General features: G+C 41.6%; 1 protein-coding gene across 1 annotated transcript; it reads left to right on the forward strand.

Annotated features, from left to right (window-relative positions):
• Positions 1–2297: 2297 nt before the first annotated feature.
• On the forward strand, positions 2298–30195 carry LOC104536703 (fer-1-like protein 6; the record flags this gene model as incomplete). Its single annotated transcript, XM_010179406.1, has 19 exons — positions 2298–2408; positions 4310–4471; positions 5486–5669; positions 5930–6114; positions 7611–7733; positions 7865–7904; positions 9615–9730; positions 10893–11024; positions 12052–12177; positions 13207–13334; positions 15157–15327; positions 16476–16636; positions 17696–17838; positions 18395–18483; positions 20556–20654; positions 22878–23119; positions 23463–23626; positions 26172–26272; positions 29969–30195. Coding segments are annotated over 19 exons (2658 nt in total), but the record flags the coding sequence as incomplete, so codon positions are not given.
• Positions 30196–55492: the final 25297 nt, after the last annotated feature.

Consider the following 55492-nt stretch of genomic DNA (forward strand, 5'->3'; position numbering starts at 1 on the left):
TCCTTCTTATCAGAGGCAGTCCTGAGGCGTATTATTCTTCTCAGTGACAACACTGGAGCATCTCACATGGCAGATAATAACAATATGGACATTAAAGAAATCCTCAGGAAAAAAAAAAAAGTAAACATCTGCCAAACTTGAAAGCACTCCCAGAGCTGTTGTGCCGGTGGCTCCTTCCAGCATCAGGGGTTTCTTGATGATGCTCTGTGTGAGGATGGAAACAAAAATCTGTCATGACTAATTTGTTCTCATTCTGAGCCCATAATCTTTCCCATGATGTACCACGCTCAATAACTCTGATCTGCAGGTACTGTTTGGTTCAGCTGAAGAAGCGTTGTATAAGAAGTGAAAGCTCCTTTCTCAAAATGAATGTCATTGTGCTGAGTCTTGCTGGAGGGATAAAATTATTCTTATAAGAAAGCATCCTGGCATTTAGAAAAATAGTAGACTGAAAAAGTACAGACTAATAAATACTAGGAATCTTGATTTTGCTCAAAGTGGGTTTAGGATTTACTGATTTTTATTTTTTTTAAATCAAAAGAGCAAAATCCCCTTGAAAACACAGTTTGTGGGTATTTTCTTCTACTGTCATTTGAGTGTTAGATCATTTTTCACCTCTTGTTCTGTGCAGTTTCACTGTGGCCATGAAGCAAAGTCCTTTCTGAGTTATACCAAGGTGATTTCACTGAAAATAACAGAGTTTCACTGTGTAATAAAGAAACCAGTGGATTTCTAGACAGGCAGGTATTGTTCACAAAGTTTTGTTTTTCTGTTTGGCTTTTTAAACACCATCAGAGAAATGGCTGATAGAAGCCAGATACCTTGGGGAACAACAAAACTGGACGTAGATCTCTGGCCCCAAGTTGCACGAAATCATTAAATTACTTGCTTTAAGTTTTTCACTGGTAAGATGCAGTAAATATGTGCATGTGAATTATTGCTGTTAACTATGTGAATACTCATGCTGTAGGTGCTATGCTAGAAGATCCATTTTCCACCCATCTCCTTCACCTACAAGGTACTAGGAAAGATATCCTTTCTCCCTTATGCTAATTAAACTCCCACACAACTGTACATAGCTGCAGATAACAGACAGATGGCCTAGTTAGAAGAAGTAGAAGACTTTAGCTTTACAAGTCCTTTGAGAGCTGTATCTCAGATGCTTCACCTTTCAACAGCAGCAAGTTAGCTTAGGAACAATGAGGCACTCCAGAAGTTGTGTTTCCTTTTTCCCAGAAGCCATATATGCAGTACGCTTTAGGTACTGAACTTCACAAGAAAGCTGAGGAGAGCTCTGCCTGCAGGTTGTTAGCTCATCTGTGAAACCCATGTTCCTGCTGTTCTCTGCCATCACAGCCTGAGCTTCTGGTGGGACTGATCACCAGGTCCTGGCTTCAACTGTTCTATGTAGAAATTTGCTAAATCAGGCCAGTCTTCAGATCTGCCCTGCAGGAACTGAGAAGGTAATAAATAGACTGTTGAAAATTAGGAAGGGGTTGGGAAATGAAACCAGGGAGCTTTCTGACAGAAGGCAAACCCAATGGGCAGCAGAGCCTGGAGCACAGCAATGGTCAAGCTTCAGAGCTGTGGTGGAGCGGGCTCTCCTCCCAGCCACCTGGCACAGGGCAGTTGTGTACACCCAAATTAGCTCCTGAACATGGGGCAGGCTTATGTGCAATCACATGCAAAGGACATAAGTGCTGCCTGCCACAAGATTTTAGTAGCTGCACAGAGAAGACCCAGCCCTAACACTGGAGATGTGATACGCCAGTTCTCAAATGCTGACAGCATGCGTTAATGCAGGAGCGCTATTCCATAGGGGCTGAAGAGCATTATGTCTGTCTGACAAATGGATGGTTTAGCTGATGTGTACTGTCTGTTCACCAGCCTTTTTTAAACTGGAATCAGATGTAGAGTTTTCCTGTGAAAGTCTTCTAAGCAGTTTTGCTCAGGATTTTTGTTAAGTAGAATTACTGTACTTTCCATTTTTAGTAGATAGAATTACCATGCTTCAGTACATGCATGTCTTTAGGGCAGACTATGTCCTGGTAGGACAAAGGAGACTTTTTTTTCAGAAAGGTACATAAACCCAGTCTATTGAATACTCTTCCTGCCAAATGTTTTAGCATCACAGCATGAGAGATAGCAATCCAGGTCACATTCCTCTCACAGCACAACCTGTCTGCTCTGCAACCTGTCTTGTAAAACTGAATTAAATTGATCCATCCACAGACACTTCTTATACTGGTTTTATTCTCCCAAAAATCAGCCTAAGTTATGACTGCCTAATTTTTCAGATTCCTGAGACAGATCCAGACAGACTTCCCCCACTGGATCCACCAGATATTGGTCAGATTTACCCAGTCCCAGCCAACATCCGACCTGTTTTAAGCAAGTACAGAGTGGAGGTGAGTTACTCATAATGTTTCCATTTCAAAATCTCAGCTCCTTTTATTTTCTTCATGAACTGTAACAGTAAGGGATGATGATTTTAAAATCCTGATAAACAGGAATCACATAAAAGTAGCATATGGATCCAAAAATATGGTAAGTTCAGGTCAAATTTATTCTCTGAGGCTGGGCATGTGACACAGCGCTTCCACATGAGGCCAGCAAAGGCCACATCTCAATCCTGGCCTGCCAGGATGGGACTGCACCCATGGCAGAGAGTGGCTGATGGACCTGTGCTCTGTGCAGCCCAGTCTGCAGGAGATGGAGAGCTTCCCCTTGCAGCTGACCTCCCTGAAGGTGAAGTTCATCATCAGCCACCTACCAGGTCTTTTCTGGGTCCCAAACTTCAGCCAAGTGATGTCACCTACCTGTCATAAAATGTTTGCAACTTCTCTAATGTCCTGTCTTGCACCATTTGGACCCAAAGTCCCCCTATGTTAGAAAACAGAGAAATAAAATAGCTTTTCCTGTCAGTGTAATGCCTGGAAGCTGCCCAGCCTCACTGCTCCCTGTCATTATTGCAGCCTTCACACCACCTACTTATTTGCCCCATTTACTGTGGCAAGTCAGGCCTTGCTGGTGTTTCCTGGTGGCCCTTTCCCAGAAATACTCATCTGGGAACCCAGAAACAGTTCTAGCTTTGCCTTCAAAGATCAAGATGATCTGATGAAAAGGAGAGGACTATTATTAGCTTTGCTATATCATTTAGTTAAGTTATTGTTTTCTGTACATAGGAAATAGTTTTTGTTAGTAGTATTCTTTTTTTACACCTGACATTGTGAGGTAAATAAGTCCATAAACTACTCTGCTGATGCTAAATGGACAACTTAAATCTTAACTTTAGGTGTTCCTCTAAGTGTTGTGCTATGGAGACCTTCCCACTGCTTCTGCAGTAGGATTGCCTTGTGCTGTTTGTACAGTTCCTATTCTACACTGCTGTGATATTCAGCCCAAGTAGCTCGAAGGCACCCAGCTTAGAAGCATCCTCGCTGTATGCTTCTTGTTTGGACAGCTGAGCAGAGCAGTCACCCTTGAGAGTGATTCCAACCTTAATTAGTTTAAATTATGTTTTGGAAGTGCACCTCTATCTCCTTTGGTCCTGGAGGGAGTCCATGACAACTCCACTCCTCAGCCTCATACCTTGGGCACCTTAAAATCAGGGAAATTGCATCTAGATCCAGACAGTTTAGTTGCTATGAGAACAGGTTTCTAGTTGGAGCGTTTGTAAATATATAGTGAACTCTGGAAGGTATCCAGCAAGGAAATAATACAGAATAAATAGAACACAAGTATTTTTGTTAAGATACTGTAAGCTATCTCTCACACTGGTGGAAATGGCCATGGAGCCATTATAACTACATAAGTGTGCCCCAGTATTAACCAGGAACCTCTGGCAACAAGAGCAGGATGTCACCAATCCTCGCTCCCCTCCAGTGCTCCTTGCTACTCTCTGAGTCACAAGTCCTCAGTCCTGCCAGCATTCAAGCTGTCCACAAAGCCTTCTGTGCTCCGTTTGCGTTCCAGTCTTCATTTCAGGTTCATGAGACCCATGGCTTCTCTCACCAACCATAATGTAACCATCTCTTGCTGCCCCACCCCTCTCTTCAAGGTATCCGTCCTCATCTCTCATCCTCCCCCCCCACCCCCAAAAGAAGTTCTGTATAAAGCAGCAGTTGTATGTTATTAATTGCTTTAACTTCCACCATAACCCTGTTGGTTATTGGGTACCAGTTTTAAATTGTTTGTTTTTTTCCCTGCATTCCCAAAGGGATACAATGTGATGGGATCTCAGCAGTGGCTTCTCCCAGACTGAGGTGTCTCTGCAGGCTGCTGATGTTTCTCTCTCTGCTCACAACAGGTCCTGTTCTGGGGTGTCCGAGAGCTGAAGAAAGTCCAGCTCCTCTCTGTAGATCGCCCCCAGGTTCTCATTGAATGTGCAGGGAAAGGAGTAAAATCCTCTGTCATCCAGAGCTACAAGAAAAATCCCAATTTCAGTGGCCTTGCAGACTGGTTTGAAGTGGTGCGTACAGCATGCTGCTCCTTGCCTGTGCATTCTCTGGTTAGGTGTTAATTACTAATTTCCTTCCTTTCCTGCAAATAATTTCCTCTGTGTCTTGATTAAATGCTAAGGGACTTCAGCTCTGATGCATAAGCTACTGATTTGAAAATGCTTTAAAAGACACACTACAACTGTATGATAAAAGAATTTGAAGTTCCTCATCTTATGTCTCAAGTAGCCAAGAAAATATGTTGCAATCAAATTTCTACTGATAGGCTCTAACTTGTGGGCAGACAGCAGGGATATTTTTAGTACTTTTTTCCTCCTCCTTTCCCATTTTGCAGGGTAGTGCTAAGCTTCCTTTGTTTTCTTTCAAATCTTTCAATTTTCCTTTGTGTGTTATCGGGTTATTTCTGGCTCGTGAGCTCTGAACCTTTTCATACTGTAACACTTGTTGTTATGGACTGGAAATTTAATGATCACCAGTTGACTGGATTATAAGAGCTGGTACTCTAAGATCAGCATCAGAAAGAAAAAATCTGTTTGATTTGCTCTAGTTGCTAGCATCAGAGAAGTTTATTTGTAAGACAAATGTTTATCAAAACACTAACCTGAATACTGAAGTATGGTTGCTACAGTATTTTTAGCTTCCTTTCTATGTCACACAACTAAAGAGCTGTGTTCCCGTTTGTCATTCATCCTATAAGGCACCCAGGGTCCACATCTCATGGTTTGGCAAACTGAGGGTCGATAGCCTTCAACAAAGCAGCAGTGGCATCAGTACTCACAACTTCCAACCCAGTGTTCATTCCTTCTGAACATTCCTGATTCTTCCAGGTTTTTCTAACAACAAATGCTTGTATATGACAGTGTGGGACTCAGCTCAGTAGCAGAGTCTATATTGTCCACTCTGTATTCTTAAGGATGAGGCTTTCCAGATTTTGCAGAATACTGTGGACAGAACTATATTGCCTATGCTGTATGCATGTTGCATTTTGAGTATGTCAGTAATGCTGCTCTGTCCTCCTCCACTAGGAGCTGCCTGAAAATGAACTCCTGCACCCGCCACTAAGCATCTGCGTGGTCGACTGGAGAGCATTTGGGAGGAGTACTCTTGTTGGAACGCACACCATCAATTGCCTTAAGCAATTTCTGTGTAAGACCCAGTTGGGTCCTCAAGCTACACTGAACAGACAAGATATTGTAGAAATTGAGAAAGGTAAATATCCAATCCTGACCCCAAATAAAATGACAAAGGACCTGCTCAGAGGCTTGACACTAAGCACATACTTGGAAGATATTCTTTATTGTGTTGAGTGTAGAATCAAACCCTTAATTATATGATCATTTGATGACCACCAAATCACAGAATCATTTGGTTGAAAAAGACCTTTAAGATAATTGAGTCCAACTGTAACATAAATGTGTTGATAGCATTTCTGGCAAAATCTTACCTAACTTGCAAATTTTCAATTTCAGCTTCAGCTGAGCCCGCACAGCCTGCTGAGTTATCCCGAGAAGAACCATTTTTAGCTGATCACATCTACGCCGAGGTAAAGCAGGGTAGATGTACAGTGGTAGAGCCAGACCCACATGTCACAACACTTCCTGCCCCCACACCAGAACACTCTGCCTCTGAATCAGAGAAAGAGAGAAAACAGAAGGTGGGTACAGCTGAAGTTGCCAGCTAACTTTCTGTTGCAGTCTTGTAGACTTTAGCCCTTCTTTATAAAATGGTAATCTCTTACTTAACTCAGGATTAGAGATTCTGGGTACTGATGTTAACATCCACAATATCTTGCTGGCCCTTGAGAGGACTAATGAACAATGCTGCTTTGACCCCACATAATTTCATTATTTCCATTAATAGATACTGGTTTTTTTTCCTTTTGTTCTGGATGGCTACCACATAGACAAGTGCTACTGGAGTAGTAGGATTTTTGCTTTTCTGGCCTTGTATGATCTACTTCCTTGCCAAACTCTCACTGTGATTAACTGTTTCTGTGGTCATGGCATTTAGGCAGGGATGTTTCATCCCTGCTTGTGTCAAATGCAGTACAAATGTGGAGCAGAAAGTCTGTTTCCAGAAAATCGTGTGGCCAAAGTATAAAGCTCAAGTCAGTCTGTGGGTAGAAGCAAATAGGGAAATACAGGAAAACAAGGCAATTCTGGTCAGCATGGTGTTTCAGTACATGCTATAGATTGTGCATATTATTTTTTGTTCAGTTGCAGATGCTCTCCCTTTCTCTGTAGTTTCTCACATCAAAATCACTCTTTTGTTAACAACAGTAAAAGCAGAGGACACAGGACTGAGTTTCATTTCAGAAACTGTTTCTGCTGCTGCATAAAGTGTGTTTCTTTAACCTTTGATGTTTCCAACATCCTTCATAATTAGGAGGTCAAAGAAACTGCAGGGATGCCTTGTTCCCTAGGTATAAACACCAGACTGGATCTTCCACCTGTTACAGTACAAATTTAATGTATAACAGCAGAGTACAGTAAGAAATTATTCCTAGAGGGAAACCTGTAATTTAACTGTGTCATATTAATTATCATTCCCACCTTTCTATGGTTTTTTTGGCCTCCCCAGGTAAATTGACAATGCTTCGTAAGGGTGTAGGATGAAACACTCTATTTAACAAAGGCCAATCCTTCTTAGGCAAGAATTAAGCCAAGTAAGATTTGCCACATGAGCAGGTGATCTTCAGAATCAGATTTTAGCTTTTTCTAAGAAGAGAACAACTGAACTGCAGCAACAGCTGGGACTCTTTCTTCTTCCAAAAGACAATAATAATGGAAGTTCTTAAAATACTTGCAGACTTAAGTGGGAGAAAACAATTTATATCTGAATGTTTACATTCCTTAAAGCATCCTTAACTATTTCTCTCTGTAGATCTGTCTGTTGTATGGATTGCTTCTGTGGCATGTCTCAAGTGTTCAAAGTTTTGGCACTATCAGGTGCTAACATACAGATAACTTTAATAATATAATGATCGTGATGAGGTCTCTTGAAATAGATGCTAATTAATATTGCATTTTACTTAGCTCTTGGAGGTTGACATTTTCTTCATATACATCTGTTCCAGCTTGACATCATAAGTCAGGTGATCAGTTTTAATCAGTTCTAGAGTTCAAGAGTGTTTTCCCCATGCTTTGGTAGGATCTGAAAAAGTCCACTCGACGATCAACAAAAAGGAGAAAAAGGACAATTGCAGATGAGTCAGCTGAAAATGTTATTGACTGGTGGTCAAAATACTATGCTTCTGTGCTCAAAATGCAAAAGGTAAGTTAGCCAGCATGCCCAAAACTCTCATGGATGTGCATTGTTGTAAAAGTAGATTTACTGCTGAATGGTTCCTTTTTGATATTACATTCATAATGAGGAGTTTGTCCATCATCTTTTTATTTTGAAAGGCAAAAGGATTATTTTCCAGCGAGGGAAAACCTGAAGACAGTAAGTAAATTATTTGCATTTTTCGATTATTTTGTGCTACTAATACTTTGCTTCTCTACTCTTTTACTGTCAGCAATTGATGTCTGATAACAGAGTTCTGCCAGTATAAGAGGTTCTTTCCTCTACAGCTGATCAGATAGGTTAGGCAGGTTAAACTTCACAGGCAGTACTGGGTTTCCTGTCATTCAACTCTCTTGCACAAAGATTTGTAAAGCCAAAGTCCTAAATGACAGAAGGTAAAGATTATCCTAATCTTAGGTGCATTTGTAACAGGTCCAGCAAAAGAAGCTTCTCTCAGTTTTGAATCTAGTCCAGGATCAGTGATGTAGGAACAGATTCTGTCAGGAGACTCCATAGTCATGTGTGTTACTTCCATAGCTGGAAAGCTTTGTGTCTAACTCAGGTTTAAGAGGAAAATATTTTGCACAACTCTCTAAAGGAATTGGCCAGAAATAAGCTGTGTGTGTTTGTATGTGTATGTATATATGTCCCCATACGTGCATAGTCCATGATTCAACAGGTCCCCCCACAAATGGAGCTTTAGAAGATTTTTTTACAAATGTGACTGCTTGAGCAGACTGGGAAAGGAGAGTAAATGCTTACTCTTTACACAGAGCTGCTATTCAGAATGAAACTGTAGTTTCTTCCCATGCCAGGGCTGACTGCACTTCATCAGGGATTGAGGTGATTTCTGTTTTGAAGGAGATGTTGAGATTGCTGTGGATGGAGGACACGGTCTAAATGTCAGATGGTATCATTTGGGAAATAGCAGCTGATGGTGCTTCAGATATTGTCAGGGCTGCTGAGAGAAGAGGTGGAGATCAGTTTCTGAGTGGAACACACTTGTCCACATGGAAGAAATATCTAGATAGAAAACATTCTACAAAGGTGTGATGTTCACTTACAATTAGATATTTACTGGATATTGTGTCATCCACCCACATGCTACTCAGGCAGTTGCGGTTGTGGCATATTGTTTTTGACTGATGACTTCAGACCTTGTAAATTCTCTTCTGGTAGTTTTTGTTACATATTTTAACCTACACTGATATATACATATATATATATTTCAAAATATTTAGTGATATTAAACACACAAACTATTTTAAAAAGGAAGGTGAACTCAAAATCCAAATAACTGAAGAGTTGAACCATGTCAGTGCCAGTTTTGAGGGCTCACCCTTTATTTGTTGGGAAGCCCCCTCTCAGTGTTCAGTCTCTGGCTTGAGGCTGGCCAGATACCTCCTCTCATTTCTTGTATTTCTGAGCTTTCCCAGGGTGAGATATGCACTATTTTGAGATGCCTTTGAACAGAGAAGGACTTGGATCTCCTGATATCTGAAGTACCAGACAGCCTAAATAGCAGCTTCCAGTTTTAAATAAGCCATAAATTTTATGTGAAAGCTGTTAAAATCTGTTAGTTTATATCTGGGAGGACTCAGAAAGGAAGAAAAAGGGCATTATGGGAGATGGCCAGCAGGGTAGGAGGGATATAGAACACCATCACACTTGGTCCACCGACAGAGAGGATAGAATCCACCTCATTGCTTGGGAGGAGTAGTGGGAAAAGAGAGAAACTTGTGCTTGACACTAGAAGAATGAGTGGAGAAAGAGTGAGGAGGAATCTTCAAAACATATTTTTATCCTTATCTAAAACATTCGATGTGCTTTTCTCACTAAAACCTATATGATGTCATGAAACCTCTGCAGATAAGCAGACTTCTGACCACATTGCACTGATCATAGAAGAGGAGCCAGACAAAAAGAAGAAGGATAAGACATTGAAAAGGATACAGAAAGAAACTCCAAACCTAGCAACTCTGCAGGTAAGGGAGAAGTAAGGTGGAGGGGTCAGGCTGTTATTCACTGTCTCCCAAAAGCTTGACATCAGCAGCTAAGGTTAGCAGTACGCTCCTTACATTTATTTCAGACACTTTGAAATGAATAAAACACACAAAATGATAGTGACAATGCACATCAGCACATCTGACCCAGAGGAAACCAGGGTCTTGTAGGGTGGATGTGGTTCGCTTGGACCTTCAATTTACCAGTATAGGCCCACCCAGAGATACTTAAGGGAAAATTCAGTTTTGTTGTTTGCTTGTAAAACACTGAATTTGGAAATTTCAGATTTCATATTGAAAATTTCAGATTTCATATTGAAAATATTACAGCCTATTAAGAATGACATAAAAAGAGTCTGGAAAGCATTGCTGCAATTGCTAGTGCATCCTCCCTGGTGAGGAGGTAAATATTCAGCTCAAATTAGATTTGGTTGGATAACGATAGAAGGAATTCAAAGAGAACTATATGGGTTATGCAGAATGACTGGAGGGGTGAGGAGATTTGAAAAGATCAGGAGTGCTTGGATTAGATTGTAGCTGAATAAAGGGGAATTTGAAACTGCTGCTTCCAGTTTTTAAGAGATAGCACAAGTCTAGGCCCTTCTATTTCACACTGAGTAAACTTCATAAATTGCAGAGGGAGAGTGTTGAAAGGAAAAAAATGTCCTTTTAAAAGTGATTTGGTGTTTTTACCTATCCAAAAGCTCTGTCCCCACAGCATTTTATTAATGCCTGCTTTGCTGACACTAATAATTTTGCATGTTCTGACACATTAACATAACAGAAAGGGTCAGTACATCAAAGGCACATTGCAGAGAGGAAGCAGAAGGAAAGAGCAGCAAATCCACTCTGTTTTTCACCCACATCACTGCTTATAAATGTTCATTCTGGCCCTTCTGGAGCCACTGCCACCTGCTGCATTCATGTGCTATTCCAGTAGCTGGGAAGTAATTTGATTAAGGACAAAACTGCTCCTGTTTTAAGTGGGGAATTAACTTTTTTCATCAAGGACTTTTGCAAAACCTTGGTTTTATTATGATCTGTATTTTGAGTCAAAATGGATTTCTAGTCATCCTGTAATAAAAAAGTTGCTATAAAGATATTCACTGCACCACAAAAAATATGCATTCTCCTATTTTCAAAGATTTATGATGGAGATTTGGAGAGTGAATTTAATAACTTTGAGGACTGGGTGAAAACTTTCCAACTCTTCAGAGGAAAATCTAATGACGAAGTTCATGCTGACTCTGAAGACAGAATAATAGGAAAATTTAAGGTGAGCTTTAATGTTGATTAAATGGGTAAGAATTTAGAGACTTTATGTTTCCATGCATATTTCAGGTATACCAAAGATGAAGGAAAAAGACATTGACAGTCTGTTGTAAATAGAATTATCTTTTATTGGATCTAGAGTCATATTTTTCCTTTCTCATTATCTGACAGATGAAAGCAGCATCCAGCACCAGATGTTCACTGCTCTTTTGAAACAAGGAATTACAAAAACTTTTAAATCACAGAAAGGAAAGAAGAGATGTATTAGGTAGTTCAGATTCTGCTAGTGCAACTTTATTACTGCACTATCAGTTTCAGCACCTTATATGTAATTTTCTGTTATTTAAATGAAGCCCCTTACAACTACTCCAGTTCGAAACAATTGCACAGCATGATCCAGGGCCCCATTAGGCAATCTGAAATTGTAGTTCAAAGCGTGAATAATGTTAGTATGATTTCAAGCACTTTGAAGTTTAGAGGACCTGATTAAACTCATTGATACATCAATTAGTTTGCAATGCAAATTTCTGTTCAAATGACTTGCTACTTGCTTTCAGGCAGTATGAACATGAGTCAATATTGACTTATATGAGCAGTAGTGGCTGCAAAAGTACAGCTGGAACCCAGTCACAGTGCTGTGAAACTAACTCAGTGCAATCATCAATTTGCAAATATAGAGTTAAGGGCAAAATATTATTTTTAGAATATTAATACTAAGAAAACTAGATTTAGAACACTTGCAGGTGTTAGTCCTTTAAATAATAAAACAGAGAGCTAAGAGCATGGCAGTACTTCTTGCAATCATCTAGACTGTGATGATAGTACCATGTTACAGGGCAAAGACATTTTAAAAGATGATGTTTAGTGCACTGAAGCCTGTGTTTCCTTGGAGTGGTACCATAAAATGTGTTGTGTATATGTAGGAGCTGCAACACAGGCTGCATGAATGATGTTTTGTTTGTGTTCAGAGGGTTGGTTTTGTGTTGTACTTGGTCTCTTTTCGAGGGAGATAAAAGAGAGTGTATTACCAGGGCTCCTTCTGCATATACCCAAGTCCTGAGGATGGCAGCTTGTTGGACAGTGTGCAGCCCCGCATCCTGCAAGGGATACCACCAAACCACTCCGTCAAAGTCCTCATCAGGGTTTATATTGTGGCAGTAAGTAGACAGATGCTCTTTTAACCTTGAAATAAGTTGGATGTCTTTTCAACTCAGTTTGTCTCCAGTGTCTTTGCAGTGAAGCTTCTGAAAATCCTCATCTGTGTGGTAGAATTTTTTTGGTCATATTTCAGACAATGTTTCTTGTCATAGATTTAGAAGAACATTTAGAGTAGAAAATATTACATATTCTTCATGATAAATCACAAGACTGGAGAATCACTTTACATGTTCAAACTGAAATGGCTGGAGACAACTAATATAGCATGGACAACCTGTTCCAGCCACATTATGCAAATGCAGCGTTTTAATTAGTAGAGTTGTTTCCAAATGACACACATTTAAAAGAAAACCTTCTCAGTAAGGGGGAAATCTGAGCATATTTTTTGAGGGCTATGAATTACATGCAATCAAAGTGATAAATGTTGTGAATAAGTTATGGGGCGGAGAAAGAAGTAGAAATGCAATAGGTAAGATGATGAGAGAGTGTGATGTGGGAAGTGAAAGGGGTAGAAGGAGATGGTATTTCAGAGAAACCGGAGAGTTGCAGGTGATCTAAGAAGGGAAGAATGAGATGTAAAGAGACATTGACAAACAAAACAGAAGAGAAGAATAGAAAGAGATTGTTTTATTTCCTGTATTAAAAGACTTCCAAGCCATCTCCTAAACACAGTCTGAGGAGCTGTTTTGCGCTGTTCAAGGATCTGGACCAATGTTTTTGGGAAAACTTTCTTGAATCCTACAGGCACTTGTACAACCACCTTCTTCCTTAGCGTTGCCTCTCCTGCTCATGTATTTTTCCATTTATTTAGTGGTGGGACAGCACTTACATCTGTTCCGCTTTCTCAAACTCTCTTCTCCTCCAGCTCATCTTTTCCAAGTAGCCTGCAAAGCTAAATGCCAAATTTTGTATTACACGAACCTGCACTTCCAGAACACCCAGAGCTGGGTAGGAAACACATGGTCCCATGTCGTGACCATGCTGCATTTAAGCAAACTTGTTGAGGACACAATCTTTCTTCCTAACAGGCGTTTAACCTCAGCCCAGCCGATCCAGATGGCAAGTCAGATCCCTACATTGTGCTGAGACTGGGCAAGACAGAAATCAAAGACAGGGAAAACTACATCCCCAAGCAGCTAAACCCAGTATTTGGAAGGTCAGTGATGGCTTATTTTCTTATTCAGGGGTGATTTCTGGTTTATCACTTGCCACCACTATTGCTGTTACTGTTACAAAGTGTTTGTTATATGCTGATATCTGCCTGTTTGGATGTTTTGTCATTCTACTGGTTAAAATGTTGAGAATTGATGTCATCTTGTACGATTATAAAGTATTTCATTTTCATACCAATCAAAACAAGTCACAGAATGCAATCTGTGAGAGATTTTGCAAAATGATGCATGAGAGGAAATGAGGCAACAAACGATCTTGTCTGTGCAAATTAATTAATTTGTTAAGATTTAAGTAAAATAAATATCAGCAAAGTGGGATTTCACAGTCTTTGTTGCTATTTTGGGCTGAATAGAGTGCCAAGTAAACCTCATCATTTTAAGACTAGGACAAAAAAAGCTAGTTTTTTAAACCCACGCTGTCTTCTGAATGGGGGAGCCAGGGGCAAGCTGTCACTAAACATCATCATTGTGTTATCGGTGCTTTATACTTATTTATATTGTTAATGCTAATAGCTGTGATTTTTTTGCCAGTAAGTTTCCCTGTTTTAAGAAGACTGAAAATATTTTGAATTCAGATGCTGTTATTCTGCAAGAACGTTAAGATAGAGAAACTATACTGTGATGCACTGAAAGCCCACCAGGTTGGGGTCCTGTTGCAAAAGCAGAGAATTAAAGTGTGTAGAAAAGACAGGAATGAAGTGATCTCTCCATAGCATGCTATCTCAGTTTCTGTGAGTTAAGCTCTTCCTTAGTAGGTGTTGCAATTGAACTATCATTATGATAAACCATAAAGTCATTATACATGCATACAGATGGAATGGGAAATGGCCACTGTTTGTGGTAAACAAGATTAGGAATAGTCTGTTCATTTGGACAGTCCTTGCTGCTGATGCCAGTGGCAACACTGGGGTGTCTGGACCAGCAAGTCCTTCACAGCAGCAGCATCAGTCATGGTAATCACCTTTCGCCATCCCAAAAGCCCTGGTCAGCCTGGCACCACCAACCTCCAGCAATCCCAGACTGCTCTCAAGCCTCTCTATTCTCCAGAAACTGCTGTGCTGTTGCTACAAAATTTACTTTGGCCACTTTGAGAAAAAGGACAAAACTCATTCTTCAGAAGACAAAGCTCAGTTTCACCTGGGCTTTGAAGAAATCTGGAAGCAGTATTGTGCTGATGAAGGTGTCCTGTCTTCCACTAATTTGTCGAATCCCTTTTAAAATAACTTTTATAGTTTCTGCTTCCCTAAACATTTCAACGACAATGATTCCTATGCCTGAAAAATGCACTGAGTGAAAAGGGAGTTCTGATCTTTGCTTTTTCAAATCTTGTTTTAAAGCTTTTGCCTGATTGTTCTGCTGGGTGCTCTGATCTCCCTATATTCGTATTTAATCTGGAGCTTTTGGAAGAAAACAGAAAAGACTCTTATGTCCCTTTTGAGGGTTCTGAAAGGCATGTGAGAACTCTGACACATACAGCTTCTTTAGCCTTGTAATTCCTATACTTCCACTTCTATTGAATTCAGGATAAATCATTGCAGCTGACCAGCTCTGTCCCATTGCTCTGTCCATTGTAGGTAAGAACAATCCTGTACAGGGGGTGGTAGAGAAGCAGGAGGAAGGAAATACTGCACTGCATGTTACCAGTCTGGTCAGATATTTCATCAAAACAAAAAATACTCCCCCAAAACCCCCTACTACTTATTAGAAGAGACACTGTCCACATGTTGTTTGCACAGTACTAATGAACTTAGTCTTTTAGGCTTCAAAACTGATTTGACTGCACTTAGTTCTCATTTTTTGGTGCAGATCATTTGAAATCCAAGCTACATTCCCTAAGGATTCCTTGCTCACAGTCCTGATCTACGACCATGACTTTGTGGGAACAGATGATCTCATTGGAGAGACTAAAATTGATTTGGAAAATCGTTTCTACAGCAGGCATCGAGCTACCTGTGGCTTACAAAGTCAATATGAAATGTAAGTATCTCTTCAGACAGCAACAGAGGGCAGCACACAGAGAATGACTTGACTTGAAGGAGAAATTCCAAATGTGGCTAAATATTACGCTTTCTCCAGCATGAAAGTGTCACAGGAGGTATTTTAATTAAATTTCACCAAAGAGCTTAGCAGTGGCTTTGAATAGCTGCCAGCCGCAGAAGGAAGTGGGTGTTTTAAAATTACCACCACTGTTTGTTCACCAAGTATTTTAGATAGTAAACAGCTTATGGATAATATACCTGCTTGCTAAACTGCCTTTGAACAGGCATAAAGGGCAAATGGAAAATAATCTGTCAGAGAAGTTATGACAAAGTTTTACTCTGCTCTCCATCACTGAGCTGCAACTGGAATGATGGCAGCAAGGGGTGGAGTGATGGCAGCAAGGGGTGGCGCTGGGGGGAACGGGAGCAGAGCAGGGCTGCTGGCAGGGTGGTGGTGCTGAGCTCCTGGTCCCTCAGGGCTGCACTCCCAAGGATGCACAAAGATGCACAGAAAGTCACATGCAGAGAAAGTCAAACTAAAATAACTCCATTGCCCTGGGATTGGACACTAACCTGGAGATGAGAGTTGTATTTCTTCTCCTACGATTGTTTTGCTAGTTTATCAGCAAACAAGGGATTGATAAAGAGAAAAAGCAATCCAGGAGCACAGACCAAACCCCAAGAGTTCCCTTCCCAGCTCAGTCTCCAGTATGAGGTGTTTCTTTATGTCCTTGTTCCAGGTCCCAAGATAATCCCAGTTTCTCCTCTGCATGTGGGAGCAGCAGAATGCTTCTTCCTTAATTAGCATCCTGGAGGTAGAAGATGTAGCCATGAATCCTTTTGGTAGAACAGGGAATTAGCTCTGGTCCTTCTCCTGGGAAAATGCTGATGCCTGGGCCACTTTACCCAAGCTGCGGGTAAAGCTGTGTCAAGTTCTATGTTTTAAGGTAAAAAAGTGATCAGCTTCAGGACCTTGGCAGGCAGAGGGAGTGTCTCAAGTAAGAAGTAGTCCTGTATATTTCAAAGGAAATGTTTGGCTGAGCAGATGTCAGTGACCTCGACATGAAGGAAGTCCTGACTTGCCAGTGATGTTTCCTGAAGGAAAACCTCGCCCATTTCTCTCCCCTCTCTGTTCCCTCCTTGCAGAGAAGGGTACAACGCATGGCGAGATGCAACCAAGCCAAGTGAGATCCTCACTAAATTGTGTAAAGACTACAGAATATGTGGACCCTTCATGCGGCCAGGGGAGATAGAAGTAGGAACAAAAGTCTTCAAGGGACAGACAGTCTTCACAGAAGATGAGAACGGTAATGAAGTAGTTCATAATTTTAAACTGCATTGTAGCAGTACCAAGAGACTACCCAGCTGGAGACCTGTTGTACAATGTACACTAAAGTCAGATTACTGGAACCTGTGTTTGCTTTGAAATACTCATAACTGTGGTAATGAAGGCTGTGTCTTTATTAGCTATTACAGTACTTTAACTGCAGAGAATCTGTAGGCTGAGAAAGTTAATGCTGATGACCTGACATCCCCATGGTAGGTGTTGAGGGATACAGTGGATTAGCTCCTGTCTGATCCCATGGATGGGGAGCCCAGGATTGGTTGGAGTGCAGCAGACCCTCTTGGAACATGTTTTTTTGGCTTAGTTTCTTCTGAAAGAAGTGCAACTTGCATGCACTGAGACCTTTCCACACAGCAAACCAAAGCATGGGAAGTCAGGGGGACTGTTTTCAAAAATGCATTCCTTATCTAAATTAAAACACTAGTGTGGACAGACCTAGGCAGAAAGAAGAAGGAAGGAGGGAAATACAGATATGAAGTGGTTCCTGAGGGTCAGGAGCTGGTCAGGACAAGACACGTTCTTTGACTTCAGCCCTCTTTTCTTAAGGTGTGATTACAGCTTTCAATTTTTGTTTTGCTCTTGCCATCACAAAGCAAAATGAGATGTAGATATAACCCCTAGGGCCTATTTACTCTCAGGTCCATCAAAATCCAAGTCTCCTTGTCTTTCATGAACCATAAAAAAGCCTCACATTTGCAATTTTCTGTAAAAAGAATAGTTGACAAGTTCTTTTCTGTCTTCCTGTTAGAAACTGCTGCTGTAATGGTGAAATGATATTCTGTGTTTCATAGATAAACTGCTGCCTAAATGCTAATTTTATAGTTACCCTGGTGGGTACCCTTATTTACAAGAATTAAATACATTTCAAGACCTTTCTTTACTTAGCTGGGATAAATAAAATCTTCCTTTTAACTCAAGCAGATTTTTAATTACCATCTTTAATAATTAAAGGAACATATTACCAAGGAGTTCAACATTGTAATTCAGCTTTCTGTTTTTTTTGTTTTACTCTTTTCTATAGAGAAGCCAGTTGAATCATACGAACATCTCTCCTTAAAGGTTTTACGCGCTTGGGAAGAAATCCCTGGAGCTGGATACAAACTGGTCCCAGAGCATATTGAGACTCGGCCTCTCTACCACAAGGATAAGCCAGGCATGGAACAGGTAGAGCAGCTTAGAGATGGTGGTGATGGTAGACCCAGGTGTAGTTTTCCTTTTCTCCAGTTACTGGGGTTTCTGTTTGTATCTGCAAACTCATAGAGACAGCATCCAAATGTTGAACCATACATAAAACTTCGTACAGCATCAACCTGGAAATTGTCACACGCATATGAATACAGCCAGTTACCTAAATACACAGTAATCATGTAAGATGTGACTGCATATTTTAATTCTTTTAAATGCTTTAGCTAGTTAACACAAGCTGTTGTGCTTGTATCTAGTTCTCTTTTTCCTTTCACCATGTACTATTTTGATATGGAATTTTACCTTGAAGTTGCCAATGTTTATGGTCAATTCCGACTTCAGCAGATTCCTGCAAGATTGACAGAATATGTGTAAGAAAAAATATATTGTATCATAAGTTTATAGATGAAATCATAGTTATGAGATAAATGTAACTGAGCTGGTTGGTGCTCATAGACAAAGTGGTTGTTTTCAATGTCAGAACTACATTTGAAGTCTCTCTAAAATATGATTACAGAGTTGTTTTTTTCCCAAGGGTCGTGTACAGATGTGGGTCGACATGTTTCCTCAAGATATGCCTCTGCCAGGACCCCCAGTGGACATTTCACCAAGAAAACCCAAAGGGTAATAGTCTGTGCTTTCCTCCCAGCACAGTGGCATAAGTCTTCAAAGACTGATTCCTTCTGAAGTGTCTGGAAAGAACTATAAAGAGATCTATCACAGGACACTTCTGTCATACTGAGAAAAGTTTTCCTGGGTTCACATGACTTCAAGTCAAAAGAGAGCATCCACTTCCGTCTCTTCTATTAAAAAACTCAAAGAACTGTGATTTTAGCATCAAGGGATAGAACACGCCTCCTTTAGAAAGATCATTTTTTCATATAGAGATTGCAGGTGGATAGAGCCAAGAGCCCCTTAGTAGTTCTCATGTTGTCATCCACTTGTTGAGCTGAAAGAATTACATCTGGTTTCACTACCTCTTACAGCTAGATAACGTACTTGACCCTGGTTGAGATCTTTAATCTTCTGCAATAGTATTACAGTTATTGGATTTCCAGCATTTGGTTCAAAGATAAGATCAAGAAACACATAAAGCAGCAACAGACATAAGAGGTACATTAGTGTCCTGTTTGCTGGGTTAAACCACGACAATTAGGAATAACTGTCTCTCAAATTTCAGATTTGTACTTATGCTGCTTTATATTCAACATTACATGTAGCTCTTCAAGCTAGTTTAATGTTTGTAAATGAAACACAGAACAGACCAATAAAGTTTTCAGCCCATCCTGCATCAGCTTTTTTCCTGAGAATTCTAGATCTGAAGCAGCATCAGGCACTATTCCTTTACTATTTATGTTTGAACAAGAAACAATGTAATAAAAACTTGTTTCTTCTCCCTTCCTTTTACAAAAGGCAAGATTTGACAAAAATAAGAAGTTACTTTCTTCAGACCAGAACTTTCTGTAAAGCTCCTTAACAACAAGCATTTTCCAAGTCAAAAAGATTTAAAACTAATCATACTCGCAAAACCAAAATGTTGCTGTCTTTGTAGTCTACATAAGCAAAGGAAAAATATTGTCAAAAAGTTAATGGTGAGAAAGAAAGTAAACATACAAACACAAGTTACACACTTTGCTAAGAAATGCATATTTGCTGCAGCAAAACAGGCTCCAGTCTCCACAAAGTTTCAAAGGCTTTGTGGAAACATTTTTTGTTGATGATTTTCAACTGAACAAGGATCTGATAGTGCACTGCAGACGAATGTCTCCTTGGCTACTGCAGAGGCTTGGTTTTGATGGTTGACATCTCCTTGAGAGCCCCATGACTGGTAACTTCTGGGGCAAACTGTTTCACACCTGAGATAGAGGCTATTTCCAAGATAACACATCGTATACTGATGTTCGAAAAATCATATACTGGTGTTCTTAAACATACTATTTTTTAAAATGTTGCAGTTCATACAATGTCTCAAGGCATACCATACCCAAACTTTCGAATATCAATTTTATGTCACCTGCAACATCTGTATTTCAGTTCAAGCTTCTAGAGCTCTGGACAGCCACCAAAAATATCTGTATATAGGGAGTAGAAAGGATGAGAAAGCTTTAATTCCTTTTACTGTTGCTTTTAAAGATGATTGCACTTGCTTAAATGAAAAATATCTCTAGACAGTGCTTCTCTTCCCTGTTAATGCATTGGATTGCACCAAATACAATGTTTTTAGGCATTTCTTCTGAAGAGCACCTCCCAGGGAGCTCTGGTTTTTATTAGCAAGCTTCTCACTGTTTTGAAGACTGCTTTGATGATGTTGTTCAGATCAACTTTGCCTTGTTTCACTTGCAGCATTTTTGTGAAAAGAATTGAAAAGGAACAGGCACATAAAAAGCAAGGAATTTTCCATCCCTCCACAGCTGGCAGTGACCCCGCTGTCATCCAGCTTGATCCAAGAGACAAGAGGAGCCACCATCCCCACTCTATCACCAGACTCTTATAAACAGAAGGGGCCTGAGGCTGATGCTATTTTAAGAGTTTTGCACAGATACAACATTTCTCACTTTACAAAAGCATGATTTGATAGATTTACATCAGTGTCGGACCAGAGCTTCAGTATACACAGGCATATTAAAAAATGCTTTAGAAGACCATTTGCTGGTGTCATATAAGCTATGCAAATTCCTTTTTCTATTCTTTTTCAGCTATGAACTGAGGGTGATAATCTGGAATACAGAGGATGTAATTCTAGAAGATGAAAATATCTTTACAGGGCAAAAATCAAGTGATATCTATGTAAAAGGGTAAGTTATTCAGGACTTGTCTTCAAAAGGGCAAATAATAATTCATTTGAAGATCAGCCAAAAAAATTATGTTGTGAGAATATCTGAGGAGCTATTTCTGTGACCTTGGCACTTTGCTCTAAATGCTGTCCAAATTACTTATCTATGTTGGATACTTCTGCTTTCCCCTCCCTCCCCTTCTTAAAATTGAGTATCTGTAAGAGAACACTTTCAGTGCTATTTTATAGTCCTTACTTTCCCCTCAGGCAGAGATGACAGAAGAGACCGAGCCCATAGTTTAGCAAGCAGAGATCAAACACAGAATTTGAAGTATTAGGACTTACACAGATGCAGAGAGGTATAAAATAATCAGATAAAAAGGAATTATGACCACATTAGAAACAAGAAAGCAGATGTATTCCAGGCTATTTGCATAGGAAATATTTTTTAGCCTCATGTGGGGAGTGTGTGTTGGTGAATGACCATGGCCATGCTGGGGAGAACATTGCTTGGGCACTTTCTCCCCTCCATCTCCTTCCTGCTGCAGACAAAATGCCTAACACAGCTTCAGAGATGTTACTGCGATAATCAGTAAGCGGGAAGGATTTCACATAAACTAAATGAAAATAGAGCAAAAGAGGAACTTGACCCTCAAATCAGCTCTTTCCTCAGATTGTAGCAAGTTACTTCCTAAAATTACTTGCCCATTTTGGAGTACTGCTTTGCACTTTCTGCTTCTGAGCAGGACTTGAGTGCAGGTACCAGATAGGGTTGGGTAGAAACTATGGCAAGTGGCAGTAGGAAGTATTGGAAATACCAAGTGAGAGACTGGTCTTAGATTTCTTGCTGTGTTTCCATGACTAGAAAGTGAGATTAACATGCCGGCATAAATTGTGTCATTGTGGAGTCCTGGAGAAATCTGAATTTGTAGAGCACTAGGCATAGAATGTTGCAGCCAGTGACCAGATGCAAAGAGCTGGAACTGGGAGCACTGGGACTGACAGAGCAGTGAAGGGAGGATGTTTTCCACTTTGCAGGTTCTGAAAATCACCTGAACATAATACGAAATCCAATGTAAGCATAAGGACAGAGCAGTCTGGTAGTAGCTCTTAATGCTTTCTAGGGTATGTCTACATGCATTTTACCAGGGAAACTTGCATTAGCTCTGACCAAGCTTTGTGAGGCACCAGGAGTGGTATGACTCCTTTGGAGCAGGCAATATTAGCCCAGGTGAAGAAGGCACTAACACAACCACATGGCCCCCCACGTGCTGCAAGTGCAGTTATTGCATAAAAAGGCTGAGCAAACCTCCCTGTGCAGTTCCCTGAGATGAGCTACTTTGAAATCACTGCTTTTCACACAGATACATCTAAATGAAGACACAAATCTCATTATGCTCAGATAGTGCATGTGACACTGAATCCATCACCAGGCATGGGTTTGCACTGGGGTCAGTGCCGTGCTTGGGATTGTTACTCGTTTTCTCAATTTTTTTAATTTTTTTTTTAAATAATGGGAAAGGCAAATCTTTGGATGTAGCACAAAAATTCTAATCTTTACTCAGGCTGTGATAAATCATCTTCAGAACTTAAACATACCTAGCAGGATTATTACCTCAGTGGATCTATTCAGAAGAGAAGATTATGTTTAGGAAAGCATTGCTCTTTTGTAACTTAACTTTGCACATCAGATGTTGTGCACACTGTAGCGAAACCAAGAGGAAGTCACAAGATAAGACAGGGAGACTTCTCCAGACATATTTATGGCATATTTACACCCCCCAAACCACAACTGCAAATGGTTTAGATTCTAATACTGAGCACTTTAATCAGTCCCGGGATATCGACAGAGAATTTATTAGTGTAGCACAACATGAATACAGGGTGAGTAGTAGAGGATAAATGGCTGATGCTGTCTTTGCCTGTCCCAAAGAAGACAGATGTCTTGGTCCATAGTAAATGGCCAAATGGCATATTGGGGTCTGATCAAAATTAAAATCACGTTCTCACCCTCAGCTTTTGACCATCACTGGCCATTGCTGCAGCCTGTGCCAGGGCTGGGAGGTGGCCGAGATCACCGATCCAGGACTGTCACTCCGTGTCATAGCCCAGAATGTGGGATACCAATTACCACATACTGCTTGGGGAGGAATTAGTAAATGATCATGCCTGTAACTGAATAACAACAAACTCAACTCCAGCTCCCGTGGTGACAGTAATGTATTTCATTATGTGCTTGCCATAGGTGGATAAAGGGCTTGGAAGAGGACAAGCAGGAGACAGATGTACATTACAACTCCTTGACAGGAGAGGGCAACTTCAACTGGCGCTTTGTGTTCCCATTCCACTATCTCCCAGCAGAGAAACAAATGGTGGTTAGTAAAAGAGAAAACATATTTTCCTTGGAAAAGACAGAGCGCAAAATACCTGCTGAGCTGGTGCTTCAGGTGTGGGACTTTGAAAGACTCTCTTCAGATGATTTCTTGGGTGAGTATGCAATGGACCTACCCGAACTTCACCTGAGGTCTCACCAGACCTGTATTTTATAGAGGTATGTACAAAGAGATGGTTGAACCCCAACTTTTGCTTGTCTTTCTCTGAGGCACCACATTGTGAACTTACACATTTGTTGGAGAGGGAATAGTTAGAAACTCCAATGAGATGTTGCAAAGGCAATATAAATGAATGGCTGATGGTACAGAGAGAGCCCCAGCTCTGAAGCTTGGGCCCAAGCTCCTGCATTGCTCCATGTAACTTCACCTGGAAGCTGCTGTTTGAATTCCTTTGTGCCTGTCTGGTCTGAGTGTTATCACTTTGCTTCTCCCTCCAGGCACTCTTGAACTGAACCTGAATGGGTTCCCTCGAGCAGCAAAGACAGCCAAGAGCTGTGACCTAGGCATGGTTGTGGCAGCAAGCGAAGACAACAAGATCTCCATATTTCAGCAGAAGCGCATCAGAGGCTGGTGGCCTTTCATCAAGGCTGGGGAGCTCACGGTAGGCAGCTCACTGCAGATGAACAGCTTTTCAGAGCTTTGCAGAGATCCTGAGACCGACACATGCTAATTTGGATACAGCATCTGAAGAACAACCACCACCATAGGGCTCCTCCAAATGCTCCAGTGGTCCCCATATACTTGGTTCAGATAATCCCAGGCAACCAGAACACTTTGTAATTTATTTTTTTTTTCCTTTCTTCCACTGTTCGTCCCCCAGCACATCGGATGGGGAGAGTGGAAAATCAGGTGTTTCCAGCCAGCTTTATGTCAGCTGAGGAAATCCTGGGAAGAATCTCACCTGTTTATTTATTTCTTTTCTGTTTATTTCTCACTTCAACCAGGGTGAAGGACCTGATTTTGAAGTCTACCATTATTGTCCTTGCTAGTGACACATCTCTAGTAGAAAGTGCACAGTCCCCTCTTCCTGTTCAAGTCTGCTTAGTAAGGTGCTTTTTTGTTTGTTTTAGTGGCAGGATTCAATTGTTATAAAGGAATGCAAAGGACAATGACAGCTCCCCAAAACCTCTACATTACTTGTTATGTTAGAAGTATCCTCCTAAGAAGAATATAAATGCTGCCACACAAATTTTCATTTAACTGAAACCTCTATCATAACAGGGCTTGCAGCAGTATGTAAATCTCACTCAGCATGTACCTAGCCATTTATGCCAGGGTTTTCTGTTGCAGCTTCTCTTCATAATGTTGTAGTGTTTCCTGTGTATAACCTGGAGCTACACTGAAATTCTCAGTGTTTAACACAGCTTCTTCATTTTCCTTCACCAGCTCACACAGCTCTGCTTTGTGCTTGTTTCCTGCTATGTCAGCTAGCTAAGAAAAATGTGTGGTGATGTCCTACTATGGCCACAGAGCACCTTGGGAGCTTGAACTCAAACCTGGGCATCCCTGCAGCCCAGTTCTGGCATTAGCATCATTGGAGTCTTTTTAGGTGCATCCAGATCGCTGTGGGGACATAGCGAGCTACCAGCTACCTTCCTGTCGTATAGCCCTCTACAAATTCACCTGCTTTGGCCCTTTTTTAGGGGATCTCCCTCCCCTTCTAGACTTTCAGTGACTCTTCAAGGGTTTTTCTAAACCTCCCTCTTCCTTCCTGTTTCTGTTCCTCCCAGCAAGAAGAAAGTTTTAATAAAAAGTGCCATATTCATTGCTGCCTTCAGATTGAAAGTGATGATGTATATTCCATGGATTTTGTGAATGGATTCCACTCCCAAATTCCTTCTTTACCTCCATTTTCTCAGTTCTAGTACAACTGATTCTCTTTCTCCCTGTCCACTTTCATGTCTTGATTCCCTTTTCTTCCACTTTGATTCTTTTTATCTGCATCCTTCTTTCAGCCTGGTTCTGTGCTGACTCAGCCACTGGTGATGGATTGACAGTTTAGGTTTTTGATACCAAAAAAAGTATGGGGTAGGAAAATACCAAATACATGAAAAGCTATTTGTCTGGTTTTCATCCAACACGGATTTTATGAAGTTGATTTGATTTACCCATTCTTAATTGTTACTGGATTCTTTAAATCTTGGAGCTCTTAATTTTTTCTCTTTGGCCTCATTAAATTATACTGGCGATAGTACTGAAGAACAGACCTGGATGAACAGGGAAAAGGGAGAGCTTCTCTGTCACCTAACTTATGCAGAATTATCATCAGATTTGTTGCTGTAAGTGCGAGGGGAAAACAAAGATTTAACCAATATTTAGGAAGCTCTAACTTCCATATCAGAAGTTAACAGTTGGTACAGAGTCCAAATAACTCAAAATACATGTTTTTACTGCAAGGTGTAGCAGGCATAATCTTTTATAAGTGCTAATGTTTTATTGGTCACTCAACACACTTTAGTGGCTTGTCACAGTGAAAACAAGTGATAAAGCAGCAGTTAGATTCCCTTGTGACTTTTCAGAATCCTAGACATGATCAGTAAGTTGGTTCTGAACAAAGTTGTCCTTCTGTCACAGCTCTAAGTACCATCTTCTGGCCATCCATGAAGAAAATTGACAGAATCCATGTGCTGACCCCCTGTTCTTTTAGCTTGAACAGAGCTCTAGGACTGTGTGATGTTTTCTGCACTAAGATTTAATTTCTAGCCATCTTCCTTCTATAAGCTGAGACCCCACAGCTCAGCTGCTCCAGCACTTGAGACTGGATGAGTCTTCCCCTGTTGGTGGACCCTTGTCCACGCCAGCAGCACAACTTCCAGCTCTGCTGTTCAGCTTTGCTGGGATGAGTGATACAAAGGAGACAGGTCTGCTCAGATCAATTATGTTATAATTTAGGAAGCAGAAAAGATGGGTCTGGAAGGAAACATACTACTTCTCTTTCGTCATGGTCCTTGAGAATAAGTCGGGAATTTGGTACTTGGGTTTTCCTTTGTACTTTCTCTTTATCTGCGAAGACTTTATCTTATTTTCATTAATTAATTTCTTTCACCCTCAGCTGGTTCCATAATTTCTCCACAAGATGAATCCTGCTGTGTTTTAATTTATAATAACCCAGGACTAGATGCTTACATATGATGTCTCTGATCCAGGGCAAGGTGGAAGCTGAGTTTCACTTAGTCACAGCAGAAGAAGCTGAGAAGAATCCAGTAGGCAAAGCCCGAAAGGAGCCCGAGCCCTTGGAGAAACCCAAGTGAGTAGGAGCATATGCATTAAACAAGCTGGGGCAGGGGCATTCAGATGGAAATGGGAAAGAGCAGCTCTCCTTGCTCTCCTCCTGGCTTTTCTCCTCTTTCCTGCTGTAACTTTGAGCAAGCCATTTGGCCAACTTGTGCATCACTGGGCTCCCTCATGATGGGGCTGGCTGCCAGCACTCGTAGCTGGCAGCACTTTCCAGGTCAGCCGAAATGCCTTCCTCTGGAAGCCCAATGTATTGCATTGCTGCACATTTGTCCTCAGCTAGAGTTCACACGCAGGCTCATTCCACAGCTGAGCTGGCACATGATAATCCCTGAAACCACTGTATAATTTATGCATACACCCAGCACCTCTGTTTGATCTCCTATAAAAATCAGAGGGATGATACTTATTACAGTAAGAGAATAACTACAAGCTATTAATGTTTAAGTGCTTTAAAATTACTGTAAGAAATATTTTCCATGTCTGTTTGTTTTTTAATCTGCCCATTAGGAGTCTTAGTATTAGAAAAAAAGAACTATCTGCACACATTTGAAGGTGTCTTAGTTGGTACATATCAGTGGAAAACTGACCTCTGCATACATCAAGTTTGCATTGCATCAGGGAACATTTTACCTTTCAGTATTTAACACATGAAAATAATGTTATCAGCTGAGATTTTTGCAGTCAGAAAAAACATATTATTATTTTGGCTCAAGCACTTCTTTCTGCTAAAGTAATAAGCTACAAAAAAAAAGAAAAAAGAAAAAGAAATAAATAAATTGATGTTATAATTCCTGCTACTAAAGCTTCTAAAAATCAATTCCTAATCTTAATGGTAATCATTGTACATTCTGTTTAATTTTGTTGGTTTGAGATATATCTCAGGATAAACATCAAAAAGGGGAAAACAGCAGAAATCTAGAATTCCAAATACTGCTACAAAGGGTATAAATTTAGCCTGAAAATTAAAGGTATCAGAAATGTGTTGAAAATTTGCCTTGGAATGACTTTAATCAGTCATTTCACCCAACATCTTTACCTAAAGGCAGGATGAGTTATGCCTGACAAACATCTGTCTGCGAGATTCCCAGTAGTGGAAAATAAAGCACTGTCTTGCAGAGAAGACTGGGATAGCTCTGAGATATGTGTGGTGGGAAGCAAAGGCACTCTCATTTTCCTCTCACTTTTTCAGGCCCAGGCCACGCAACCCCAGGTAGCCGGGGGCTCCAGGCCTCTCTGTCTTATCACCTCAAGGGCATTTTATCCACAAATGTGTGGTTAGGCCCAAAGGTTGTCACTAGTCTGGTGGCCCCTTCTCTGCTGCACAGCCACCCTGGAGGTGTTTTGACTCAGAAGCCACAAAACCAGAGTCTTCCTCCAGATCTTGCCCTAAGTAACTAGAGAGGCTCCACATCTAGGTTTTTATGATGAAATACACAGCATACACACGGCTTAGTTCAGTTCTACTCTTAACCGAGATGCATGCCTCAATTAAATTAAAATTAGGGTAGGGCCAATCTCATTTGACATCACCCATCTCAGAAACAAGCAGGCTCCTTTTGTACCTGCTTATGTACAGCTATGTACATACCTCTGGGGAGTCACCGCATTTTCCTAACACACATCTCTTAAGATGGGATCTGGGGAAAGAGGTGATGTCCTCCAGAAGGTAGGTCCTCCTCTCCATGTGCAGACAGCCCATGACTGACCAGGCTGGGCACCTAAGTTTCAAAGTTGAGCAAAATAAATCCGAGGGTTACTAAAACAGTATCAGCATGTGTATAGTAAATACTATTTTAGCTAGATGCTCACTTACTGGAAAGAAAATAAACTAATAGCTGAAGACATTGCATGCCTCAGTTCCCTAAAGCTGGTATTAAAGTTTACCAGCTCAGTGCCCCCGAGTGATGGAAATCTCTTCAGAAAAAAGTGTATCTTGAGGAGCTCTGTGGCAGGAGCTCCGTATCTCTGTGCCAGTACTACAGGTTCACTTTTTTTTTTTGCCAATCATGTAGACTCACACAGAGAAGCAGAGATATTTTCAGATTGTTTAGCATAATTAAGTTTTTAAATTAAGAAACAAAATAATTTCAAAACCAAAATTACCATCTAGGAGCTACTAAACACTAGCAGACTCTTTCATGTACCAGAGCAAAGGTGGACAAATATTAAATGTCTAGGACCTAAAGAGAAACATGCAAATGAGAAAGAAGGTGCAGTGAGTGTGACTTCCTGCTGGCCAAAGCACTATGAGGTTGTCCATCTCTTCATCTCTGCTGATCAAGAGAGGATGCTTTTCTGGATGCACTCTATTATAATAAATATGCTGCTATAACTGTTACTGACTTCTATTGCCTACATTGCAAAGAAAACAAATTAAATGAGCAACAGTCTGGCTTTTTCCTCTGTCTTTAAAGGTTATGAAAAGCCCTTTAGTTGTTAAAGCATGTAGACCAATGATTTTTTTACTCAACTCTGTGATTCAGTAAGTTTTACTCTTTAAAGTATCTATTTTTTTAATAATTCCTTTAAACACTGAGGGCTTATTTGTTGATTTATTTCCAAGTCATTTCCACTTCAATATGAAACACAGTCCTTAATTAAAAGATATTCAGTTGGCCTTTTAGATTTACAGACTTTCTGTCACATTGGCATTCCCTTCCACATGCTGAATGCTGAATTCTCCAGGTGCCTAAGACATTGCTTAAATTCCTTAAACAACTTTCTGGAATGAAACACTGCCCTTGCTTTTTGTGACCTTCAGTCTTAATTTCATTCTCCGTACTGCTGCACCATCTGCACAATTACAGTGATATTGGATATGAAAGGCAACCTGCACCCAAGTTTGCTGGTGGTGTTGCTCCACACCACTGTACTCATCAGGTCATCCCATCATACAAAGCTGACAGATGTTGCCTCAGCTCATCGCAGGGCTAGGGCTGTTGAAGTCAGAGACATAGGGACCTCTAACACAGGAGAGGTTATGCCAATGTTTCTCCTGAGGAGAACATTGTTTTCCTCTCTGTATACAGCCAGCTTTGCTGTACAGTGTGAAGAAACTCTGGGCTATGGAGCAGGATACAACACGGGTCGACATTTGGAAAACAATTAGGATTGTAGAGTGCGGATATTCTCCACCAGAGAAGGTGGCTCTTGTTTACGCACCCAAGCAACTACCTAGATTTTGGGTTTCATCTCATCTCCTTTTTTTCAGGAGGCCTGTTTTAAATTTCCCTCTGAAAATATGCCACTTTGGGCCATATGCCAGGCCTGAGCTGGCTCTGGCTGTTATGACATCAAGAGTATCACTGAGCAATCAGATTTTTTGTAGTGGCTCATTACTCCTCTTGCAATGCTAAATTCCTTGCAATTATTACAAAGCTTCTGTACTCAATGTCAAGATGTCTGCATTTCTTTAGGATTTATCATGATCTTGTCTGTGCTTTTGAACCCCATATCTTGCTTTAAATTGGAGTAGTTATGAAGTGAACTGGAATCTCATTCTGAGTGGTGTGGGGAGCTTGGGCTTGGGGATGGATGGAAAAAGAGTAACCTAATAGTATGTGAAAATCATAGAGTTCCCTCTAAATTCTTTAGTGGTGTCATGGTTTAAAGGTCCTCAAATATATGTTTTGCAGTGGGGTAGTTTTGGAAATAGGTGGATCTGCCTTTACAAAAGTTTTAATCCTTTTTTTTCCTTCCCCTATAGCCGTCCAGACACATCCTTCTCTTGGTTCGTAAATCCTTTGAAGTGTTTGTATCACCTGATCTGGAGAAATTACAAGAAGTACATCATCATCGGCATAATTCTGCTTATTCTCATTGTCTTCCTGGTGCTCTTTATCTACACAATGCCAGGTGCAATCAGTGAGAGGATAGTTGTAGGATGAGCGTAGGTTATGGCTCTCATTGTAACCAATCATATAGAAACACTTCAGTTAAAAATAAAAGTCAGGCATACAGAATTAATCAACCTGAAATGCATCTCATTCCTTGCAAAAAGAAAATGTAACTATCCATATCAGAAACTGGAGCTCTCTTAGAATATTTTAACATCTTATTTGGCTGCTCATTCAGACCCAAGCCTTAATGTACATTATCATTAACATACTGCTGCAACTTTATTGACAATGAAAGTTTGATTCTGCACATAAAACTGAGTTTGAAAGTAAATTCTTTAATGGTATGCAGAAACTGATTTGCCAGTCAAGTATTTATTATTACAGACAAATGATTAAATATTAAGAGCAAAATCTGTACACAAATATAAATGTATAGTTCAGTCTTTGCATAGTTTTGTAATTAATTATTTGAACTGTTTTTTCAATTACCTTATAATGGCATGATTATTTTGAGAGAAAAGGTTTATTAAAAAAAAACTCTAGTGTTAAATTGTCTCATTTGATGTCATGTGCAGAATTCACCCTGCATCTTTCAGTAGGCGCTCTGGGGTCTATAAAGACATCTCATGCATGTATAAATGAGGTAAGTGCTGGTGGCAGGGGGAGGTAGAAGCAGGGATGGAAAGGACATTTTTCAGCTGCTGTTTGAAAGTGTTGGAGGTTGCTGGAGGAGAGGGATGAAGAAGATGGAGACAGCCACAGGCACTGCGGTAGCAAATGTCCCTTGCAAAGGAGAAGGGACTGGGAGAATCCTGCTGCTTGGCAAGCAGAGGAGAAGAGGAATGGAAAGGAGAAGGGCTTCAGAGTGGAACAAATCACGGGGGTTTAAAGAAAACGAGGCATAAAACCTTACACAATTGTCAATGTGAAAATCCTCATCCTACTTAAAAATACAGAAAATGCTGCAGCCTGTGTCATGCACAAGGCAAGGCTTGATAACCTGATGACCCCACTTGGCCTTAAAATGAGTGATTATGAATTTGAAGCAGCTATAGAAATCTCCTCTGGTCTCATTGGTGGTTAGACGTGTTGTAAAGGTGACCTTTGAGAAAATGCTTTCCACCATGCTCCACTCGCACGGAGTGCGAGCACCCTTTGCAAATTTTAAAGTATAAAAAAGCAAGAAAAAGAAATCCTAGAAATGCTGATAATTCTGCCAAGCTCAGGGTGCAGAAATACAAATGTAAGCATCTGCATCTTTCTCAGAGGTCACTTCTATGGGAAGCTTGTGTGGGACTGCGTGTACCTGGCCTGTTAAGGCTGGGCAATGAGCCTTTGTGCTCCCCTCTGGCCTACAACATAAGTAATTGCAACGGATGGCAGTGGAAGTTTCACAGAGAAAACAGCTTACATTTTGAAAGCATTTTAGAGGCTTATTTTGGATGGGATGAATTGCTCTGCAACTGCCTCTTCCTCATTCCACTGAGGACAGAGGCAGATGGCTAAAGGCAGGCTGAAAGCATCTCATCCTCACCCCATCCAGCAGATTGTGGCTGAGTATTTCTTCCAAATTTCATGTTGCATGTATACAACACATATAACTAAATTATTTAGGCATGTGAGTCATTACATTACAACTAGACACGTGGTGAAGGACCACACTGGATGAGTTTTACTGTTGGGGTATTTTCCTTTAGAAGTTCTTTTAATAAGACCAGGAAATTATAACACAATTACATGGTTGAATCTGCACTAGTTGTACTTAGCAATGCAAGAAGTGATGTGGAAAGGTACTGACCACCCTCGAGTCTGTCTTCGTCTCGCACCCATCTGTACTGGTCCCTCGCCTGGTGCAGTCTCTGCTTACACAGCATGTGGGACACATTCCTCTGAAACAACTTGGTTTTGATTTTGTGTTATTTTGAAATTGAGCCCGTATGAAACAGAAAAGGAAGTGTTGTTTCTCCTGGTATGTCTCATCATAGCATGAATTCTGGAAATGCAATTTAAAAGCTTCAATAAGAGCAAATAAAATTATTTTGGTGCATGAGGTGGGAGATGAATCGTGACAACCAGAATATGTTGTGACAGCTGTAAAGGCAATGGTTCTGATTTTTTCCAGTGTGTCAGGGCAGTAAGCCTGATCCTGCATGGCAGTGTCCATCTATCCTTTCTCTGCGTGTTTGCCCTTGCTGCCATGGACTGTGTGAAGCACTGGACTGTGCTGGCATGCCCTGCCCGTGCTGGTGGGTGCTCCTGCATGCCTGCAGGACCAAGCTTTGGCTCTGGACACCAGAAGCAAGCACATGGTAGCAGCAGCACTCTTAGGACAAGGTGGCAGAAATGACATCCCTCTGAGTCTGGATGAGCAGGGACCATGTTCCCCTTCGTCCCTTCTGTCCCAATGCAAATGACCATCTCCTTCACTCATGCTGCCTCTGGGGTCTTCAACCCCCAGCAGCACAACCATTCCTGAGCCCCTTGTATTGCTGCACGCTGAGGTCCCCTTAACCCCACATAGCCTTGCAGTCTGCGCTAAAAAGGCGATCATGCAACTAAAAAGGTCATCACACAGCCAAAAGCCATCAACTAACTCTTCTATGATTCTCAAACTGCTGACCACTCCACTCAATACATGTAGGCTGAGCTGGATAGCATTGTCGTATGGGAGAAAGCTAAATCAAATACCTTTTCATGATTTTCCAGATGGCTGCAACGTAGCTGGAGAGGTAGGGCTGTCAGTAAGTATTAAAGAGACAAAATAAAGCAGCACTCAATGTTAGTCTACTCATACCGATGCCAGATGTTACAGTGTTGCATCTTAAGTGAATTTATGTTGACATGGGCTTTGTGGTTAATAGAGCATGAGCTTTATACAGAGGATTGTTGTTATTGTCAAGGGCTCCTACCTATTTCATACAAAAAGAAGGAATCCTTGTCCTGAGCAGTTATCTCAACATTGGTCTGCAATTACGCTGGCTCTATTTTGAGGCCAGCTGGTACAACTGGGAGTTTTATCAACTGGTTTCTGACCACAGATAGCTCATTAAATAGCTGAGTGCTACCATTGGCAAATATAAGATCTGTGGATGTAAGATTGTGCTCTTGGAATGGGAAGGCTAGCCAGGAATCCCAAAAATATTTGGAAATAGTAGCCTATCACTCCTGAGCTGAAAAGGCAAGTGCTGCTTTGAGATATTTGGCTTGCAGGAATAAACACTGCCTTTTGCATCTTCTCAGGTGGGAGCAGATGTCACCCTTCTGCAGGGCAAACCTGGGAGATGGAGACATCTATGCCTCAACTGCTGAAGACAGACTCAAGTTTGGGGTGTAATAATTTCTGAGTGTTCAATTTCAGGCACCCTGTGTCAGACTTTTAGGAATAAACTCACCTCCTGCTGGCATTTAAGGAGGAGGGTGGGAACAGAGTCCCATGATTGAATGTTGCCTTTGCCTTTTGAGAAAGCACAGACAGTCAGGTTTTCATGCAAACCCAAAAACTGTTTAAATCTGTAAAAATTCCCATGCAGAGACACCTAACTATTGACCAAATTGTGCTAAAGGTGAAAGGATAGCTTTCAAAAATGTATCCTCCATTTTTCATTCTGTAAAGAAGGGATACTTTATTTTGAAAGCCTAGCCTTTTTATTTCCCTAGCTTCTTGCAAACATTTTATAAAGGGAAGATAGCAGTGTGACTGGCAGAAACTGTGGATAGCATTATCAATTAGTTTTGGTGGGATTACCATACTGAGAGTGGCCATTCATAGCTCAGCTGCATTAATGTACTGAATATTGAATTTGTGGATTGGCAGAACAATTTATCCTACAAAGCAAAGCAAGGGGTAAAAGCTAAGCTGCAAAACAGACTGTATACATCTTTATTCTGCAGTTATCAGTCTTCTGAGACCTCTGTGCTTCTTGGCAGACTTAATTCTTTGTGGTTTTCAAGTCCAATATGAAACAGCCTGGATTTCCTGGATTTGGGCAGTAGGGTATATTTTGTTTAATTTAGGTTTGGGCTTTTTTGTTTGGTTGGGTTTTTTTTTATTTGGTTGTTGGGTTTTTTTTCCCCAAAAATTTTCTTTAAAGTTAAGATTCTGGAAAAATTGAAGATATTTTTTCTGTAAAGATATTTCTTTCCTACTCAGAAAAGGTTTGAAGGCACTATGGCTGATGTTCATGCGATCCTGTCTCCAGAAGTTAGTTTATCTGAAGGTTCAACACCTGAGGGTCTCCCTATCGTTACACCTACCCACCGGAGGACTCCCATTTTATACTGCATGTAGGAGACCGTCTCAAACTTGCAGTAAGTGCAAGGTGTCCTCCACTTCCACTCTGATTTCAACATGAAGAAAGGTGGTCATGACCACCCAGGATATATTAAGGACATGTCAGAAAAAGGAATGCATTACCCAGGCCTTTGAATCCTATTCCTCAACTAAAGGTACCCTAGAGCCTTTTACATTTAACTATCACCACTCTGCTGTCTGTATAGATAAGAGACAGCTGTATTCATCCTAAATAGAATATTATAAAACAAATCTCCATCTCAGTGCACCAAATTGTTCCACAAAGCACAGAAATATCTTGAAACATCACAGCTGCTGCTTCTGAGGCGTTTTTTCGGACGGTGCTTCAGTCAGGGTCATGAAGCTAGCAGGGGTGAGGGGGGTCTGAAGGGTGTCTGCCCTGCCCTGCTTTCTGCAAATATTCTGTGCCTTGCTCCCAGTCTGCAAACTGCACTGCACCAGGCAGATTGATCTGTAGTGACTAACAACTATGTTAAAATGACTTTGACGTTTGGAAGAAACAAATTCCTTGATGAGGTGATAAAAGGATTTGTTTCCTTCACAGGTTAGTCACAGAAACAGCTTTTGATTGCCAGGAGGAGCTCCTTCCTCATTGTTCTGTGTGCTGGCTGTGGGCTCCAAAAGGGATATTGATGAGCCTGGCTGAATTGCATGCTTGCCTTCAGCTCCAAAGTGCGGAGTGCTGTCTCCTTCCAGACTACTTTATACATTTTCTATCAGCAATTTGTGACTGGGGAAAAGCTTGACCCAAGATCTGGTTCCAGGCTCCCAGACATTTGGTATATGAAAACCACCTCTCCCTTCCACTTTCTAATTAAGTTCTCCTCTCAAAAGCTAACAAGTAACAATTTTTTACACATTTCTGATGGATAAAGGATGATTTATAAAAAAATCTTCCAGGCTATGACTCTTTTAATCACTTCTGCAAGCAAATATGGACACCAGTCAAGGCCATGTTAATTAGCAGAAGCTGTGTCTGCTTCCTGGATGCCTCTGCCATGGCTCCAGGACTCCACAGCATTAACGGGAGCCACCCTCATTAAAAGCAAGCTGGAAAGGTGTCTGGCTGTTTCCTCTCTCCCACCGACAGAAGAGTGGCCTTGGATGAACTCTCTCTGAGGACACTGACCGACAATTCACTGGCAAATTCCGGCACCCTGCTCTTTCAGCGTTACCTGCTCATTGCAGCACAAAACACTTTTTCAAACTGCAGCTCCTCCGAAGAGCTGCACTTGACCTGCCAGTGCAGGAGGACCCCATTACCAGCAATGCCTCCCCTTTTGCTGCACTGGTGGCTGGTGCTCTTTTTGAAAGGAGCTGTCTCCTGTCAGTGAGCAAGGTGGAAAGCAGCAAGTCTACTGCATGCAACTTCTGGCTCAGGAGTTGGAGCGAAGGGGGAGCTGACATAGGGGATGGAAACCATCTCCAGTTTCCATGATCAGCCCCAGCCTGCATTTTCCATTGCCATTCAGGCACTGAAATCATGGCAGACCTGCGGGTGGGATCTGCAGGTGCTATTAGACTTCTTCCTCAAATGCCTTTTAAGAAAGGCATGTACAGAAATTTGGCATCCATTAATAGGTAAACTTGAGAGATCTCAATTGAGATTCCCATTGGAGATTGGGAAATACCATAATATATATAGAAATATGTTAAAAATACAGACCGAGAACTCTTCAGATGCCTACACTGCTAGGTGGGATGGTTGAACAGTGCAGTTATACTGCTGTCACCTTCATCCAGTGGTTTTCTTTCACTCAGTTCTTTGCTGTTTTCTGTAATTCTCATCCTGAAGGGTCTCTGTGTGCCCCCGGTCCCTGAACCAGGGCAGTCAGCCACCCTGGGGTACCACACCTCAGAGGGATCCCTTCACCCATGTTTTCTACCTGCAGCCGAAGTGGCTACAACTAGCCCAGCTGCCTGGGTTGGAAACCCACTCAAGCCTTCATCTCTGATCAAAGCACCTTGCACCCATGAGCAGTGGTTACAGGTGCAAACCTGCACTGCGCTAAGGCACAGATATGAGGCACAAGGAAATCCAGACAGGTTTGACATGCCCAGAGCAGTCTGGGCCACGCTGTATAGCTCTGCACTGCGATTTCCATTTTAGGAAAATATTAGAAAAAGAGCCAAATGCAAAAGCAACTCCAAAGGCTGTTGGCATGTCACAAGAGATAAGGATTTATTTTTTGTTTATGTATTTGTTAGTGACGTTTCTTTTTCTTGACAGATAAGTGATAGTTAATCCACTCCGAAAGAAAAAGCACACCGTTCTAGTATCCTGACAAAGCATTGGCCTGTCAATACAACTGTACAGCAAATAAACGTTGGCTTCATTTGGTGAATGTGATGAAATTTTAATTAGCCATTGCAATAAAACCTTACTCAAACATTAAACAAAGCACTTTTCAAAAGCCTGTGGCATCTTGACACTATCATTATGTTCTTGGCTCTTGGTGTATGAATAGCTTTACCCAAGAGAACAGTTCTGCCTTCGACCGACGGCTCTCCAGAGCTGGTACCCACAGTGCAGATGGATGCTCACTGCTTGTGCAAAAGTGCTATGCTATAGCAGCTTCAAAGGCTATTTCAGAGACTTGGAAGACAACTGCAGTGAATATCATACAGTAAAGTCAACATACTAAGCAAACAGTAATAATAAAAGCAACCCATTAATCAGAGGATTAGTGAGAGTCATCTTGTTCTGTTCAGTCCGCATATTTATCCACCTTCAACATCTTTATTTGTAAATGGTTTGCATGTCCCAGGCTCTGGTTTGGCTGATTTCTGATGGGGAATCGCACACATGTCCCATTTCAGCTATGACCACAAAGAGGGCTTGCGAACAGCTCTGGGAGCCTGGGTGGATATTGACGTATCGGGACCAGGTCTTGCTATTCTTAGCACCAGGAGCTGGAGTAGCTATTTGTGAGGAGCACTTATGGACTGGATGTGTAAAATGTGACAATATGGAAGATAGGATTCAAAGCCAGGTGCTGTGATTTTCCCTTCCAGAAGCACTACAGACCCTTAACAGATTTGAATAGCTGCCTTTTCCAGTGCTGTCCTGGGTCAACATCTCTCACTGGTGATGCTCACTGCCCACCAGGACAGACCTTTGGAGTGTGGGGTCAACACTTGTGCTCAAGAAATAGGAACTTACTAGCTTATCCAGTTGTTGGAGTTTTGGACATGAAAGTCTGAAAAGTGAAGCTGGGATGCTTTGTCAGCATTTCTTTTTTCTGTAACATCTGTGATCAGGAGAGGAAAGACATTTGTAAAACCAAAGATTGTGCAGGCAGCTACAAAGTGAAAGCTTGGGAACAAATATGTTTATAGTCCAAATCCCATTACAGAGCACTACAATTCCAGTGACAGTAGAGCCCCCACAGCCCCTCAGGTCAAAAGCCAAAACATCTTTATTTCCAAGAACCTCACTCTCCCCCTAAACACCTCTGATTTTTGGGCTGAAATTTTATAGATTGGTTTTAGTGTTTTCATTCCCATTCAGTGCTTAGAGAAGTAAGCTGGACCTGGGGACAGGAAGGTGCAGACTGACCAGAACTTGGGGCTGCTGTATCAGATTGGACCATAAGCCATCAAACCCAGCTGTCCACCAACTGGCGGGGATGCTGGCAGAGCTGTGCACAAAGCTGTATGAGGGGCACGGTCCAGGTTAAGTTCTTGCATCAGTCCTTGGGGTCCTGCACCGCAGACATGCTCCAGACTGTGAGATCTTGCTCTGCTGAATGTCCCCTTGCCCAAATCCGGTTCTTACTACATTAGGCAAATTATTTCCCAGCAGGTGTGGGGTTATCCATTGGATTTAAAAAGGGAAGTTGCACCTGTAAATCACTTGCGCCTGCAGTCACGGGGGTGCTGACTGAATTCCCTGTGGCATCTGGGCGTGTGTCAGACCCCAGACACTCCACCGTTTGTGCCAGTGACACAACCTTTCTAAGAAGAGGAAATAAAAAAGGTCTGACATCTGCCTGAAAGGTTGTTCCACCTGGTTAGTATTCAAATATGCTAATTTATTCACAGTAAGAAAATTATCTTGCTTCGCACAAAACTACACACTGACTGCTACCGTCACTTACATTACAGTAGCTTCACAAAAAGTGACAGGTTTGACTCTGGATTTACTCCCATTCATTTTGCTCCCCTTGTGAGGAACTTCCCGATGAGTCACCGTGAGCATCCTGAGGATGTCCCAGACAGGCTGGGGACTGGCACTTGGCAGAGAAATATCAATTCACTACTTGAGTCTTGTCTTGGAAAAGCTGTAATATTTAACAAGCCTTGCTGGTCATGCCTTGCTTTGCTAATTGAACCCATCCGACAGGGCTGAAGGACAAACAAAGTGTGCGACATGAATCCCACCCATTAATTAACTTCAGGTCACTCCTTGCTTTTAAATGTCTCCTCTGCAAGTTTCAGGGGCACAGGGCTTTTCCTGTAGCCCCTGACCACAAGACAACAAGGTTTCTAAATGACTTCTCACTCACTGCTAAAATTAAACATTCACCATTGCCAAGTGGTCAGCTAAACCCCCTGTTTCTTTGCTCCTGTGCCACTGGTTCCCAATACAGCAAGAGCAGACCAGTAATGCCTCCTTTGGAAGAGAGCAACCTTGCAGGATCTTCTTTCTTTTTAAATACTGATAGAGCAAGCTCATCTTCTACCAGCAAAGAAAAGTCAATGCACACCTGGTTTAACTGTGCTTATCGTTGCTTTGTGTGCTGCAGAATACCCACAGCATGTCATTTACTGAGCCTGTATTATTGACTTTCGTCATTTATTGGCTGTAAATTGAAGGATAAAAGCAGGTGGATCGTATCTCTACAGTCACTGGGGCAGGGAAACAGGCAGCCTGCTTGGAAATAAGTGAAAATGAGCTACAGAAAGTACATTTTGCAAGAAGGTTTGGCAGCACAAGTCAGACCCAGACCTGGAACACAGCCCCTGCCATCCCAACCCACAGCAGGAGCACAGAGGAGGAACCAACGCCAAAAAATCACAGTTGGTCCTGTTGCCGCCAGGTTTCAGACCAGCTTGAGTGCGACAGAAGCAGACCTACCAGCTGGGCTGAGGTGTCCTGTGGGATGTGTGATGGAGAACGAGCTCTGTCGTTGCTGAGGCTCCTCAGCATTGATCAGGATCAGCCTTTGACAGCACTAGCCCACTCCTATACATGATGGTCTCATCTCAGTGCTGTGGGTCCGATGGCTTTTCAGTGCTTTTGCAGATTTTTATGCAAGTTTCTCACAGGCTGCGTTTGTTTTGAAACCACTGGCAGTTTCTCTTGGAACAGAGTTAAATAAATTATAAACCCTGTCCCAGAAAAACAGGCAGCATTGTTTCATCAGTGCTTTTGAGGGGAGCAAGGAAAATTTGTCAGTAAAAATGTTATTTTAACCTGTGGCAGGTTAAGCACTTCATATGTGAGAGCTCTTTGATTGCAATGCTTGTAATTACATTACATTACTCAGAACTTTCACTGGGTTCTTGACTTATGAATATGCACAACTGTGATGTCTTTAATTAATCCATCAAAATACCTTTAATCCCAGGGTCATAAGGTCTTTTACACAGGAATCCTTGTAGGCTGGTTTCACTAGCTGCCACATGTCTCACTGAAAGGGAAGCAAATAGAGTGTGTGCAGTCGCAAGGCATCTGCTGGGCTGCATGCAGCTGGTGCACATCTTGCTTGCACATTGCAAAGCTCTCCCGGTGAAACCCTGAAATGATGATATGTCAGAGCATTTGTGCTCAACTAATTACTGGACAGACAGTATGGTTTGTGTGGCAAATCATCCCCAGCACAGCTTAAACACTGATCTGAAATGACTCTGCCAGCATTTAGCCCCTGGTGTAGCAAAGCATCACATGGAGAAGCAATTCTGCTCCTTCTGAACACAGTGGGACTTTCATCTCTGATGAGTGCAGGGCCTGAGATTGCAAGACCTCAGACAGTCAACAGATTGAGAGTGAGTAACTTTGCTGCTGAAGGCTTTGGAAGAAACCTCTGTTGCCTCTCATCAAATCTATGTGCTTCTGATAGCTTTGTATGTGAGAGGAAACTGAACATGCAGTAAAGAAAGAGCCACTGTGATTAAATCACAGAATCACAGAAATACAGAATAACAGAATTGCTCAGTTGGAAAAGACCTCTGAGATCATCATGTCCAACCGTTCCTGTCTACCCCCTAAACCATATCCTTAAGTACCTCATCTACCCACTTTTTAAATACCTCCAGGGATGGTGACTCCACCACCTCCCTGGGTAGCCTGTTCCAGCTTCTAACGACCCTCTCAGTAAAGAGCAATAAAGAAATGCTGCATTCTAAAAAAGCTGTTAGTAGCTTCAAGGTTTAACATTTTCAGACTTTTGTTGAGCAAGACTTAAGATGCGAACTGGGAGGAAAAACCCCAACAAATCTCTCTTAAAAAAACAACAAACCTTGCTAAACTCCTGCAGTTTGATACAGCCCTAGGGATCGATTTCCATTATCCAGGATCACGAGATGCAGCTCCGAAGCAGCGGATGGCATCACTTGGGAAGACACCGAGGCAGGACCAGCATCAGATGCCAAATTTGCACTGCTGTGGTGGCACTGCTTGTGCTTACCCCACCACCCCCCATTGCAGCACCTGACATGAGGTCCTCACCAGCCCATCCCCACCAGGAGATCTCCGGATGCTTCTCTGAGCCTAGATATGAGCTATTGCTGCAGATAACATCAACGGGACACGCTGAGATGAGGTGGGTGATGCCACAAAGCACTTTTAGCAGTCAGAGGCTGCAGAATTGAACCCTCCTAGTCAAGAGCATTTCAGTACTGGAAAAAAGAAGTGCACAGCACACACTAGGGCAATTCGAAGTAACAGCAGAGAGATATCTCCTGACCTAAGATTACTTGACAGCAGAAGTCCAGAACAAGCTGTTTCAGTAGCAGTCAAACCATCAGAGTTATGAGGTGGTGCTGGGTTAACAACCAGAGTTCAGCTGAGCAGGGCTGGGCCAATAGACAAACCCACTGTCTTCCTCTTTGGTTGATTTCAATCCTTTTATTGCAAAAGCTGGACAGAAGTCTAATTAAATTATTTCTCATATGTGGCAAAAGAATGAGTAACAGTTCAGTTTGAAAACAAGTAACAATGGAGAATATGACCAAATGAATGAGGCGGAGTACATTCTAGCACACAATTTATGATTTTCAATAACATCTACCACTTTCACTACGTTTTTATTGGGATGTCAATTTTTATCTATAATCCATGCCGTGCTTTCACTGATCGTCTCTTATTGTTGACTGAAATGGAGAAGACTCATGCCAGACAGAATCACAGAATCACAGACTATTAGGAGTTGGAAGAGACCTCAAAAGATCACCCAGTCCAACCCCCCTGCCAGAGCAGGATCACCTAGACCAGGTCACACAGGAACAGGCGGGTCTTGAATGTGTCCAGAGAAGGAGACTCCACAACCTCTCTGGGCAGCCTGGTCCAGTGCTCTGTCACCCTCACAGTAAAAAAGTTTTTCCTCATGTTCAGATTGAACCTCCAATGTTCCAGACATCTTTCATCTCATCAGAACTCCCTGGAATATTTAATATATTGGCCTGCCATAACCCAACTGGTAAAGCATAAAGTGACTGGTTTCACTAAAGGGCAAAATTTGAGTCACCTACCCGGAGTATTCCTATCTGTTCTTTTTTCCTCATCTCCTGTTTGTAGAAAAAGTAATTCATAGTTATATGCAGTTATATTTTTTTACTAAGTCCTTTACTAGAGAAGTCGTTATGCCCATGCAGTTACTGGGCTGCAGGGACACTAAATCCACCCACCCTAATGAGGATGCTGGTGCTGCAAATGCATCGCTCCCTCCACTGCAGACATGCTGCAGCACCAAGATCAGTCATTCTGGCATCCTAAAGCAAATCCCTATGCAAACATTTATTTAAAAAATAAAGATTATAAAAATTATTGAATCAAGACAAGGTATTTAAGTTAGGACACCATCTTTTTTTTAGACCAACCAGTGCAAAAGGAAGAATTAATCAAGTTTTGGGGCACATGAGAGCTTCTTCAGATCTGCAATAGAATCAGGAGGCTTCACAGGCAGGTAACAGCAGAGTAAAGCTGTCACAGTTTAATGAACTGTTTATCAGACCATTGATGAAGCGTGGTTGGTACCTCTCAAGTGGAGAGATATTGACAGAATGGAGAGAAAGGAGATGAGGTAGATATTGCCTGAGGAAAGAGAAGGCAAGACAGTGCAGAAAATGTGGACCGCTGAGAGGTTATCAGGGAGAAGGGAAATTGAGTGCCATAAAAGCAGTACTGCTATAGAGCCACTGATTTTTGGTGTGCAATAAGAATATGAATTTTAATTCCCAGGCTCATATTTGGCCCAGGTTTTGTAAGTATACTTAATTCATTTTTTGAGAGAACACCTATGAGCATCTGGATTTCAGGAAGATTTTAAAAAATATCTGCATAGCAGTTTACCTTAGCAGGAACATGTGTGTGTGTGTGTCTGAATGCAGTATACTTTGCTGCTGCTGGAATATCATGTACATTCAAATAATATCTTCCCATAACCCATCACATTGTCTTCAGAGGAGATGTACATCCACTCTGAAGAGCTGAAGAGGACACAGCCAGGAGGTTGGTTTGTGTTCAATGCCCCTCTATGGCTATTGGTACTGGGAGTAGCTGCTTTAACCTCGATAAAACCAGTCCACTCAAAGCCTAGTGAAGCAATGGGAGGTTTGAACCAGGCCATCTTCATAGTCACTGTATTGTGCTGACCTTGGGAATAACTGCACTATTTTGAAGATATACAATTAGAGTTGAAAGCTACTTGTTCTCTTCCCAGTGTGTCTGCAAATGAACACTTTTAAGTAGCAGATTTTTGCAGCCAAACTACTGCAGCTGCAAACCTCTCCAAAGACCATTGTTTTTCTGAAAAAGGTGAAGTTTTTCTTTCACCATATTACACAGAATCACACAGAATGTTAGGAGTTGGAAGGGACCTTGTTCATGTTCACATGGAACTTCCTATGCTTCAGCCTATGGAGCATATGTTATGCTCCTGACTGGATGCCCAGCATGGCTGGATCTACAGTGCGGTTGAGGGTTGTTTTTTGACCTTGATCACTTTGGGCTTCTTCCAAACTGCCATAGCATCCACCCTCACAGAAGCATTAGATAATTAATGCAGGAGACCTGATTCAGATGCTTTACTAAGAAAAAATGATGCCGCTTTTCCCTTTTGCAATGGCTTCTGCACTGAACACCCAGTTAATGATTTGGAGAAAGAAATATGTGGCAGTTCAGGACATCGATTAGTGGGCACGGTGGTGTTAGGGTAACAGTTGGACTTGATGATCTTATCAGTCTCTTCCAACCTTAATGATTCTGTAGTTCTGTGATTTCCAAAACCAGTTGAAACACAAGCTAAGCACAGGCACACATTGTAGGAGCCTGTGGTGGGATCCATATCTCACAAAGAAACTTATCTTCATTTCATCACCTCCTGAAACTGGCTATGGAGTCACACTGCCATGTAGTGGGACATGTGGAAGGATGCTGCTGCCTATGGAGTACCAGAGCTGTTGTCACACTGGTGCCAGGTACTCAGCCGGTACCCAGCTCTGGATGTGAGTTGTCTTTTTCAGCCTATTTATTCTGATGAGGATGCAGAAGTAAATAGCCCCTATGCTGCTCATGGAATTGGGAGGCCTTGTAAAATGAAGAAATATTTCCTGTATTCCAAATGATGCCTTATGTGTTTTGTGCTGTCATTGGGTGCCACTGCAAAGATCCTGGCTCTGTCTTCTTTATTCCTTCACCATCAGGTATTTATGCACATGGATAAGATGGGATCTCCAGGGAAATGCTCCAGTCCCTTAATCATCTTCATGGCCATTTGGTGGACTTGCTCCTGTCCATCCCTGTCTCTCTTGTACTGGGAGTCTGACCCTGAGTATGGGGCCCAAACATGTCTTACCAATGCTGAGCAGAGTAGAAGGAGCACCTCCCTCTACCTGTTGGCAACGCTCCTCCATTGCTGCTCAGGATGTTGCTGGCCTCCTTATTATTTACGCTTAAAACTTCTCTTTCCACCTGTAAAATCTGACATTGTATCAGGGAGGTGATAAAACTCATCAGAGTTTGAGGCACTTGGCAAGTGTGCCAACAGAGTCCTTCAGAGCTATTTAAATCAAGCAAAATGTTTTCCTCTCAGGTAGTGACCCAAGTAATGAAAAACTCCTCTGTTGCTTCCCTTGTACCCCATGGCACAATAAATAAATAAATAAATAAATAAATAAATACTGACTTTCCAGTGAGCCCTCTGTGAGAGGTGTGTGGGCAGTGGTGGGAGTGAATGGTTTGGACAACTCCATCCTCTGTATTAGTGATGTAGCTCTCAGTCTCTGTGGAGAGAAAAAGCTCAGCAGAGCCGTGGGTTGCCTACGGTGTATGTACAATAAATGCACCTTACAATGTGTGATTCATTACAGCAGAAGGAAGGTTCCAGCCAACAAAGACTCCAGAACTGAGAGACTACCTACCAGGGCAAGAGAGTTCCTGTTACATTTGCATGTTGTACCTCCAAGCCTGTCTCCAAAAGACGTGATAGAGGACGGTGTTAGAGCAGATGGTCCCATGTAACTCCTATTATAGGGAAGAACCAGCAAGTGAAATTCAAATACAGCTGAGAGAGGAGGTCCATCACAGATAAAAGGAGCAAGAGAGAGCTCAGCCACAGCTACCCTAGTGCTGATCAGGGCTAAGACCTCAGGGATCAACCCCCTTTAGGGTTCAGCACTGAGTAGCAACATGCAGGGAGGTGAGTGGTGAAGCCTGAGCTCCTTTCTGCTCTCCAGCAGTGAAAAGCCTGAGGGTATCTCAGTGACTATGAGGAGGAATGTTTCTGCACAGGTGGAATCTGAAGTTGGGTTCTTTTATTCTGCCTTTCTCTTCTGTAATCTTTTCACCTACTTGCAGTGCAGCTACCTCTCCTCTGGCTTGGCTGAAACAAACCTACCACATTGCCATCCCTGCCTGACCTGGCGTTAGAAGTTTTAGGAAAGTGAGGAGACTCTTCAGCATTAACAAGGTGAATTAGAAATGTGTGCAGGCAGCACCATGGGGACCTGGCACCGCAGATGACAGATGGCATGTCCCCTGCAGAGTGCTAAAGGTGGTTCATGAGGCAGTTTTCCCTGGTGCTGGCTCCCAGACAGAAATCCCTCTCCAGCAGCTGAGGGACAGCTTCCAGCTACAAGCACCCTTCTCTCTTCACCTTCTCTCTTCACCTGCTCTGGTCATACATCTCTCTTGTCTGAGGGAATGAAAAGTTTTTTGCAAGGCGGCTTCCAAAAACACTCGGGTCTTTCCTGTCTCAGAGTTGGTTTCCTGTGTTGTGATCCTGCTAAGATCACAGCTCATGCCCAGCACGGCTGCCCCAGCAGGTATCTCTGTCTCCTCACATGGACTGCGTTGCCTCATCTCAGCCAATGTTGGGGCATGACCCTATCTGAGATAACCATGAAGAGAGGAGGAACTATCTTATCCCCATATCTGACCAAGTGAATCTATCATTATCCTGCTATCATCACAGCATTTGTCCATCATTCTCTTTTGGAGAATATGAGATATTTGTTTATTTTTCTTCAAATGGTGATATCATTGTCGCATTTTCATAACTTTTCTGATACAGATGTTTCTTGTACTCCTGCCTGGGGTTTCAAGGCATTGCTCTTCAAGTAATCAGCAGAAAAAAAATTGCAGAGACTTCAGAAATCAAGTATGCTCTTCCAATCTCCTAATTACTATTATTAAAGCTAACTAGCTAAGGAATTAAACTCTGCTGCAGATAGATGCTTGATTGAAAAAAAGCCCACTTCATCATGAAACCAGCTCAGAAGCCGGATGCTGGTTCCATGGATGGCAGCAGGGAGCAGATGCAGTACAGAAAGGTTAACAGGATCTGAATGGCCCTCTCCCCCTGGAAGCATCAGAAGAAAGCTTTACAGCTTCCTTCTGCTTTTTTGTTGCTTTACAGAAACAAAAGCAGCCAATCTAGTGACCCTGGCAGATGGCAAGGGCTTGTATTTCATCTCAGCTTCCAAATTCAAAGTGAGTATTCAATGTCAGCAGAGATAAGGGACTGAGATAGGTCCTATACCAATTCTTGGTGAGGTAGCTTCACTTTCGTTTAGGGAGGGAAATGCTGCATGTGAGACTTTAAAGGCATCTTGTGAGACCTCCACATACTATGAAAAGTAGCAATAGAAGAAACTTTTCCAACACCTGATCGAACATGCCTGATTTCAAAAGCCGTTAGGGGCTGAGCTTGGTTCCATGAACACAGAGTCTTTCTGCTTGATAACTACAAAATAAAAATGTCTCTGTTGGGTATGTACGAACAGAGGGTTTGGGGTTTTTTTTAAGAAACTCCTCCAGTTTGAATTGGGCAACTGAGAACATCAAAGACTGCAGTTTTCCCAAACCAAATCCTTCCAGTCCAAGTGAGCAATGGAGCCAAGAGAAGTTGTGGAAACTTAAAACTTTGTTGCTGCTTTGGCTGAAAGTTTCATTAAACCTCAGATCCAGGGAGATTTCCTAAGCTGGGCAATTTCAGCTCTAACAGTTACAATTGAGGGAAATTACAACTGATAGGGGACATACTTATAAGGCAAATGACAGGATTGGAAGGATCCTACCTTCAGAGCAGACAAGTGTGTCATGCCTCATTTACTGATCTCGTAGAATGTGTTTTCTGCTCTCCAATCTGTACCTTCTTCCATGCTTCTTTGATTACTTCTTACCCTGCCCATCGTGGAATGGAAATGAGGATTACTCCTTTCTCCCTCATAGGGACCTGATGGCCTTTTTAATCTTTCTGCATCACTGCCTCTGAATGGACCCAAGTGCTCCCACTGAGACTTCATCCACGCTGAACAGGGCAGCAGGGAAACCCTGGGGGCCTCGTAGGCCAATTTCAAAAGTCACCTTAATAATTATCCTGGTGCGACCTGATGAGTTTCAGTGCCTGGGGAACAATGGGGAATCAAGCAGGTCCAGTCACTTACACTGTTGTCCTTGTTTTGCAGGCAGGCACTGCAGCCAGCCCAGGATAAGGAAGAAAATGGTCAAAGAAAACTTTATTTTTCTTATCATTAATCTCAGTGGATCTCTAAAGCTCATCTTAAAACTTTTCAATTGAAAGGTACTTGAAGGAGCATAAAAGCATAAAAGCATAAAGACAGATGTGCACAACATGTTGAATTGTGGAAGGTACTTTATTGTGTCAGGGCACTTCTAAATTATTTTTACTTCTATGTATCATATGCAGAGTGGCCTTACAAACTATTATATGCAAAATCTGAGCAGAAGAGATAGCAAGAACAAAGCTCCTGTAAGGATTCGAAGAGAACATGAACCCTTCAAAAACCAAGTAAAGGGCAGACATGTGGCTTACTTGCGCGTCATCTAAATTCTGTGTCTTACCCTGACCTCAGATCAGACCGCAATAATTAAGTGAACTTTGTAGATCACAAAAATGTACACAAAATGTACACAAAATGTACCAAAACCCAGTATCTCCCAAAGACTGTCCTCAACACAAACTCAGTCTCCTACTTCTGTTAATAGTGGATTACTTGTGACAGGCTAAGCAGAAGATTGATTATTGTTATAAATTATTTTATGATCCCTCTTCTGGTGCAATAAAAGGCAGTGATTCAGCTATCCAAAGAGCAGTGAATGAAAAGAAATGAAGGACTTAGTTAAGAGTAATTCTAGATCAGAAATTGGTTGATATAAGATTGTTGAATCCACTTCAAATTCCACTCAGTTATTTTTATTTCTGTAACTTAATTCCATCCAAAGTAAATCAGCTATAAAGCCAGTAGAACTACACCAGCATTTCGCTGAGCTTGTACCTCAGCTAACCATAGACAGTGAAGCTTTTTAGAACAGTCTATTTCCATTTTAATGCATTCTTTCCTCTAAGAAGATTAATGTTTTCCCATGTTTTCTACAGAGTACTGCAGGTTTTTTTTATCTGTGTCAATGCAGCATGAAAATATTCCAGAGGCTGGAAGAGAGGAAATGTGTAAGAGAAACTAGTTTCTACTAGTGGAAGAAATTAATGTACTGTTTGTAAAACAGATGTTATGTTTTCTAGAAGGAAATTTAAAGTGAATATTAAACGGATATAGCTACATATCAATTCAGGTTGAAAGGTTTAGACACAAGGGATCTTTAAGGAAAAAATAAGATATTGCATCAAGCAAGCCCTGGGAGTGACCCATCATGAAAGAGTCTTAAAGATGAATAAGGAACTCTGCGAAGGGAACTGGTGGTACCCAGCATCCCAGCACCAGGACTCAAGCCACTTGCCCCGTCTCTAGAGCCCTGTTGAGCCCTGCTCAACACTCAACCACGCAGTGTGATGCACGAATCATGATACACAAGTGCCACAGGGGTAAATAAGAGTTCTGCAGCCCCTAAGCCACAGCAGGGCATGGGACAGAGAGGAGGAGGCAGGTTAAATGTACTTTTCTCTATAAAACGTCAGTGCTTTGGTCAGGACTATCCTTTCTCAGAGAAAATGGTGAAAGAAGACGTTAGTGTTCCATCACTCACTAAATGGACGAAAAAGGCTGTGATGGCAACACTTCACCTAGGGAAGGCTGAAGTATAATTCTCGTTGCTTTCTTTTCTGTAGTTGAAAATCAAATCTGAGTTTTTCCTTTTGCCCAATTTCTCAGTCATGAAGCAATCTCTTTTTGGGTTCATAAGAAAAAGCTACTTCTGTGGGCTTGAATATAGCTAAAATAATGCCATTTTGTGTATGCAGACTCTGTGTTGCTTAAATAAGCAGGTGACATTACCTTGTTTCACCATCATTTTGATTCTCCCTGAGCCAACAGAAAATTATGTAAATTCAGACAGACCCCTGATTGCTGTTGCTGGGATACTGTAAGCAAATAAGCGTGAGCCAAGGCAAAATAAAAGATGGGATACTGCAACTGACAAGTGACAAAGCATCACAGATTCAAAATTTGCCAGAAAAGGACCTAAATTGTAGACAGAAATCACTTTTTTAGGATTAATTCATATGAAGGCATTCAAAGATAACCAACTGGATGTTAACAATATTTTAAAATGAAAGAAAAATACAGTAAAAGGAGAGGCTGGGATCTGAAGATTGAAAGACCATCAAGCATGTTATAGGAATTACCCTCATCCTGTGACTGGAGACTTGGCCAGTGAGGTACTGAGCAAGAAGAGATGTCCCATACATACAATACATTTTTTTGCAATTCTGCTTTACCTAATCTGGCAATAAATACTGTAACCTGTATGACCAGATTCTAGGGTTTTCTTTGTTATCTTTGCCTGTCCAATTAAAGCAATGCTGTAACAGGTTAAGTACTTATTTACATATGTAAAAGACAAACCTTCTCAACAGAGAATTGAGAAATTCCATATAGTAGTATCTAGGAATAAGAACATTCCCCTGGGAATCAGAGTGCTTTTGTAAAAGGGGTATTTGAGTAACAATTACCATATTTACAGGAACAATGCTCTTAAAAAGGCTTCAAGTGGATTTTTAATGTCACTTGATGTTATGGAACCTGATATTATTTGGTTTGCTTTTATTGAATATCAAAGCCATAACCTGAAATAATTTCCATGAAGTGTTCTTCTTCAGATAGGAGAGAAGTACACCTCCATACAGCCGTATCTCAGGCATTGGGTATCAGATCTAAAGCATCTCCAGCTGCCACAAATCCCGTGCCAAGACCATTGCCTCTGTCTCTCTCTGCCAAGGACTGTGATGATGGCAGCCTCTTTGACCTGTGTTTGTCAAGCTGGACAATAATCGGCTGTTACATAAAAATTATGTGGGTCATTCTTATTAAAAGAGATGGTCTGTCTTTAGAAGAGGGATTTTAATTAATTTGATTTAGGGTATTATACCTGTCTGAGGATGACTCCAAAAATTACACTGTGGAATTGAACGTAATTACTACAGACTCAGCAATGAGAACTATCTTAATAATAAGAGAATCCAGGTCATCATGTAGCCTGAGTAGGTTTGTACCTGCATGCTGTTCCTCTGAAAGGCATGGAAAGGAGATATAACTGGGGCTTTTCTCAGGTCTTTCATTCAGAACAGGGTGAACAAGTGGTCTCCAGGAAAGGGAGCAGCTTTCCAGCCCTGGAAATTGCCCTTCACCTATTGGCCAAGGCTCATCCCATGGTTACTCATGCAGCTGTGATTTCCACATATCGATTCATCACTGGACTACAAAGCTGACTTTGAAGGCTCATACCTAGTGTGAAGAAGCCATTACTTTACTCATTGGGCTGTTCACTTCACAGAGCTTGAACCCCTGGCAACCAGCGAAAGGACTAGAGCTGCCATTTGGTGTTTACTGCTGGAGAAGGACCAGACCCCATTGCTGGAGTTGCCTGGAGGTCTCATGTGCCCAGGGAATGTGGCATCAGATGTATTCTCAGATGCAGAGGACTGAGATTATACACTAAGAAATTGAATGTAGCCAAAAGTCTCCCAGATCTCAGTATTTTTTCCTCAATTACTTCTGCCATGATGAACCTCCTGCAAAGCTGTAAAAGTAGCCTGACAAATAATTTCTTCAACACCACTGAAATATGCCAAGGAATCTCTGCAAAGTCCCCTAGTCATCCCAGCACAGCACTTTTCCAGGTCTTATTTAGATTCCAGTTCTGAGCATGTAAAGATGATTTCTCTCTCAGTAACACCCTGCTGAATACCCACAATTTGCTCATACGTATTTTTCATCCTTGGTTGCAGTGCCTTTCCTGGGCAAGCTCAATGGCCAATGCAGACTTCCTTTAAATCATAGGCTCTGAGAATGAGCACATCAGGATTTACACTGCAATATGTTCCCATGGACCTAAGAGAAGAGAAGACTCCCCAGTATAAATCTTCCTCACTCACTTGCAAATGCTTCTGGTACTTCAGAGAGTCTCATCCTGACACCACTTGTATTCCCCTGGGGGGTTGTCACCTCTGAAGCTTTCACTTCACTTTAAAATCTTTTTTCTCTCCCTCCCCCCAAGCTTGGAGTACTTAATTAATGTCTGAGGTTCTGTTAAAGCATCTAAGTGATCAGACAGCTGCAACCCACAAGGGAAAAAGGCTCCCTCCATTAATTGGCATCTAGAAAACTGCAAGCATCAGCTTCTGTGAAAAATCGTTTTCAGTTTCAGTAAGTTTGTGGCTCAAAAGTCCTTGTGCCTCAGGGCCTGCTCTGGGCTCCCTGATCATGGCTCCAGGGCAGACTCTGCTCTTTGAGCCCTAAGCAGGCAAGGAAGGATCACCCCCTGCTCCAGAGGGGATCCAGACTCACATCACGTCCTCCAGTACCCAGTCAGAGGCTTCTCTCCCTTGGTCTTTCCCTTGAGAAACCCCCTCCTCCAGACTGGCCACTAAGTCCAAATAAGCTCTGCTATCCCCTTCCACATCCAATATTGCTCTGTGACTCCCATGAGGCACAGACAACCTTGGCACCAAAAATTCTGCTCTTGGGTTGAGGGCAGGAGTGCAGCTTCCATATTGTGACATTAGCCACTGGGACACCAAAACCTTTCACTGTCACTCAGTGATAATCTGTTGGATCTCATATTTCTCTTTTCTAGAGCATCCTATAGAGACATTCCCAGAGGTTGCCCACGTGGGTTGCTAACTCCCCCAAGACTTAAGGCAGGGTTCAGGTGACTGAATGTAAATGTCCAGATATACAGATTTCTACCTCTGAGCTAGTCAAGCCAGATTTCTCTTGGAGTTGGTATAATCCATGATTTCATGGGTGTAATTTAATCTGGTCCTATGGCAGCTGACTGGAACAGCTCATATTAATTGCACCTAGCTTTTTATCTTTTCATTAAAAAAGACTCTCCAAGATACATGTTGATGTGCCTGGAGAATCATCAAACATTATTATGGCATCTGACAGCTCCCCAAGCACTTGTGGGTGCATCCCATCAGGTTCATGGTGTTACATATATCCATTTTGCTTAAGTATTCCCTGACCTGATCCATTTCCATCAAGTGTACATCTCCCTTTCTTCAGATTTTCTCCTTGGTCTCTGGGATTCCTGAAGGCCAGAAAAGCATCAGGCAGTAAAAAAAAACACATGGAAAAGGGGGCTGATGAAACTATTAACTGGATACACTCATCTAGCATTGAAAAGAAGAGTATGTACAAATTTCATCACCGAACAAGAAATCACACAATTTTATTGTGCATCCATTTATGAATTCTAATACAACTCACCAAATGGGACTTGACTGGGATTAATCATTCTTAAATAGGATCTTCCAGGAAATATCTTTGGAGTGATTATTTCTGAGAAAGTGAAAGAAAAGATCCTGGTTTATTCTTTCTCACAGGAAGATGTGATGCTCAACGCTCTCAGAATCACTGCATGTTTCCTTGTGGCTGTTGTGCTGACAAAGCCTGGGAGGACTTGTCTGTAGTGGGAGACAGGTCCAAACTTTCATATGTGTGAGATGTGTCAGTCTGATTCGTGTTAAAATAATGTGAAGGTCATAGGGAAGATGGGACCTTTGGGGCTATTTTAGCTGTCCTTGTACGGAGAACAGATTGAGAACAAGTAGAACGGAGTATATAGTTGTGTAAAACCCATAAGGCACCAGAAAGAAAAAACACTCCCTCAGAAGCGAGATAATACCAGTCCTGTGGTTTGAGCAAGAGCCAAGAAATAACTAAGTCTACGCAAGAAGAAAAAATTAACAAAGGTTACGAAGAGAAGATAACAGCTTTCATCCCCTGCGACCCACCCCACGACCACCAGCAAGGGACACTGCGCAAGTGCGGATGGGAGGAGAGCTAATTATAATATGAAGCGGGGATAAGTCATGCATATGTATAAGTGTATTGCAAAATTCCATGAATATGTATTAGGTAAAAAAATATAAACCCGAAAAGAGACCTGTACGGTGTGCATGTTGAGGGATCAGAACAGGATCAGGACATTTTGTCCCCACACACCCAGCGCTGTTTGCTTGCCTTTACTCACTTAATAAACTGTAAACTTTAATTGGAATCCTGTTTGAGGCTAAATCATTTATCACATGTGTGATGTGGATAGGTTAGGAGCAGCTACTCAGTTGGCACTGAGTAAGTTGGCAAAAAAAATTAATTAAAACACACACTATTATTATGTCACTGTTTTGAACACCAATAGCCACCATTTCAATGTAGAATTCTACTTAAAAGCAACCAGATGAAATGAACCCAAGTAGTACCTCTTGTAATTCATTAATCAATAGACTGAAGGAGTGTGATTGGTAAATTCTTTTCTCTCTAGCCAGTTTTGCACTCTTTTACACATTGAACTAGCATAGGAAATGTGTGCTTAGAGTTTCCATCTCTTTGCTTCTCCTGTGCACAGGTGTTGAAATTTGATGGACAAATATCTGATTTATGTTCCCATCTGAATTTGTTTTTCTTTCCCCCACTCTCCACTATCCAGGTTGCAATAATGTCTTTATTCTCACAGTATAAAATTATATATATATATTATATATATAAATTCACTGTGAAGTGAAACCTGCTTTTCTATTTTCTGGATGTGTTTTGAGAGGGGATCACAGGAAGTGCTGCACAGAAAAAGCCATTTTGCAGGGCACAAACTTCTCCCAAGCCTCGGCCACCTTGGGCCTGCTCTATGTATTCCCGAGTGCCCTCTGCTGGCACCTCCACCGTGGAGAGATGAGTGCCCACAATATAAAATCCCCTCTCTCTTGTATCCTGAGCATGCATATATATGCACTCATATATTGCTTTTTCTAGCACATGCACAGAGCAAAATCCTTTTGTATCCCATTGGGCTCGTTCTGATGCTTCATATCCATATTTTCTATCAGCTGGAGAAAAGCTCTTCAGATTAATTTAATCAAATCTGTCCCTTTATTAAGTGCATTGGTTTACACCAGAGATGGATCCAGAATTTCCTACCTTTGTCACAGAAAAGGTAGTAACGAAAACAAAGACACTTCATTTGTGTAAGAAGAAATACAGGGAAAATACTCAACACCAATGTGAATGTGCACTCAAGGTCATTACCGGCATTGCAACACGACTTTTTAAGATTGATTATTTTTTTTTAATTGCACAAACAAAGAAGATGTTTCCATCTTTTACAGCATAGCGTGTGACCAGAAGTCATTTGCCCAACAGACATTGCAGTAGCAAATAAACTTAAACTTGCTTTGAAATTGGAAATGTAGTCACAATATATTATCTGCTGTTTATACGAGCTACCCAGGGGCTATCTGGGGAAAAGCTATCTGAGTGAAATTAGCAAATGTTACAGAAAAGCATGCTGGCAAAACAATCTCTCCTAAGCCAGTATCCTGTCAAGTGAATTTAGTGAAGAAAGTCAGAGCTGAGTAAGGAGACAGACTTAATTAATTTGTGGCGGAAAGTATCCTGACTTACAGATTTCCTTTGAAAAATATTTGTTTCTTAATTTGCCAGCACACAGCCACAGCTGAAAATGTAAAAAATTGTTATAAAATTTCAGATTTTTTTTTTTCCAGTTTGGAATGAAAGGTCCAAAATGCTGGAGTTTCCCAGTGGTAGAAACTGTCATTCCTGAGGAGCTCAAAGAACAGAAATGAATTGGGAATGACCTCTTCAGCCTGTGATTTCAGGCCTACTGCATGCCTCTCATATCCCCTCGAACAGACATAAGCTTGCAAAATGAACAAATTCTGTGGAAAAAAAATAAAGAAATAGCAAGAAGCTTCAGAAGAGAAGGAGCAGAATACATCTATGGCAGAAGTCAAGTGCAAATCAGCCACCTAAATACCAGCCTATACCAGAGTGTGTGACTGAAGACCAAAGACCAATTTTACAGGCTGATACACTACTGTCAATCCTGCCTGTCCTCCTAGCAATATGCTGTAATGCACTCTGTGAAGTACAGATCTTGCAGTTCTTACCACTGTTAGGAAGTGAAATGGGTAGTGCT

Source organism: Mesitornis unicolor, unplaced genomic scaffold (assembly GCF_000695765.1).
Source record: "Mesitornis unicolor isolate BGI_N332 unplaced genomic scaffold, ASM69576v1 scaffold2602, whole genome shotgun sequence".
Lineage (NCBI taxonomy): Eukaryota > Metazoa > Chordata > Aves > Mesitornithiformes > Mesitornithidae > Mesitornis > Mesitornis unicolor.